The 72,089-nt window shown below is 38.7% G+C and overlaps 2 protein-coding genes across 2 annotated transcripts; both read left to right on the top strand.

Moving 5' to 3' along the window:
• Positions 1–9,276: 9,276 nt before the first annotated feature.
• Positions 9,277–11,327, top strand: nkx2-8 (NK2 homeobox 8). The gene is made up of 2 exons (NM_203620.1): positions 9,277–9,552; positions 10,146–11,327. The coding sequence occupies exons 1-2, from the start codon at positions 9,402–9,404 to the stop codon at positions 10,625–10,627; spliced, it is 633 nt and encodes a 210-aa protein (NP_988951.1). The 5' UTR covers positions 9,277–9,401; the 3' UTR covers positions 10,628–11,327.
• A 27,847-nt stretch (positions 11,328–39,174) lies between these two features.
• Positions 39,175–42,956, top strand: nkx2-1 (NK2 homeobox 1). Its single transcript, XM_002935337.5, has 2 exons — positions 39,175–39,731; positions 41,090–42,956. Exons 1-2 carry the CDS (start codon positions 39,356–39,358, stop codon positions 41,752–41,754), a joined length of 1,041 nt encoding a protein of 346 aa, XP_002935383.1. The 5' UTR covers positions 39,175–39,355; the 3' UTR covers positions 41,755–42,956.
• Positions 42,957–72,089: the final 29,133 nt, after the last annotated feature.

The following is a 72,089-nucleotide window of genomic DNA, read 5'->3' as shown; positions in this document are numbered from 1 at the left end:
AAGGCAAAATCCCAGATCTGAACTCCCTGCTACATGCATAGGGAGCCCTGGATTGTGGCAACTGGGTGATTAAAATGCCCAGCAGCAGGCACACTTTAAAGGAAAACTAAAGGAATTTTTACATCATAGGGTTTCTAAAGATATCCCTGCTCTTCTACACCTGATCAAAAATAGCAGAACAGTACACAATGTTGGACTAGGATACCTTGCCCCAACACCTTAGATAAGAGGTCCACTCTCCAAACTATTTTTTCTCCTCTCTTCTCACACCTTCTTTATTTTCCTAGTCTCTTCTCTCAAGCAATAAGCAAAAATAGCAGCTTATCTTCCCAAAGAGCTTATCGTGGAGCTTATGAAGTACCATAAGTAAAAGGTTACACATCTTGAAAATAAGTCTCCATACAATAACACTGGGACTAGAGAACTCTCCTGGAGAGAATGCTCTCTAGTTTATCACTGCTTAGTACACATCTCCCATTGTTCTTCACTTAAACACAGTGTGTAACTACACGCCTGGCTTCTATATGCAAATATAGCCCTGTTTGTCAGAGCTGAAGGGGCCTACAGATCTGGCACAGCACAAATAGGACCTGGGCTTCTGCTAATTGGAGTTAGGCTAAACTAATCTGCATGGTCTCTCAGCCTAGAGTAGGAACCATAGACAGAGTAAATCCTTCCCTGGAACCGTAAAAGAAGGGGAATAATCAAAGCAAAGGGAAGTACTTTTACAGTGATTTTTATCCATGAAACTTAAGGCTATTCACTGATTATTACTTCACTCAGTGCAGTTACAGGAGTCCAAGGTCACAAGGGGTAGCTTTGGGCTTTGGAACTGGGTCTTTAGCTTGAAATCCATAAGATTATATACATATTGAACATATATTATCGTATGTGCTGCACCCGTTTTTTGGTTTACTTTTGAGACATTTTCATTTAACTACATCCTTTTTTCTTTTGGGTTCCATAATTAAAAATTGAAATGAGATAAACTTGTTTCAAGATAAATGTGACTCTAGTGAAATGTGACCAAATGTGACCAAATGAAAACTTTGAGTATATTTAACGGGGCAGTATACCCCCTTTGTCAACATGCGTGCAATGAATAGGACTTGGGCGGAACATAATATTTGCCTGTTGTTTCTTAATCACAAAAAATACTTGTACAAGTATCGGACCCCTTATCCGGAAACCCATAATCCAGAAAGTTACTAATTATGGAAAGGCTATCTCCCATAGACTCCATTTTAATCAAATAATTCACATTTTTAAAAATGGTTTCCTTTTTCTCTGTAATAATAAAACAGTACCTTCTACTTGATCCCAACTAAAATATAATTAATCCTTTTTGGAGCATACAATACAATACAATCCTAATGGGTATAATTACTGTTTAAATCATTTTTTTAGTAGACTTAAGGTAGGAGATCCAAATTACGGAAAGAACCCTTATCCGGAAAACCCCAGGTCCCGAGCATTCTGGATAATGGGTCCCATACCTGTATATGGCTTTTGTTATACTTAATGTATGTATGTATGTCTTTATTTATAAAGCGCTTCTTATGTACGCAGCGCTGTACAGTAGAATACATTAATACAAACAGGGGGTAATTAAGATGATAGATAAATACAAAGTATTACAGACAAATAAATAAAAGATACAGTTGCGATAAGAGTCAAAAACACAAGAGGATGGAGGTCCCTGCCCCGTAGAGCTTACAATCTATATACTTAACAGGGCAAATAGCAAAACCAAAGCTTCTCCATGTATGTTCCATGTGAGATAGCTCACCAGTGCACATGTAATTCCCTTCATAATGGACTGTTTATCTGACAATTTCCCCAGGTGTATATTTCTTTCAATGCAGAATGTAGTATTACTTAACACGAGCACTGTTTACCCGCTCACGGCTCTATTATAAGGTGTTAGCCCATGTATGATCCTATTCAGGGTTGCCATCACTGCACCAGTTACACCATTATGTTTAGGCTTAGAAAAGGCAATTTCAACTCTTTTTTAATACAAAGGTATTTTACGGCATTTGCATGTTATCCTTAATGTAATAAAGAGGTTGTGAATAATTCTGTATTATACATTATGCTTTTATATGCACCGCCAGTCAGGAATTTGACTGATCTGTAACCTTTGCGTCAACAAAAAAAGTCCCGTTGTATTACCAAATGTTTTTATAGCGGTGGCCACATGGCAAGATAAAGGCTTCTTTATCTGGAATTCTCCTGATTACATTACTGTAACGAGTGTTTACAGAATGAAGTAGCAAAGTGAGAAGGAGATAGGGAAGATAACAAGCTACATAAAGCCCAGCACAATGACATCATCCCGACCAGTAGAGCTCAAAAGGTCAGGCCATTGAACGCATCCCAATAAAGTCTATGGCGAGTGACATTTCCCAAGCACCTGCTGTGCATTCTCAAAACTGGGATTAGGGCTGGAATGAACCATAAATATATAACCCCAAAACATTACAAAATATACAGTATTAATTGGTTTTAAAATGTGCTTTCCTTTAGCTCGTTAGTTATTGAAAGGTAAGATTCAATTAAAAGCATGGGAGTTAATCAGGGTGCACATTCAGTATGTAGCTGGGGATGCCATAACCAATTTACGTGTCAGCAGGAGTGACTTGTGCTAATTTCAGGTCACCTGATGAGGTTTAAATTGCCTTGAATAATTGAATCAAATTAGCACAGGCTGAGGTACACATGCCCACATTTAAATCACCTCTTATTCATTAATTTTATTACAGGTAAGGGATCCGTTATCCAGAAACCCATTATCCAGAAAGCTCCGAATTACGGAAAGTCCATCACCCATAGACTCCATTTTAATCAAATAATTTAGATTTTAAAACTGATTTCCTTTCTCTCTGTAATAATAAAACAGTACCTTCTACTTGATCCCAACTAAAATATAATTAATCCTTATTGGATGCAAAACAATCCTGTTGTATTTATTTATTGCTTTATTTATTTTTGTATACTTAAGGTATGAAGAACCAAATTACAGAAAGACCCCTTATCCGGCATGCCCTTGGTCCTGAGCATTCTGGATAATGGGTCCTATACCTGTACTATTTTTTATTTATGTAGTGCCTATATCATTTACATGAGTCCCTGTCCATATGACATTTACACACTCTACAGTCAGTTTAATCAGGAACTAGTTAACCTACCTGTATACTTTTGGACTGTGGGAGGAAGACCATGCAAGCACAGGGTTAACAAACAAATGCATTGCATGTAAAATGGAGGAAGCAGCCGTAGGGTGGGGGGACGCAACTGCAGGGTCTGCTTCCTCCATTTTCATGAAAATCCCCACTCCACGCTGGCTCTGAGGTAGGAAAACAGGTGCGCAGCAGGGATTTATTCTCTGGGGGGATGCATCAGGGCGATAGGAGGGTGCATCAGGGAAGGGGGCTGGGTAAGTTTGTTACTCTGCGCCAGGATCTGTGTGAGCTTTGTAATATAGTCAAATAATTAGATTAGAGTTGTATTAGACTTGCTTAAAGCTGGCCATACAAGAAGCAGTATTAGCTGCAGACGGAGTTGGCAACTTATTGACCTGAGTATGGGACCTACTCAGCCAATATCTATTGGGCAGATTTTGAAAGCAGTGAGCTGCACCTGCCCTGGGCCCAAATAGTTAGATCACCTTAATGTGGCCCATGTGTGGCCAAATCGAGCAAAGATCTTGTTTGGTGACATCATGAAATGGTAGGCTCTTTCTGTGTATGGCTAGAGTAAGACATACTGGCTGGCGAAAGAGAGGAGCTCATTATATAGGAATCCTGTTGACTTGACGGAAATCCAACATATGAATAAAAGTACCATTATTAAGCAGCTAGGGTACAGACAAGCAATGTTTCCAGCCTACATGGCACATTATCAAGCTTAGCATTATTATACAGAAAGACCAAACTTGCCCCATAACAAATTTCTGGCTAATTAAAACTAGATACAACTTATTTACATCAGCACCCCTACAACCAGCATAGCTAGAGACACCATTCTTATATGAAACAGTACAAGGATCATAGAAAGAAAACCATTTAAACCAAAAAAAAATTATTTTTAACACACAGCATAAATAAGATGTAAATATTTAATTGATGGTTAGGCAGGCAAATAATAGCCTTACACAGGAACGATGAAACTTTAGTAAAAGTGGGGTTTTATGGGGGTGCAACTAATAATTGGTACATTATTATTATGGTACCAATTATTAGTTGCACCCCCATAAAACCCCACTTTTACTAAAGTTTCTGAACTTTTACCAAAAACATTTAACCAAAATAACTAGATAAAGGAGAAATGTAATCATTCACAAATTGCTGAAATTTAGATGCGTGAATGGTAAAAGGTTTCTGAACTTGTTGTGAAGTCAGGGATAATGTGTGCCCCCCAAAAAGGTGCAATGACTGGCTCAGCAGAAAGGGGAATGGTTTAACCTAACAGACCTATCAACCTAATGACTTTGTAACTGTGTAGCCATGTAACTATGTGTGAGGAATGGGTACTTGTAATAGAGGTCATATCTCCCAGACACAGAAGTACTATCAATCTACTCAACATAAGCTGGCCAAAGGACTTGTATAGCTTCCTAGGCACAAAATACAAGAGGAGACCTTTTCTGATGTCAGCTTTAGAAGGATACTGACACTTCTCGGCTCAGCAAGAGTGAGTGATGGATCTGCCAGTATCACTTATTCCTCTGATATCCCAAGGCTTCACAGTACATTATAAGGAGCTGCAGTTAAAAGATTTTACAAAGCAAAATAGCAATAAAGCACTCTCCACAAATAATATGTTATAGGTGCAGCATTCACCAAAAAGACAATTCACAGCGCATTCGCCGATTTACCAAAGGGCGAAGGCAACTTTTAGCTAGCGAAAAAGCTAAGCACTAGAGGATTTTTACATCTTTTCAACAAGCGAATTTTTGCCCAGATGAAGAGTCGAAAATTCACTGCGAAATATTCTTCTTTCCTCTTTTCGTCAAAGTCTATTTCGCCTTGATCTGATTGGCCAACTGATGAAACTAGATCCGCAAAGTGACTGTATCAGTGATATAAAATCCTATTCCAATAAAAACTTCATATCCGTTGTCAAATTGCATGTGTTTTTTCATATTTAAAGTAGTATTCTTTATATAAATTGTAAATGTTAAATATACAGTATTTGACTTGTATTGTCAATGGCAAATTATTGACAAATATTTGTGCATTTCCCACATGCTGACTGCCATCCTCCAACAAAGATTTTTTTGAAATAATAAAATGATTACAAATAAATAATATTATCTTAACTGTTATCTTTACAATTCTTATCTTATATTCTAATTGTTTAATTAATGCACTCAGAAATTTTAACCCCTGCATTGCAATTTGTTAGAAATAGCTTATTAATGTTGTTGTTGCACTGTAACAATTATATTTTTCTGCATTTGACGTTGTTCTTACTAAATTACATGAATTAATTAATACACACACATCTGCCCTGTATATAGCCACTGATTTCAATTAACACTAGCTCATATACGCTAGCGAATTTTCTCTGAAAGATAGTGCCGCTAGTAAAAGTATGCGCTGGCAGAAAATCTCTTGCTGCAATGAAAATTCACATTTTAGTGAATAAGCGTATTCCACACGACTGTGGCAAATTTTCCCGTGGCAAAACTTTGCTCGTTAGTAAATGTGTCCCCTGTGTCTCAACCCCTTCTCTTTATAAATTGCAAGCTCTTCTGGGCAGGGCCCACAAAAATCTGAACCAGCAGCAATGTTGAATTTAGGTAAACAAGAGCATAAAATGATAATTATGAAATGTTGTGAATATTACCAAGAATGTACATGTCTTCTTTAGAGATTCTGCTAAGTTGCAATTATAAGGATGAGATTGTTACATATGAATGTTTTTTAAATACTTGAACCAAAATGACTATTGTTCCATCTGCAGGTCCTTTCCATGGTTGTGTAAACACTGAAGGTGATCTCTCCTATTAAGAGGTCATTGGCGGATATGGTAGTGGAAGAGTCATTCGGGGTCCACCAGTTGGAATCTGGCCATCTGATTGTCTGAATAGCACAAAATCCATTCATTTGTAGAAATATGGGATTGCATGGGGCTTGAGATATGTATTGCCAATTTGACACATATGCCTTTTGTATATCTGGAGGCCAAGCAAGCTGACAGGTTTTATATTTAGTGGAAGTCTTGGCAGTAGATATTAGCAAAGCGCTAGAGGGATGAATGACCAGGCTAGCTGCACCAAACATGAGAAGGACAAGTCTTTGGCTTTTTCTGTTCTGTGTTGTCTATGGAAAACATGGTGGCACAGCACACGAACCAAAGTACCATTCATTCTGTTTCAGTAGAACTCTGCCTTGCTATGTGTTTCCCATGAGCAAACTGAAATGTACAGTGTGAATAATTTGAAGCCTTTTAAAACCACAGGATCTCGTCAGCCCCCCTGATGTGTCCGTTCACAATACAACTGTTAATCGTCTCCCCTCCCTTACTTGAATGCTATTTTACAGCACCCAAAGAAATATTAACTTTCAGATGGTATGACTGTCTCACAGACTTGCTTGTCTCCCATCAGGCTACGTGTGGCTGCTCCAATACAGTTTTCAAAACTATACTATAATATTTCGTAAATAATGTACTCCTATTGTAAACTATAAGGATATTATAAGTCACTGTCCATGTCATGAAACTCGGGGGTGGCTTTTAATATCCTTACATATTACAAAAGTGGGTACATTATTTACATCAAAACTGATGACATCACTAAGCACCATTTAGAAGGATACAATTTACAGGATATTCATGGCTCTTGCATAATATATATATATATATATATATATATATATATATATAAACCAAAAAAGTACCACACATTCAGGAACTAATGCAAAGGAGTGAATTATTGTACAGCGCTGTGGAATATGTTGGCGCTTTATAAATAAATGTTAATAATAATGATTATTGAAAAAAATGTGAAACTCACATTGAGATATTCTTCCCTCTCGACTTTGGGCTCAAAAAACAGCATCCTGGACAGCTGACCTGTATAGTAAAGGCTGTGCTCCTCTCTGTCCCATACATACATACATACATATATATATATATATATATATATATATTATATATGCAGGTATAGGGCCTGTTATCCAGAATGCTCGGGACCAAGGGTTTTCCGGATAAGGGGTCTTTCCGTAATTTGGATCTTCATACCTTAAGTCTACTAAGAAATCAATAAAAAATTAATTAAACCCAATAGGATTATTTTACATCCAGTTAGGATTAATTATATCTTATTTGGGATCAAATACAAAGCACTGTTGTATTTTTACAGAGAAAAAGGAAATCAGTTTTCAAAATCTGAATTATTTGATTAAAATGGAGTCTATGGAAGACAGGCTTTCTGTAATTCGGAGCTTTCTGGATATTGGGTTTCCGGATAAGGAAATATATATATACAAATACACAACAAGGCAGGCACTAATGTATATGCAGACACAGTCGCTTGGGTGCAGGTTCAGATGGAATCATATCAAGAACAATCTAAGAAATCCACAAAGCACGGGGCTTAATCACCATGAAAAATAGCTTTATTTTGTCTCCCACAATAAAGCTATTTTTTGTTGGTGATTAAGCCCTGTATATATATGTATAAAAACTATACTCTATTCTATATTTTGCCAATAGCAAATGCTACACTAATTTTCTGATCGACAGTGTAAGGAACAAATATTTATAATATACCTTTATAGTAATCAATGCAATTTTATAAAAAAAAAAGCAGCAGTGACTTGTGCCAGATAATCCATGTCACTTAATAGCAAAGATATGTTTGCCCTTCTGGTGCCAAAATTACAAGATTTTTCATTGCTTTATACAAGGAATCTTGCAAATAATTTAATAAAAATGATAAACTTTCAAAAAGGTCTAGTAACCCATAGCAACTGGTGCAATGTTTGCTTTTGAACAGATGCGCACTATACACTGCTAGTTGGTTGGCACGGGATATTAGACCAAGTGCATATCTTACTTCTATTACATTACCTCGCTATGGTAAATGTCTATGGACATGTTTCTAAAAATGCCTTTTGTGGCATTAGCCTAAAACAGTCTATACACTTACAGATGTGCTAGTTTGGCTACCTACATACTGGCCCAAATTGGGCCTACTGAGACCCAATAGATTAAGGCAGTATCAACACGTCGGTGCCATCCTTACTATCTGGAATTTTTTTTAAACACCAATTTTCAACCAGATATTGGTCAGGCAGCTGGTTAGGATGGCACATACTAGGAACTTATAAGCTGCCGGCTTTTATGTGTATTTATTTAAATACATTTTCTTAAATGTTTAGCTACAAATGGAGGGGGAACTTTTAAAGCAAAATTGTCCATGTGCAAAGCTGTAGGTTTTTAAATCATTTAACTGTGTTTTTTTCTGTCTTTTTAAATGGAAAAAAGCTCTGTACAAATGAGAGACCCAGACCACATAAAGTTAGGGGCAATCACGTTAATCTGTGCATTTTTATTCCCCCTCTCAGGCTGCCTTTATTATTCAAAGTGAAAGTAAATATCTCCCTTATCAGCAGAAACAAGCCTCCTTTCAACAGGTCCGAGGGGGAGATAGTGTGGATGCTGAATTGCTGCTACTATCTCACACAGGGCAGGTGGATGCAAATGCAATCTGGGTGAATAATGCAAAACTGAAGATTTCCATGAACAAAATGTCCCGACAGCCATGAATAGATCCCTGGCTTGCCCATAAAACAGAATCAATCATTTTAGTTATTTAATTTGAGGTTGTAACTCACATTTAAGCATCCCATGGCTACGCAAAGGAGGAAGGCTCTTGTATGGAACTCTGGCGGTAGGGGAGGGGGTAGGGTTAGTTTAAGAGGGGAATGCTGGACACTGAATGCCACCCAAGATGTTATTCACCAGTAACAATTCCCATTATCTGTCCCCACTTTGGGCTAATCAGACAGAATATGTAAAGATGAATCTTGTTTCCTGTTGTCATTGGGAGTTAAGGGTTATCTCTTGGGAGGAGTGAGAGTAAGTGGAAGGGAGAGGAGGGGGGCTGCTATTCCCATTAGGGTCTTTAGTGCTTGACTCATTCAGGTACTTGGCATCCTGCAGACAGGGACGGTCTGAATGTGCTTAGTTTGTGTTTGTGTGTAAATGGGGTGGGATGTTTATATAAACAGCAGCTCTCTGTAAGTGACACTAATATTTGAGCTTCACTGTGGAAAGGAGCAGCTCTCTGAGAGCCAGCTTTATAGGCCACTAGCTTCAGCACTGACAAGGGCTTACAGTTCCACCAACTTCTTGCCTCTGCTTGGGGAACGACCTGCAGCACAGAGATGTCTTCTGGAGGGTTAAGCTTCACTGTCCGGAGGATTTTGGGTCTTCCAGAATTTGACAGCACAGCCATACAGAACGATTCACCCTTAAATTACACCAGTAGGACCCCATATCAAGACTGGTTGGATAATGAGCGAAACCACTTTCTCTGTAAGTATAAATCCTGTGATCATGACATTTGGGGGTATTATTGAATTATTTTTTCTAAGTAGGATGATAATGGAGGTAGTTTGGCCTCCAGGTAAAACCTTATGATGTGTGATATTATTGTTACTAAATAACCAAAAAAGATGTTCAGCATATTGTGTACATGGTGGCGCAAGCATATTAGTAAAGCACAGCAGGGGCATCCTCAGTTCAGCTCCAGCCAAGACCTGTTTTCCCTGGATTTTGTGTGTTTTGCCTATATTTATTGGTTTCACTCAGATGCATGGTCTCTTCCCAATTACTAGGCTCTTTTTGCATTTTCTGGGTTTCCTCTCAGTACCCTGGTTTCTTCCCAATGGCCATGCTTTACTTTTGTTTGCTGGGTTACTTCCAGGTATTCTGGATTTTCTTTAATATCTACAAACATGGGCATAGGGTAAGGGAGATCTAATATGACTGCCTCTAGTTGGCTTCAAGAAATTAGATTGTAAGCTCCATTTGGCCAGAGATTAGTGTGTCTCAAAACTGTGGGCAAAGCTCTCTGCAATATGATGCCACTGTAAACATTACTGACTATTTATTCCCTTGCATTGCAGCCTCGGATGACAGTGGGTCGGAGACCAACTCCCCAGACACTACACAGAGATCAGAAGTGGGATCTGACAGTGCAGAGACAGAGGAGAAGAAGAAGAAAAAGCGGAGAGTCCTTTTCTCAAAAGCTCAGACTTTGGAACTGGAGAGAAGGTTTCGCCAGCAGCGCTACCTATCGGCTCCAGAAAGGGACCAGTTGGCTCACATTCTGCACCTCACTCCCACTCAGGTCAAAATCTGGTTCCAAAACCACCGCTACAAGATGAAAAGGGTCAAGCCCGAAGCCAGCAGCACACCCCCTCTTCTCAAAAGGGTCATGGTTCCAGTTCTGGTGAGGGATGGCAAGCCATGTCAGACCTGCCCTTCTTCCCCACATTCAGAAAGGGAAAGTATCCAAGTGCTTCCCACTTTGCACTACAACTTTTTCCAAGGTTATCCTCATCATCAACAGGTAGCCCACCCTTCAAGTTTCTCCTGGAGATGGTGACTGGACTGCTAACTCCTATCTTGAGTTTACAAAGGAATGGACACCTTGAGGAAGGGAATTGCCGAAACGTAGCTGACTTTTGACAGCAATAGAAACCCAAAACAGCCATAGCCAGACCTCTGTGGGCTATACAAATGTAGCACTCCAGTACTTTGTTTCTTAAACTGGTAATATAACAAAGCAACAGCTCTGGATATTTCCCTCAGAAGAGTGAATGGTATCCCAGACTGATGGTGCATAATTATATGTGTATTTGTGTACATGTACAGTATATATATATATATATATCTATGGGATTTTATTTTATGATATTTTCTCATTTGTGTTATGGATGTACTGAATCCACTATTTTGGAATTTGGCTGAACCCTGAATCCTTTATGAAAGATTTGGCCGAATACCAAACCGAATCCGAGTTCGTATACGCAAATAAGATCAGTGTTAAGGAGAACCCTTTGCACGCAGTAAAAAAAATTCATCATCAGTGTTTATGTGACAAAACATAGATTAGGCCAAATCTGGATTCTGCTGGAAAAGGACGAATATTAGCCAAATCCTAAACTGAATCCTGGATTCGGTGCATCCCTAATTTGTATATAATTTTTTTTTTTTTTAAATTGTAAAATATTTCAATTTAGGCTTCATTAGCTATGTACAGAAAGAATGTTTTGCTGATGGATTTAATAAATGGATTTAAAATATAATGGACACTTGCTTTCCAGTTGTACTTGTAGACAGATACCCACTGAAAATCAGTAATAACCAGCAATAGTTCCTGAGCACATGAATCATTTTTTATGTAGATATGTAGCTATAAAATGATGTCACATAGAATAATAAGTTGGATTATTAAGTGACCAAATAGTCACCCATGCTTACTTGAAAAGGTCTATTCTAAAGTCATTGAAATTGGTTTGAAATCAATTGTAGATTTTATTTTACATCCCATAGTCACTCTGAGCCAATCTCTGCATATTAGCTAATACCTTTGTCATCAGAAAGGGCCAGTCTGATGGTCATATACTGATTAGCCCTTATGGAAATATTAAATAATTTAAGCAACACTTTGTTTTATGGGCAGCACTGTTATATGATATTCCCCGTTATACCATCTTACCCTAATGTAGAACTACTACTACTTACAATACTAATTTCTTTTGTGTCATTCTTTAATGTTCTTTCTAATCTAGCCTTTATCAAGGCATGTTTCTCTGACCATTAAAGCCACAGCCTGAATGGTAGGATCAGTGATTCCAGTAACAGCACAGGAGTGTGTATCGTGTGGTCCTTCAGCATTTGTGAAAGTACCACTCCCAGCAACCAGTGATAGCTGAAGGCTTATGGTTTGTTATCACAACTCTTCTCTCAGGGAGAACTGCAGACTACCACTTCTCTATTACTTAAATAAGAAACCTGCATTTATGGCTGAAAGTTCTGCAGGCAGCTGGTACTACTCACTAATGCTGACGTTTTGCTTCTGGCTCTTACTTTACCTACTGGCCCAAGCCTCTGCCACACTCACCCCATTTCTCAGTCAACCAAATGGAAAGTATCTATTAGCTTGATTGACACAGTTCTCCCTAAGACAAAGGTAGTGAATACAGTTGTACCATATGCCTTAGAATACCACTATAAAATCATGGTTCCCCCTAATAAAGCCTTGCTTGCTTATCATAGCTATACACAGGTATCCTCAATGGTCTTTTTAACACCTGCCAGTCCAACATCTCATTCTGAAACCAAATGTATTGATATAAAATTGTTCCTTTCGTTGTTGCTAAGACAGCCTCTACATTTTCTAGGAAGGCCTTTCACAATAAAGTGGCTTAATTTCCATCCGTTCAGCCAGCAGATCATTAGCGAGGCTGGGCACTAATGTCGGGCAGTCAGGCCTGGTTTATAGTTTGTTCCAGTCCATCCCACAGATGTTCAGTTGGATTGAAGTTCTGTGCTCTGTGCAAGTCAAGCTCTTCTACTCCCATTTCTGCAAACCAGTTCCATACACACCTGACTTTGTGGGCATTATTGTGCTGAAACAGAAACTACAGTATCAATACCCAATCATGGAATTATCAACATTGTATAACATTAATGTTTGCTTTGTGTGTAGCCAGGAGAGCTGGTGCAAACTATGAAAAACAGCCCCGGACTCCTGAAATCCCCCAAATCCTGACTTGGCTGTTAAATTGCTCTAAGGTTAAAGGATAATTGTTTTACTGTAATGATGTGTCATTGGATTGCTTGATTGTGTAAAAAACATTGTTTTTACTTGATAAGTATAAGAACTGATTTATTTTCTCCATGTGAAAACACATAAAAATAAAATATGTGACACAGGCTCAATTCTAGAGCAATACTGTTATAGCTAAATGTGAGTAATTGGATATAGAAAGAAACACAGTTTATACTAATATTAAAGTCTGTCAGAGGAGCCCCCAGACTATTCTGCTGTGACATGAAATACTTTACTAGTATGGGTCATTAATCAAAGCCCTCCATCTATACAAAGCACAATCTACCATTCTTCTGCTGATTTACCATGGAAATCCAATTATGTAGGCATCAGTCGTAGTTACTTCCCTTGATAAATACATGCCTTCTTCTCCTTCCATTAATTGTCCAGATCTCAGTTACATGCCTAATAACAGGGCAATATTAATATAATCCCTTATTTATAGCACCAATAAAACACAGCTCTTACACAGCTTTTTATAGAGAGTCTCTCATTTACATCAGTCGCCGACCCAGCCCTATTTTGATGCTGTGATGGATCTATACTGGAATGTGTCATTTAAAGAGTTCTATGGGCACTTTCTATTAACACATTCTACCTCCAATAAACTGAACAGAAGTAACTGTCGATTGGTTGCTGTGAGTTACAGCAGTGGTACAAAAGTGTTCAGTATTAGTTAATGAGCCCCATATTAAGTATCAGTTGCCCCAATTAGGGTGCAGTGACGCACTGCATACACTAATGTCGGACAACTGATTTGCCATTGGAAAAACAACATTTTTTTTTGCTGATATACTGATTAGCCTGGGTTAATAATAGAATGAAAAAAGCCACTAATATAAATGATCCCCGGTACTTAGCAGCGCTGCTCACAACATGCACAGAAAGTGTTGCAGCATCAAAACAGGTGCAGATTTACTGTCACATAGTAACCTATAGTAATGAATTAGAATCGTGCTTTTATTAGCCTTACTGCAGCTGAGTGATCAGCGATAATTGCTGATTGGTTGCTCTGGGTAACTATTCCATAAAAAAACATTTAAAAAAAATTCCCATAGGACAGCCGATAGGAGTACAGGCTAAACATGTTTGAAAAATGTATTAAACATGTGTTGGTTGTGCAAAATCCCTCAGATGTCACCTACATATACAACCACTTAATAATCACTATAATGCACCAACCATAGCATCCCACTATATAGCTTTGGAGGAATTATAGTGAACAAGAAGGAGAAGATATGTTGTCAGTTTCAGTTAAGGTTACATTATCCCTTACTAAATAATGGATAATGTGTAAAGCTATTAAGGGCCAATGCACAGGGCAGTATCAGGCTCTGCGGTGCCCATGATTCTTAGTAGCTCCATGATGCCCCAACTGCCCCCATTGCTTTCTATTTCATCTGAATGCACACTTGTGAGCTCGTCAGGCGATTGACACTAGAAATGTGGCAGTTTTTCCAGCAGACAGTTGCCTGACAAGCACTTGTAAGAGAGTTCTCACACAACAAACAAATGGGAGGGGGTTGCCATTGCCCTAATAGTTAAACTGTCTCTATGTTAAAAGCAAATAAGGGGTGTGCCCCATAGTGCTCGTGCAGAGAGTATTTCTTCCTGGGGTTTTGCTGCAGACCAGCCCTGCCCTCACTGCCTTGTCCTAGTTGCCTGCATCTGCTGCACCTCCCTAACTTAACTTAACCTAAGTTAAAGAATAGGTAGTGGGCAGTTGGAGGAAAACTTATGGGACCTTCCCCTCCTACTTCCAAACGCAGGCAGAGCTGCATTCATGAAGGTTGTCATATGTCTCTGTACTATAAAATGCAGGGCAAATACGTGGGACCTTTGCTGTTGTTAACCTGGCCACAGGTGCTCAGAGATAGCCATGAGTCTGCTTGCTGCCCTGAGGTGGCCAATTTGATGCCGGCCCCCCTTACTCCTTATCTTTATCACCTTAAGGGCTCTGGCACACGGGGGAGATTAGTCGCCCACGACAAAACTCCCTGTTCGCGGGCGACTAATCTCCCCGAGTTGCCTACCCCTGCCATCCCACCGGCGAACATTTTAGTCGCCGGCGGGATGGCAGACGTGAGTCTTTTTCGGCGATTTCCTGAAATCGCCCCGCCGCGTGTGCCATCCCGCCGGCGACTTACATGTTCGCCGGCGGGATGGCGGGTCATGGCAACTCGGGGAGATTAGTCGCCCGCGAACAGGGAGTTTTGTCGCGGGCGACTAATCTCCCCCGTGTGCCAGAGCCCTAAAGGAGTTTTCTAACTTGCCTCCTACCAACAGCGCCCCTGCTGTAGGTCAAGCTTGCTTGTTCCTTGGTTCTCTGTTGCTGATTCCTGGTTTCTGGTTCCTGCTTCCCTGGTCCTGTCCTTGTGTTGTTTCCTGGTTCTGACCGCAGATTGTTCCTGACTTTGAGTTTGTCTCACAATTCTGTGGTTGCTTTCTAGTACTGACCCAGCCGATCTGTCTAGTTCTGTCTATCTAGAAACGTTGTACATTATGTTTTGGGCTTCTATTCCAGCCTTAGGCAACCACAGCCCTTTACACTGCTTGATAATTTGTCAACCCCAAAGCTTAGCTTCTCAGCAGCTGCTCACAGTTCACTGAGCATGTGCAGTGTCATTGACAATTTTATTATTATTATTAACATTTATTTATAAAGCGCCAACATATTCCACAGCGCTGTACAATAAGTGGGTTACATACATTGGACATACAGAGTAACATAAAGCAATCAATAACCGATACAAGAGGTGAAGAGAGTCCTGCCCAAAAGAGGCCTTGCACATGCCAGTCCAACTATGGGTGAAGAAAGTTCAGTATAAAAATTATGAAATTTTTAGTCATATTTATTTTTACAGTTTAATTTTTCATTAGTTAAAGTCTAATCTATGTTGACGCCTTATGCAAGAATCTGCCTGAGAATAGGAATAGTGCCAACACTAAAAAGGTTATGAGAAAATTTATTGGGAACCAATCTTTATATTTAAGAAGAAAATGGCGCATGTAAATGTCTGGGCAAATGCCATTACTTCACATGATTCTCCTTTTGCAGAGTTGCAGAGGGAGGTGCCATAGTGATGACACTAGCAGACATTTGCCAAATGACTGAAGGAAAATGGTACCAGCCTAGCGAATAAACACAGGACCAGCGAATGTGCATTATTCCTTCTTTTTGTCACATGCAGAAATTTTGCTAAGACCTCCTTTTATAGGTCTACAAACAAACTGCTATTGTCAAGGCAAGTGATATGTAAGTTCCCACTCATATACCAATATGCAAAGAAGCAAAGTTTTGAGCACTTGAAAATCTGCCCTGTTTATACTTTACTGCTCACCCATATAAAATAGTAAGCTCAGAGAGAGGATAAGCCTGCTCTTACTGAGCCCTTAGTGGTTTGTGTCCATAGCCCCAATTGATTTGTACCAAGAAGGCATTATTGATGCCACTATGCCAGGAAGAAAAACATGCACCACAACTTGATTTGCAGTTTGCCCAAATGGACACTAATTTGCCTCGTATTGGTGAACTTGAACTTGTGGATTACATTTTCCAGTGCAAGTGGTATTGTGCATTTGTATTGCACTTGTTTGCACAGGTGCAAAAATCCAACATAATTTCATCTACTGAATGCTGACATGGAATGGCTTCTTTTATATGTAAATGACAAGGGTAAATAACCTTTGTGCTGGGCTGAATAGCCCAATCATTCAAATGGCTCACTCTTAAGAAGGAAAATGACAGGCCAAACTGTAGATCAGTGCAGAACTCGTCTACCAGCGTATCAGATCATCTCCTGTTAGGCTCAGACCCTAAGGGCCCCGACCTGGGAGATTTCCTATCTCTGTTTCTACCATGTGCCTTTATAAAAAAAAAGAGTATTTATATCAGGGTATCAGGTTCTTCAGTGGACCCAAGAAACCTAGTCTGACAGCGCTGTAAAAAAATATTTGATGCTATCTTCATCCCTACAAAACCTAAAAAATCAGGTGACAGGTGATACTAAATTTGGAAAGACCCCTTATCCGGAAAACCCCGGGTTCCGAGCATCCTGCATAATAGGACTCATACCTGTACAATGGTTTTTGTATACAAAGTTATAGTTGGCACTGAAGAAAGATAAAGGGGAAAAAGCATTTACTTATTTATTCAGTTTCCTATATTTTCCATATCTATAGTTTGCTCATAGAGTTTATAAGCCCCCTTTGCATAGCAATAATATATGTTACTAGAAAGAACCCAAAAAGTTGCTATAGAATGATCATATTAAAAGACCGATCAGCTGGTCTTGGGCATTGAACCTATGCTACATGCACAAATCAGGTTGGCCTGTTAGTAGAAAGCTGCCTGCGAATGCCGAGAATGTCTGCGTGAAATGGCAAAACAAATACCTAATTGTGTGGTGTAGTATCTGTTTGTTTATGTGCCAGTATGGGAGAATTTATTGTACATGTATAACTGCCTCCCAGGGCCATAAAAAGACATGTCAGGCCTAGAATGCAGGGCATGTTCGTGGGAGGTGAAGCAGTGTATCTTAGAATGGAGCCTAGTGAAGTGTAAATAGGACAAAGTGGCAAGATAAAGGCTGAAATGCAAGAGGCGTGCATATAAATGAGAGGGTCTCTTGGGGGGGCGATTGATGGAAGAGGGTTGGAAGGGTGGGGCCAATTCCCTTGTTTTCTGCCCGCAGAACAGGACTCTAACCCTGTAGCTGTCACCTGGAACTAGAGAGGCAGCTGCTGACCACCTTGCTTTCCATATGGAGGAGCAGATCTTTGGAAGATCCTCCCAGGGAAGTCTTTCCTTAAATCTCCCTTTGTCTTCTAATTTGAAAAGGTTATTGTTACCCTGCAAAGGGACCAAGACAAAACAAATCCTCCCCATTTCAATTGGAAGCTGTTAAATCGGTCCCTGGTGACAATTTTATGGGCTTTAGGTGGGACAATGGTATCTATTTAAAACATGGTGGCCTTCACTGTGGAAAAGGGGCAGCATTAGATAGTTTAAGGAAGCCAATTAACCCCTTTTTCTTTAGATTAGCTGCCCTCATTTAGATACATGGTCAGGCGCCCACACAAAGACACACTCGCTCTCACACACCCTTACACGTTCAGCCACATCGCCAGCATGCCCTCGTGCACACTATACCTGCACCTACCCATACCTAGCAGGGGGTGTCTCCTGTCTGCAGGACATAGAACAGTTGGGGTGAGAATAAGGATTTAAATGAAGAAGGAACCCGAGTATAAAGAAATCCCTTGTGCCAGCTAGAGTTTGACTCTGCACCCCATATAGTGACCCAGCATTCAACCAGTTAACATGAAACCCATAATAAAGGGCTCATACAGTGCAATCAAGCACTTAGGCACTTAAGTCATAGCCAGACCCAGTGGGAGGCCGGACTTAAATGGTAATGCTCGATCGTTATTTTAAAAAATCAATTTTTCAACAAAACCCACTTTTCTTTTTCCTGGAGATATGGGCCAGCCAGCAAAATGTCAGCCGGCAATGGGAACAGAAGCCCAGGTTTAGAAAGATTTAGCAGCACGAAATATCGGTTTTGCTATTGTCATCGACTTAATGTGCCTAAATGTATTTCTCAAAGCAGCACAGGGCAAATCATTCCTTTATATTAAATATTTCTGCTGTTGTGCTCCCTTACAATTACATACTAATACTCTAATAGTATTATACTGTTTGCTTACACACATCCAGCCAAGAAATGCTGCTCGCTGATTGGTTGCTATGTGTTTTTGTGTATATTGCCACTGAAAATTCCCTTGATCATAGGGGCCCCTGTACTAGTAGAGTCGTATGAACCTTCACGTCTTACTAATTTAACTAAATATAATTTTGAGCCAAAGGAGTGGCAGAAGCCTGTATGGGACTAATCCCCCTACCCTACTGATGGCTGCACTCTTCTAGGTGTTTTATCTGGGATCCTCTCCAAACTAAAAATGTGAAAGGTACTGTCTAAATATGGATATTATTCTGCTGCATGGTATTTGTACAGGTATCTGACCTTTTATCCAGAATGCTCGGGACCTGGGGTTTTTCCGAAAAGGGATCTTTCTGTAATCTGGATCACAATACCTTAAATATGCAAAAAATGATTTTAACATTAAATAAACCCAATAGGATTGTTTTGCCTTCAAAATATGTTAGTTGGGATCAAGTACAATGTACTGTTTTATTATTACAGAGAAAAAGGAAATAATTTTTAAAACATTTGAATCAATTGCTTAAAATGGAATCTATGGGAGATGGTCTTCCCGTAATTCTTAGCTTTCTGAGTTTCCGGATAACAAATCCTATACATGTATCTCTGAATATACCTGTAACACAGCAGTTTAGATTGGAAAATTTAAAATTGTCCAACCTTTTATATCCCCATCTGAAGTCTATAGCTGCTTTTGCACCATCTTTGTGGGGCACAAGGGCCCAGCCCAGTGTCCCTGGAAATCTTTCCATCATTGATAACTGCTATTGGGGAACGGTCGGCTGGACACAAACTGTATAACAATCAGTCAAATGCTCAGCGGAATTGAAAGTTGGCAAACATCTCTTGTAGCTTTTGGAGGTGTAGATGCAATTTAAAAAAACATTGACCCTTAATTAAATTTCCAAATTACGAGACAATGGTAATACCATAGAACTGCCAGCAGAGGGCAGAGGATCCTTAGAAATAAAACACTTTCTGCCTTTCATTTCATTTGGCTGCTCCTCTTGCACATAGTTTAACCTTTCAGGGCCCGATCCACTCAGGTGCATTCAGGCACACATATACATCAAGGGAAAAAAGATGTTTAAGGGACAATAATGTGATGTTAGTGGAACAGTAGGCAGATGGCAAACACACAAAAACAAATGTAAAATACAATTATTACCCAAAAACATGTTCCATTCCACAGGTGGGGCTTGTCAGTTCATTTTCTGCCATTAATAGTTCAGGCCACCCCCCCCCCCCCCCATTATGCCTCCCCCCCTCACATCACTAGGCCATACCCCAAAGATATTCTAGCTGTTTAGCAAAAATCTGCAAGTCATTTTAAGGCATACAACTGCAAATCAGTTTTTTGCCCCAAAATGTTTAAGTTGGGATATGTTTACATTTTTAGGAGTCGAAATGATCACATACAATAGACCTAAAGGCTGCAATCGTGTATAGCAGGTTGTAGGGCTCTTGAACATGCACTTTGGGGGCTATAATAATTAGTCATATTTGTATATGTTAAGCTTATTTGTGGGCCCGCCCCTAGCAACCCTCTTGCTGACAGGGTCCAACCCATGAGGTGTTTATAACAAAAACTGCAAACACAATTCACAACAGGATGGCCATTCTGTATGTATCTGCAGACAACAAGCTCTGTCCCTGCCAGTCAGCTGCAGATCTCATTGAGTGCCACCAGGTGGCAGTAGGATTTACCAGGCAGAAAGCAACAAGCACAAATAAAACTTGTTAAGCAGCAAATGATTTGAACCTGGAAACATTTCATTACTTCTAATCATTCTTTATAAAAAAAAAAAAACGATTCAAGCTTAAAAAATGCTTTTCATTTTCTTTACCTGTTGCCAGGTATTTACGACTAAAGAATACTAAAATACTAATTAGAAGCAAATATAGGAAAATATAGGAATATCATATCTATCCTGCCTCTTCTTGGCATGCTACTGAAAAATCTATCTAATTGTTGGGGTCTCTCCTATATTTCATATTCCAGTCTGACTGGTTGCTAGGGTAATTAAGGCATAGTAACTAGATGGCACCTAAAATCCACACCTAAGAGCTTTAGGAGCAAAAAAAAAAAGCTAATCATTAAAAAAATACAAAAAATTAAGTTCAAATGCAAAATAAAGGACCCCTTTACTACGATACCAGCATATGTAATCTATTATTCTAAAATAGCTATAAATCTCACACAATTAGATATTAACCATGCTGAAATTTCCCAGAATTCGGAATATGTATACAGAATAAAAGCTAGTGAAATGAACGTGCCCCAGTTCAAACAGATTGTGCATTTAAGTCAATAAGGGTCGATTCTGACCTGGGGTTGTATTCATCTGTAAGACGGATACAGGGCCTAATGAACAAGCCTCTTAAAAGCCATACATCCATTACACTGCATTAGGCTGGCATTGTGGCACACAGTACCAATATATCCTATTGCTGCTCATTAATACAAAGAAAATGTTTCTGCTGATTTACTGCAAAATGCATAGACCTCTACTCTGTTGGAAATATGGTGGAACATCGGGTGCAGTCAGAGTACGGACTATAGCATTGATCATATTATACATATCCCTTTGTGCCGTGCAAGCTGCAGAAGGGAACAGCATTGGCCCTTATATACCTTCCTAACAAGGCACATCAGTAAATGGTGCATCTGCATGGCAGGCTAATAGTGCTGCTATTAAAACAAGAACAATGAAAGGACCTGTAGACAAGCGTATGACTGCATTCACATTTATTATGTTTATTACAGCCAGTTCAACTACAGCTCTTTTAGTTACTATCTTGTCTAGTGGGATGCTCCGCCCCTTTTGTGTTATGAGAACTCCTCCTCTGACTACAATGACCTTACAGAGGTGCCTACTGCGCATGCCTGATTGATTTTAATTGGAGCAGAGGCAGTGAGCATGCCCAGTAGGCATCTCTTTGAGGTCTTCACAGTCAGAAGAGGAGTGCTCAGAAAGCAAAAGGGGCGGAGCTTCGCACTAAATAACTGCTGTTTGGCTGCTTGTAAGAGAGAAACAAAATAAATCTTAATACAGTGAGAAAGTTATGTTATTCTGGGGGCTGTATACATTTTAGAAGATTTTAAATTAAAAGGTTTACTCATCCTTTAAGAACTATTTCCTATGTCCAGCAACCACTAATTCAGTGGCTCTGTCTGGCCCATCTTCTGGTTTCTGACCCTCTTGACTGACTCTAACTCTGATATCTCTGTTTGCTGCCTGAACCGACCTGCTCCTGATATTCAACTTAAAGACTCTTTAACCCTTTGGATACCATGTATTGGACAATTTGTTTGCCTGAACTAAACCTTCTCCTTACTGATTGCTGGTTAGTCTCCTTCAAAAGGAAATAACATGGGTGGTTATTGTCTGCTTCAGAAAAATGCCACATTATATTCATATATGTAAACTTTTTCAACTCTTTGTTCTTCATTCCAAATTTTGGTGCTCTTGGGGTAAAGTTTTTGGTATAACTCTCCAGTTCTCTTCTGCCCCCCCTCCCCCCTCAGTCCAATGGAGCTGCTTAATGAGTTAACCAAGCTCTTGAATAGTTTGTCATTTGTCTCTCTGCCAGGATGACTTGTGCGATCTTCTTCCTTGGGCAGAGTTCACAATTCTTCTCATGCTTCTACTGAAAGGTCACTTTTTCTATGTGTCTATGGTCAGCACCCTGAGCCTTTCTGATGTTCCAGGAGCCAGTGACCATATGGTTCATATGTCTGCAATCTGGAGTTCCACTAAAGCAAATCTGAACAAGAGTTCTTTGGCATGAAAGCACTATGCCCATAGGAAGCATACATTTTCTCCTCAATACTCTGCTGGGGATAAAGTTCGGTTATCCACCAAGAATATCCATCTCCCAAGTTGGCTCATTATTAATCCAGTGGCTGTCTGACTCCAACTTCTTCCTGAAACGTGCATCCCTAATGTGTTTCACATGTCTCGATTTCTAACCATTTCTTATTGGGACAATTTCCTATTATTGTGGATCCTCAGTATAGATATGAGGTAGAGCACTCAAGATTCTCCAGAGGATCTTTACATTATCTCATCCAGAGGAAAGGGTTTTGGCATGAGGAATGTCCCTGGGTATTGCATTCTAATGTCCATGCTCCATGCTTAATTTGGGTGTTTTACAAACAGTTTCCACAGAAACCTGGTCATGGTAGTCCATAGGCCCCTGGGGGAGGGGGTACTGTCAGAAACGCTTTGGTTAGGAGCATTTTACTTTGGTTCCAAGATGGCAGTGGCCATTACTTCTGTGTGCCAACTTAGAGACTCTTTAGATACAATGTATTGGACAGTTTGTTTGCCTGAACTACAGCTTCCAACTGGGTCCTGACTGCAATCCCGTTAAGGGCAGAACAGGCCTTAACACCTTGCCAGTAAGCCTGCTTGACAGTCTGTTAATCCTGCTTATGCCAGTATTTATCATTTGCCTTGACCTTTTTGTGGAGTGGCCAGTGATTTTGCGTGCATTGCCCGCGAGCACCCACGAGTCCCCCTACAAAGGAAGTAGACCCAGGTCCCCCCATGACCACAGGCAAATGATTCCTCTGCTTGTGTAGCACGTTTCCCAGTCTGCTGCCTCCTGGATCATCACTGAACCCATAAAACTGACCAGTGGCCCCTGTTGGTTTTTTGTGGTCCCTGGTTTCCTGACCCTAGAATTCATTGAAATTAGTTAAGTAAATTGTGTAGAATAAAGAGGCAAAGATAAACAGATATATATATGCTGTAGATCGGTAGAAGAAAGACAGCTAAAGAGACAGAGAGACAAGGCACAAAACTAGGTATATGACCACAGAGGAGCTTATTTTGGAGGAAAGGAGAATACACTTTGATAGGAGCCTTATCATGTGGAACAGTACAGAGCAGGGAAAGTCATGGGTTCATTGACTGAAGAGAAACACATTAATCAAGACTCAAGAGCTGCCAAACTGACAATGGGCTGAAATGACAGATGGTGACCTCAATCTCATCCCAAAGTGCATTTATTTTGCGACACTGTGTGCTACCTGAACTTAGTATCATCTAGTGGGCAGCTTCTTTATTTCTGTAACTAGTGTGTGCCGAATGCACAGAGAGAAAATCATGGAGTGAGAATTAGAGAACCAGTGTAATGCCTGGCAAGTTAGAATAAAGATATAGCGCTCTCCTCTAGAGGTGATGGCCATTGGGTTGCATAATGCATGCTAAAAAGATTTGAAACATCAACTAAAATGTATGCGTTTTCTGCTTCTTGGCTAGGGACTTGCTTTGTACAACTGCACTTGCTTTGCAGCCCCTGGAACCAGAGTGGCCCCTTGAAGGGAAAACAGATAAAAGAATACACAATAACATATTGCAGAATAACTGTAAAGTATTTGTATCCCTCCAAATGTTGAAGTGCAACCCCCAGCACCCCCTGGTAACAATAGCTGGTATCTGCTAGAGCAATCATTTACATTTTCATCCAGCTTTCAATTCTCTAAACAATTGTTAATTTCACTGGATGGGGAGAAATCCAGTTTGGATATTGTTAGAAGAGAATAGGGGGAGGGCCCTGCTTGGCTCGCAAGAGCTTACATTCTAACAGGAAGAGTGACTGAGACATAAGGTCAGGTAACCAGTGTGGCGGTTCCTGTTGGTTTATAAAGAAATGGTAAGTGCAGAGTAAGAGGTGAATACTAGAGGTTAGTGTGTGTGTGAGCAAAAAGTAGGGTTGTTCATAGTTACATAGTTACATAGGGTTGATATCCTTCTTAAGGACTGCAGCCCAAGTTGGTAATCAAGTTGCTGAGGGCTTAGATTGTAAACAAATTTTAAGTGACTGTTTATAAGCCTGGAAACACTGAGGGTGTCTTATGGGATGGGCAGAGCATTCCGGAGGATGGGTGCAGCACTTGAAAAGTCCTGGATGCAAAAGTGAAAGGAAGTAATGAGGGAGGAGGTCATGTGCATACTGAGGTTATGTCTGGGGGTGTACCTGGGCCTTAAGGTGGTTATATAGAGTGGTGTGGTCAGGGGTGTTTCTGGCCCCTGAGCCGCAAGAGGCAGCTCCTGCTATGCTGCCCCCCCCCCCCCCCTTGGCGCCACAGGGAGTCCAGGGGGGCTGCATCACTAGTTTTAAAAAACAGAAATGTGGCTCTTAAAGTTACCAGGAGCAGATTTTTGCCACCTTTGCAAACCTTGGGGGCGCCACCTGAATCAAGTTTGTCAACTAGCCTGATGGCAGCAGCGCCCCTCATGAGGTATCAATGAGTGATTCGTAGGTAAATACAAGAATACAATGGACATAGAAATGCCATAGTCCTCAGCTCTCTGAGTCAATTTCTCTTTGTCCATATTGCACTGATCCTCTGATTTGGCCCATACCTTACTATTCATCTAATACCTTTCTATAAGATATCTAGTCCTGTTAATATGAATGCATTTTGTTACAACAGCACCACCTGCTGGTCACTTTCTGAACATAAAGTAGTAAAGGATGTTGTAGAAGACGCTGTCAGAAGAAAGAAAGAGGGCTTGTCCGATGTTCTTCTGGTTAGGGAAGATGTGATAAAAGTTATCTAAGGTTTCTATTCTAATGTTTTTTTTTAACTAAATAAAAAAAAAGTTAGGGTCAGCTAGCTAAAAGCCTACCTAGCAGTCTAAAACTGTCTAAAACTAATAATTCAGAAACCACGTAAACTAGTTGTTTACATTTACATTAACTTTGAGTATGGTGTAGAAAGTGCTATTCTAAGACAGTTTGCTATTGGTCTTTATTTTTTTATTTTATTTCCATTTTTTTTAAAATTATTTAGCTTTCTGTGTCACAGCTCTCCAGTTTAGAATTTCAGCAGCAATTTGGTTGCTAGGGTACCATATAACCTAGCAACCAGGCAGTTGTTTGAAAGAAAGATAGGAATATGAATAGAGGAGGGCCTAAATAGAAAGATAAGTAATAAAAAGTAACAATGACAATAACATTGTAACCCCTCACAGAGCAATAGTATTTGAGCTGCTGGAAAGAGGCAGAAGAAGAAGGTAAATAATTCAAAAACTATAAAAACTAAAGTCTAATTTAAAAGTTGCTGAGAATAGGCCACTCTATTCTATAACACACTAAATGGTGAACCAGCAAAAATTAATGTAGATTGCAAAAGTGCTTACAGGACAACTCTGAGTAAATTTACATCAGTTCATATTTTCAGGTTAATATCCCATGTGTGTGTTTATCATTATCACTCCACCCCCCTTTATATATTCACTATACACTTTTATTGCACCCAGGTCAGGCTGCAATTTTAAGAACATTTTCCATCACATACTCTACCCGTATTAGTGTTGTATATATCTTAACATACACACGATTCCTTGGCTTAGCAGGCCTAATGCCCTTTCCAGACATTATATTCTCCATTATCTTATGGTCCTGTCTTGCTAAAGACTTTCCCAGAAATGTGAGATTGCTACAGTGAAGTTATTATTCTATTCCGAGATGTTCTATTAAACCAAATAATTACTTAAACCGGCTAATCTGTAGGCAGATATTCTGCAAGATAATCAGCAGTGCATTTGGAAGGAAAGTAGAGCGCATAACAGTGTTGATGTTTTGCTTCTGATTTTAATTCTTTTCATTGAATGTTTAGATGATACTCATGCACCGATATTGCTGCTAGTAAACATCATTAGAACAATCAGCAGGTCAGGAAACAACATTAAAGAACATAACTGATACCATTAGATGGGTTGGCACAGTTAGAAGTGGTAGTAACAATAATAGCCATTTTTGCCTTTCTGAAAATAATTTTAGATGTTTGGTATTATATATGCAATGCTTATATCTAAGGGAGGTAAAATGAAGTAAGTGCTTTATCGCTTTAGTCTGCTATGTGGTGTTATATATTGTGACGAGAGAATCTGCCCCATGATAATTTGCAAAAGTCAATGTGGGGTGAAAATGTTCACGGTCAATGTATGCCTGGTGAATTTGCTCATCACTAGATATGTACATATGTACAGTGCTGGTTGAATGTTTGTGAACCCTTTAAAAAATTCTATGTTTTTATATGAATGTGACCTAAAACCTCATCTGATTTTCAAACAAGTCCTAAAAGTAGATGAAGAAAACCTAGTTAAACAAATGAAACAAAAATGAACATACTTGGTCATGTATTTATTGAAAAAAATGATCCAATAACATACTGTATCACTTACTTTTACCATTGTGTGTTTATATCAATATATCTATATATCTATATATATATATATAGGCAGAGGGTTTTTTTTAGGTTTAATCATTGTTATTAGTATTCAAGAAGACATACAGGGGAACAAGGATACATCTCATTCAAAATATAAAGACCTTACAAGTTATAAACAAACATAAAACTATAAAACTAATTGTAGTAATATAGAATATAATATCAAATGATTAGTTTTGTCCCAATTATTAATTTCATGGCTAGGATGTAGTATAGTAGTGATCCATGCAGTGATACAGGATTTCATTTATTGTATCTCTTTCCTTATTTTCCAAGTTTTGTATAAATATATATTTACAGTATATTCCATTTTGATGTAAAATTTTAAATGGTTTTTCAGACTATCAGATCTGTATTGAATGGCTTGATTTGTACAAAGATTATTTAGTTCTGCTGAAACTTCAATAAATGAGGGAGGGGAGGACTTAATCCACTTTTTAAATATAGTTCTTCTAGCTGTGCCTAAAGTCAATTTGATGTAATTCAGAATATGTGAAGAATTCCAGACTTGTGTGTGATTAAAATATACTCAGTGTCCTTGTTGATATTCAGGAGAGCAAATATTGGAGATAAAGAGAGTTGTGAGTATAGGCTTATGTTCAAATTATCTTCAATCTCTTTCCAAAATGTCTTAATTATTGGGCATTCCCAAAGCACATGAAAAAATCTAGGTGAGGATAAGTTACATTTAGGGCAGCAATTAAGATATTTATCATTTTTAGAGTGGAAATGAAATCCTTTGTAAACCAAATGAATTAATCTGAAGTTTTGTTCCTTCCTAATTTCAGAGGATATAAGTTTTTGAAAGCTGGTAATAGAAGAAACTACAGTCTGTGGAGATCTCATATTGTAAACAGCTAGACCATTTCTTAGCTGGTAATATCCACTTGAGACAAATTAAATTTGGAAAAGAATGAAGTGAGGGAGAAATTATAAGAGACCAAAGAGTCTTTTTGTTTCAGTTTATGGAACCAATGGTAGAGTTGAGATAGAGTAGTTTCTCTTTGTTATGAATTTGGTAGAAAATTCTTCCCTGTGTAGAATATGTTCTTTTGTAGGAGATAAAAGGGTTGATTCACTAAAGTGCGATAATGCTTATCGCGTGCTTTTTTGCGTTAAAATTGACGCGCAAAAAACCCCGCACAATTCACTAAAGTATTATCACATGTATATCGCGTGTGTTAAATAGCGCCCAACTGCATGCATTCATTTTACCGGGTTGCCTTAATTAGCGCGCAGAAATAACATTAATGCATGATTCACAAACACTTACACGCGCTAAAGATCACAATAGTCTGTACGAAAATTAACACCTACTTGGGGCAGGCGGTAATTATAGAAAAGTACAGTTAATGAGCTTTAGACAACACAATATGGACTTTGCAGTGGGATTTATTCAAGTCTGTGTTGGCCCCAGAGTGATGCAGCCACCAGTTTGCAGGGAAATGGGCATTTTCACTTTCGTTTTAAGAACGTAATGGTGTGTATGGCTAATATGGTGTGTGCGCGATAAGTAGCGCATGTGCGTTAATTAGCACGTGCAACAAGGAGCATGCTGCGTTAATTAGCGCGTGTTGCGTCAAATACCGCACGAAAATAGACTTCGCGACTTAAATAACGCAAACAGCATCGCATCTAAATTAACAGAAATATCCTTTTAGTGAATCGTGCGTTAAGACGTGAAAAATAAGACGCGAGCAAGTATCTTGTAAATAGTGAAAACATTTTTTCCAGGAAGTGGACATTGGAAGATATGCTGAACATGGGAGGCTCAAGTTACTTTTTACTGGTATGTATGGGATATAGATCTAGTTTCTGCAGTATTCCCCACACTGTGAAAAGTTAACTGTAGGGGTTTATTGGTGTATTTACAATTCCTGAGATCCAACCTATAATTTAGTGTGTTAAAGCTAAATTGCAGTGATTTCCGCAAATTGCGCTGTCACGCTGCCGCCAGTGGGATGTCATATCGGGGAGTTTAGTCGCCCGCAACAAGGGAGATTTGTCGTGGGCGATTAAGCTCCCTTGTGTGCCAGAGCCCTTAAAGTTGAAACAACCTCTTTTGTTTCTTGTTCGGTAATTATAGAGTTAAGATCCATGGACACATGGAGAGCCCAGTTTTTCTGATCCAGTAATTTGTACAGTGGAGCTCTGAGGGCAGTCACATAGCGCTGGGTGATTATATCCTTACATAATAATATGTAAATGATATCCTTATGAACAGAGCTTAGTGATGTCATCAGTTATAATCAATGCTTAGTGATATCATTTCTGTCACATGACTCACTGAAACTTGTGTATTATACTAAATAATGTACTCCCTATTGTAAAATATGAGGATATTAGAAATCACCTTGACCTTCCTTGACCTGTATTAGGTGACCTATCTCAGGATCGAGATTATCCTTGATAAAGTTTATTTATTGGATGTTATAATAATATTGTAGTATAGTATATCTTGACATACCTATGTTTCTTATATAATCTCAATATGTGCACATAATATTGTGGTTTACTATGAGTTTGAGGACTGATTGGCTCAGTCACTGGTTGGGGAGTAGCCTGTCCTTCTTACAGGTGTTGTTTTTGTTTTTAAATGGTTTTATCTTTTTCTTTTGCTGGCATGGTGGTTAATAAGCATTGCCTTTAATGGAGTCACTTGTGCAACTACTTTTGAGTGATCTGGGTCTGGTTATTTTAAAAGCTTTTTTGTGTGTTGTTTAGTGCCCAATATTTTTGATACCTGTCTGATTTGATCTGATACCTGAAGAGCCTAGTGCTTTTATATGATTATGGAACTCCGTGATGACTCAATAACCCTATATTTTAACAGGAGGTACATTATTCACTACGGTAAATATACTATTACAAGTACACCATCTTTAACCTGGATGAAGAACTGTGTATGGATGTAAATGTTGGTGTTATGGTGATATCATTATTATTATATCATATCATCATTATTATATCATTATTGTTATATCATTTTTTGCCCCTTCAAGAATGAGAGAGTGCACCTGATTGCTTGGAGTATATGATGCCTCTTGGCAATTTGAAAACCTTGTATAAAGTCCATAATGTACAGTGCTCCTTGCTTGAAACTCAAGTCTGATTGACTACAACATACCTTTAGGTAAATACCAAGGAACTGATAAGATAAATATCAATTTTACTGTTTGTAAGGATTTATACATAAGGAAAATGGTCACTTGGTGCCCAATCCTTTCTGTATGGCACATAGGTTAGACATCACAACAAAATAGGCAGCTCTCACTTAGCTATCAAATTCGGGGTCCCTCCACTTCTGTACATGTAGATCCAAACGATTATAGGCAGCACTCTGTCTGTTTCATTAAAATGTCTTTATTGTCACAATACGGGCAGCAGCAACGTTTCAAGCCTAATTGGCTCTTTATCAAGCATAGGTATAACATAGGTTAGAGATCCACAAAGACCAGCCTTGGTCCTACACAATCAGGGGCATATTTATAAGGATGCATAAAGAAACAGAGCTGAAATACACCAAAATGGGCACAGCATGTGTAACACTGTATATGAAGTATAATGCATATTTGGTGGGCCCAGAACTCTTGTTTTTTTTTTTTAATTAATTTTAGGGTTATCTTTGCAGGGTCATACAGCTTCAGCTGTTAGTGGGGTCCACTTTATCTGGAGCACTGCAAGCCATTCACTGGAAGGCACCCAGGGGCATAACTAGTTGTTACTAATCCCACTAAACTTTGAGAAAAAGGTATTGTTTATGAAAAAGTGTTTCTATAAGTCCTGGGCCCTTCAGCAGGTGCAGGGTCTGCTTCCTCTAGTTACACCCCTGAAAGCACCCGTGGGCAATAGTGTAACTACCATACAGGAAGGGACTGAGGGGGGATCAGGGTTCAGGTTGGTTTGCCACCTGGCTGGTATTTTACAAGACTTGCTGTTAAAAATTATACTTGATTCCAACGTCAGTAACAGGGAAGAATGTCAACATATATAAGAAAGCTGGTATTTTTTTCCAGAAATGTTAGCAGCCATAGGGGACAGGGGACCTTGACCGTGGGGTCTGCTGTATGGTAGAGCCCCTGCCCAACCCATTCTGATGCTAAAACTTTGCTGCCCAGCACAAACTGGTAGGTGACCAACTGGGCTGAGGGGGGCTGAGAAGGGACTGTCTGAGGGTGTGAGCTCTGCCACTGCCCATGGCTTTGCTAGAAATACAGTCTGACACAAGGAAACACCCTAGTGACATTTCTAGCTGCCTTTAAAGTACTTTTTGTGGCTCTCTCCAATAACAACTAAGCTCAAGTGTATTTAGACAAGGAATGGCTTTCCCTTTTCATCTAGAATACATCAGCTTGAAAAGGCATCTTTGATCTTTAGCTGCAGATAGGTGTGTTACGTGTCTTTGGAGATAAAGAAGGTTTTTGTCTAAAACAAGCTCCTGGTTATCGGGGGGAACAAAGCAGTTAGTCATTTAAAAAGAAAAATTATTTAACATTAAAAATGGAGCATTTTTTCAGGGGCCGAGGGATTTTGTGTTACCTGTGTAACCTGCTGTATTTTGGAATTTATAAATCGGCCCCAAAGATAACTGAGCAGTTACAACTAGTCTTAAACAAGGCCTTAAATGTAGCAATGTGATTGGAGAAATACATTTGTAGAATGTAACTGTTTAGCTGCCCCAGTGTGGAAGCAGAAGGGTGGTTTATTGGCAGACTTAGAAGTAGAAGGGACAGGGATGGGGGACCTGTTGAATCAGGAAGGACATGGCTGGCACTGGGTTGGATCTGAGACATAACTATAAGGGTTGATGGGCATAACTGTGCAGATCTGAGTGTAGCTGAGTGGGACAAGAGCATAACACCAGAGCTGAATATGTTTATTGGGTGTTGGCTCAAACTACTATTTCTCTGGCTAGACTGGTGAAACCCAGGATGGGTGGCAACCCTAGGTGCAGTACAGCAATGAGCTTTGAAAGTTAAAAGGGACAGTAAACTCCTATGTACATTTTTATGCCATATGAACAAAATTAAGAATTGTAATAACTAAGAGAGACTCTGGCATGAGTACTGTATACTTCCCCTGGCACAAACTTGCTCTTCTCCTTGGAAATGATAAGTCAACCTTATTTTTGGACTGATAAGAGGGATCTCATGTACACAATATAATCCATAGACTCAGTGTTCTGTATTGACCAAGAAGCATCATACAGATAAAATAAGAGCAAATCATTTTTTATATTAAACCAGAAAAGGTTTTATAGCAACATCTTCTGTGCCAAAGCATTAGCATATGCAGAAAGCAGGCTAGGTACTATATTCTAGGGTCTATTTCTATGTTGTGTTGAAAAGTGGCTCTTCCAGAGACTTCAGCACTTGCCATCTTGGCTAATAACATCTTTGCTGTAGCCCTAGTAAAACTGCGATGAAGAGTTGGGATTAATAATCTGCTTTCTGCAGCTATTCAGCCAGCCTGGCACATTCTATTCCCAGTTTGCTCACAGATAGAAATCTGGAGAGGCTGAGGACTCTTTCTAAGCAGCTGAGTGAATTCCCAGCCCCCATGATCCTACTATAGAAGGGAGGTGCTCCAGAGTTTGGGGTGGCATGGTTAGCACTGGCATTGACAGCAGATGATTGACAAAGTCCCCCATTCTTCTGCATCTTGAGTGCTAATCAAATGGATTGTGTGGGGTCAGAAGCTATTGAAGAGAACTCCCTTTAGCCTCAAGGAAGTGAATACAGCTTTTCCTGTAAAACAAGGAGGGTGGTGGGGGGAGATAGGGAACACTCCATTAACAATCATTTCTCAAGCAGGCAAATTCCCTTTAACCTATCCAACCCTCCTGCTTTATTTAGGTTCCTTCTTTGGGAAATATGCTCTGAAACTTTGAAAAGAGAAAGATCAGCCAGTTTATCATTTTCATCCTAAATGAGGGATTCAGATGGAGGAAAAGTTTCATGGGCAATCCTAACATTTAATTGTGATTCCTAATGAGGCAGATTTGTTCCAATGAGTGTTTCCTTTTCTGTAGCATGTTCCTTCTATTTCCAGATGCTGCACATATAGAAAAACAGAGCCAAAATATCATAGACCCACCAGCAGCAGCTGTATTTATTAATCTTATATGTGTTTCATAGGATTTTGGATACAAACTAGTAATAACTTATATAAATAAATAAATACTATTTAAAAATATAATTTTCAATATTATTTTAGGACCTTGGGTAGTTGTGGGTGTAATTATTCATAGACCCTGACTAAGCAATAGTTATGGAGACATAGCGAATGGCTGGTTTGGTGTTCATAGAGAACATTAGGATTAGTAAGTATTACAGACCCTGTACCTTGTGAACTTGATGTCACTATGAGAAAGAATTGAATTTGAAGAAATACACATAAATATGCAGCTTTGTGTTGTCCTCCTACTGTATATTCATTTTATTTGTAATTAAGCCCATGTATTGTTCTTTGCTGTTTGAATAAAGGATTTTACAGTTCCATCAACTACAAAAGTGTTACTTATTCTTAGAATGTCTATTGCCTTGCACAGAGAAGATTGCTGCACAGAGGAGATCACTGCTTCCCCTGCAGTACCAAAAGTTGGCTTGGCATCTCTTATTTTGAAACAGCCTGTTATTATCATGGATTGTGTGTGGCAACTAGAGATGTAGCGAACTGTTCGCCGGCGAACTAATTCGCGCGAACATCGGGTGTTCGCAAGTTCAGAAGTTCGCGAACTTTTCGCATATGTTCGCAATTTGGGTTCGCGTGGCGTTTTTCCACTGCGTTTTTTCTCGGCCTAAAAATTCCGCACAAGCCACACATGCCGTTTTTCAGCAAATCCCGTTTCCATGGTGCTAATAGTGCGAAATAGCAAAAAACGCTGCGTATTTCCACTAGGTCTGCCAGCTGCCTTTGCGATTTTACGCAACGCTGTGTCAACAAAGTATTTTTCAGATACATTTTTGCCCTTGATCCCCCTCCTGCATGCCACTGTCCAGGTCGTGGCACCCTTTAAACAACTTTAAAATCAGTTTTCTGGCCAGAAATGGCTTTTCTAGGTTTTAAAGTTCGCCTTCCCATTGAAGTCTATGGGGTTCGCAAAGTTTGTGAATATTCACACTTTTTGGCGTAAGTTCGCGAACGCGTTTGCAAACTTTTTTTTTGAGGTTCGCTACATCCCTAGTGGCAACCAGTACCAATACTCTCCCCTGTAGTTGCCTGTGGGCACTGTACCAGGAAACCAAGGGACTAGAATCTGTTACACAGGTTCAGTCTCTCTTCAAGTGCTCAAACTGCCATATGATGTACAGTTTCTATTGTTTGAGCTCACCCCAGAGTCAGTACAGTCAGTGCAGTCAGTAATAGAGCTCACCCCAGAGTCAGTACAGTCAGTACAGTCAGTAATAGAGCTCACCCCAGACTCAGTACAGTCAGTACAGTCAGTAATAGAGCTCACCCCAGAGTCAGTGCAGTCAGTAATAGAGCTCACCCCAGAGTCAGTGCAGTCAGTAATAGAGCTCACCCCAGAGTCAGTACAGTCAGTGCAGTCAGTAATACAACTCACCCCAAAGTCAGTACAGTCAGTAATACAGCTCACCCCAAAGTCAGTACAGTCAGTAATACAGCTCACCCCAAATTCAGTACAGTCAGTAAAACAGCTCACCCCAGAGTCAGCACAGTCAGTGCAGTCAGTAATACAGCTCACCCCAAAGTCAGTACAGTCAGTAATACAGCTGACCCCAAAGTCAGTACAGTCAGTAATACAGCTCACCCCAGAGTCAGTACAGTCAGGGCAGTCAGTAATACAGCTCACCCCAGAGTCAGTACAGTCAGGGCAGTCAGTAATACAGCTCACCCCAGAGTCAGTACAGTCAGGGCAGTCAGTAATACAGCTCACCCCAGAGTCGGTACAGTCAGGGCAGTCAGTAATACAGCTCACCCCAGAGTTGGTACAGTCAGGGCAGTCAGTAATACAGCTCACCCCAGAGTCAGTACAGTCAGTAATACAGCTCACCCCAGAGTCAGTACAGTCAGTGCAGTCAGTAATACAGCTCACCCCAGAGTCAGTACAGTCAGTGCAGTCAGTAATACAGCTCACCCCAGAGTCAGTACAGTCAGTGCAGTCAGTAAAACAGCTCACCCCAGAGTCAGTACAGTCAGTGCAGTCAGTAATACAGCTCACCCCAGAGATAGTACAGCCAGCGCAGTCAGTACAGTCAGCCCACACATTGCAGCCCTGAGAGTGCACTAAGATGTTCTGCTCAGACCAGAGATCACAACCAGTCCAGAGTCAGTACAGATGGTGCAAAGAGCACAGAGAGAAAATAAATATATTTTCCAGAAAGAGAGAGAGAGAGAAAGTGCTGTGCAGAGTCAGGCCAGAGAGAGTAAATGTACTCAGCCCAGAGAGAGTAAATGTACTCAGCCCAGAGAGAGTAAATGTACTCAGCCCAGAGAGAGTAAATGTACTCAGCCCAGAGAGAGTGCAGTAGGCAGGCGCAAAGAGTACATTCCAAGCGCTTAGCCCAGGGCAGGGGTAGAACAGGCAGAGAGTATATTCGGTGCAGTCAGCCCAGACAGGGTACAGGGCACTCATACTAAAAAGTGAACAGTACAATTTATGGAAATTATAAATACTGTATGTGTATATAGTCCCATGCATATAGCAGATTCTCTATCCCTCCAACCCCTCCCTTCTTCTTATCCATCTTACACTTTATACGCACTATCTTAATATCCCCTCCTTCCCAGTCTCTTCTTGTTATTCCTCTTACACTTTATATATATACTAGCCAAATAGTTAATGTACTGCAATATACAGTATATATATATAGATATATACTCACTGTGCGTATTTCTGAGTGAAATTGTGGAAGCGTTGGGCATGCGCTAGTGTTTGTTCCTCAGTTGCAAACGATTTTATATATGTTATTTGTGTGTGTGTGTATGTATATATATATATATATATATATACACACACACATATACACACACACACTGTATGTCGGGTTTTACACAAATAAAATCTGTGTATAAAGTGTAATCTGCAATTTACTGAATTGTAAGCACACAACTAAAGTCTTCCTTTCATATGCAGATGGTGTTTATACAAAGTTATTATGCTGTGTACATACAGTAGGTGACCCGGTAATGGGACAATCAGTTCAGATTTAGTAGAGCGGGTACGAGTACATTCGCTTCTACAGGCAGTTACACTCCCAGGCCCTTGTGCCCCCTACGCTCCATTCTTATTATTAAGGGCTTAGCCCAATGCGGCAGCACCCTAACATAGGGAAACAGCATACCCCCGCTTTCATAGCTCCCAACCTAACAAATATGAATGTTTCTGGTTTTGTGAAATATTCAAAATAAATATATTTTCAAATAAAACCCCACAGCAGACATGAAGACAACGGAATTTATAGTTTTGCTGCAGGGCTGCCCTACTAATAATCTGTACTAACAGCGCAACTCCTTCCCGCAAGTTATTGCTATACCGTAACACTGAATATGCTGCCGGGCATACGCTGATTCATTAATGGGAATGTATTTACGGATTCTATAAATTACATGGTTTAGGTATTTGCCTTAAAAACACAAATCTAATGGTATATTTTATACAGATAATTATATATTATGTTATGATATTTGTAAGAATAAGGGATAGCAGAGTATACCAGAAATTCTTGGATCCGTGAATATAGGTAGCGATTTAGCAGTGATAATACTGTAACAAAAATGATCTCTATAACTTAGATACGGGAATTCCGACGCCAAATTCATTGAACGAACGAAAATCTCAGAATTAATACTGTTTCCTTCATCCGTTTTATAAAGCGTGTATGTGTAGGTGCATGTCTGTTTATGTATAAATGTGTGTGTGTGTGTGTGTGTATATATATATATATCATAACAGACATTGTTAATAGTTTATTTAAAAAAAACAAAAAACATACACACACACATATATATATATATATATATATATATATATATGATGCTGGAAGGTACAGATTTTATCTGAAGGACTTATTATTACTATTATGTGACTGATTAGATATTATGAACAAGGTATATACAACTATTTATCTCTCAAATCACCTCTCCTGTATTCATTAAAAATTGATTCTAACATTTGTAATCATGGACTAATAAAATAAGGTATGACTAGATAAATGAAAGAATACGAAATCAGATTTATATATGAGAGATAAATAGACGAAATAGACATAAAATGTATAGATGGCAGAATAATAGATAAAAGGGAAATAAAGGATATCTTGATACTATACAGATACATTCAGATGTACAGACTAATATATAAATATATATATAGATGACTACTATAGAGAAAGTAGATGGATAGATACTATACAGACAATCGATGAATAACTGATAAAGATGTATAATTAGCGATATAAAGAAGAGACATACAGAGAGAACTAAATTATATATAGATTATAGACAGCAGGCAGAGTACCAGGAGTCCTTTGCAGCAAGCATTCTCTGTGCAAGTCTGGGCTGACTGATGGGATGGGAGGGGGCACTATTATATTTGTGTGGGAACCCTCACCTCTTGCAGAGATTTGAAGCACAATCAAGCGTAGGATTCTACTTGAGCGATGTTAACTCCGCTATGGAAATCCTACTTTGCCCTAAGCGGTTCCTTGCCTGCCGAACAAGAGCTCCCCAATTGAAGACAAATGATCCTTATGTACTAATATGGAGCACCACCACAAAGCAGCCGGCCATTTAGGTTGCCACTTTAGACAAAGATATTTAGTTATTCCTGGGTACCAAGAGCACTTTTGCATTTTTAAGTACAAGCCAGCATAGTATAAACACATGTACAAGTGCAATTACTAAATACTCCTGAAATGCTCTAAAGCCATTGGTTTAACTGCATCATCCTTACCCTGCAGCCCTTAATATGACATTTTTATTAGCAGATGAATTGGCAGCCCTGGGGTCCCCTGGCACAATCTCAGGGTTTCAGGATCTTAGGGCTATGGTGACTTTGCTGTGGCTCCTACAGGTCTGAGGGCCACTGTAATATGTGTGTGTGGCTACTGAGCCAATATCAGCCAAACAGCAAGCAGAAATCTATATGTACACTATGTGTGTCTACATCTATCATCTATCTATCTATCTATCTATCTATCTATCTATCTATCTATCATCTATCTATCATCTATCTATATCTATCATCTATCTATCATCTATCATCAGCTATATATATGTATGAGTGGGTACATTCATATATACAGTTTTCTTCATTTGAATTTAGTATTGACTACATAATTAGAGCTTTCAACTGATACAACACAATATACACTTTCCTATATTTCTTTCCCTGTCCCTGGCACACAATTATTAGCTGTCATTCTTGTAATACTCCAATAATACTAATATATATATATATTTATATATTTGTGTGTGCGTGTGCCAATGACTGCGCATTCGTTTGAACAATACACAGTACAAACGAATTCACTCAGTTGTAACTTTATAAGCAGCTTTCCAGTATGGGAAATAACCTTCCATTTGCCGTTTATATATATTTGTATCAGGCTGTTCGCATCAACAGAATTATAATGGATTCTATAGAATAAACAGGTGTCATACTTTGCCTTCTTTACCCTAAACAACATTAATGCTCAGCTGACGGCAGGAGATATCTAGATAACGGTTGATAGATACACAGAAATGCTTAGAACTGGGATATGTAGCTAATAAAGATAAATAGATGATGATAGAGAGATAGATAGCAGAGGTAGAAGACAGATAGATATAGACAGATAGATGATAGATAGATAGATAGATAGATAGATAGATAGACAGATAGATAGATGATAGATAGATGATAGATAGATAATAGATAGATAGATAGATAGATAGATAGATAATAGATAGATGATAGATAGATAGATAGATAATAGATAGATGATAGATGATAGATAGATAGATAGATAGATAGATAGATAGATAATAGATAGATAGACCGACAGACATAGATAGATGATAGATAGATAGATAATAGATAGATAGATAATAGATAGATAGACCGACAGACATATAGATAGATGATCGCTGGGATAGGTACAATGGCCAAAGAAAAAGAGAAAGGTGTAAGAGGGTGATACATAGTGAAATTCTGTTATTAAATGAAGGGCGAATATGTGCCTCAGCGCCCAGACAGCAGGCAGTAGTTAGAAGTCGCAGGCGAGCCAAGGTGTTGAGCTTGCGATCAGCATGTGAGCGATAGTGAGCGCTGGCTGCGGCTCCATTGTCTGCCTCTCCGGGCTGGCCCCGCCCCCCCTGCCTAAAACCTGCCGCCTGCCTAAACCCAACGCAAAGAAAGCTGAGAGCTGCGCTCAGGCCAATTAAGGCGGACTTGTGGCGCTCTCTTACGTGTACAGCCAACAAGCTCGGCGTTAGGGCAACACCAGAGTATCTGGCTAAAAAAAAGAGAGAGAGGGAGAGGGAGCGATCTTGTTCTTTCCTCTCAGCCTCAGAAACATGTCGATGAGTCCCAAGCACACTACTCCTTTCTCAGTCTCTGACATATTGAGTCCCCTGGAGGAGAGCTACAAGAAGGTGGCTATGGAGAGCGCCGGCTTAGGGGCGCCCCTGTCAGCAGCCTATAGGCAATCCCAGGTGTCTCAGGCCAGCATGCAGCAGCACGGTATGGGCCACAATGGGCCAGTCAGCGCTGCCTACCACATGACAGCTGCGGGGGTCCCTCAGCTCTCCCACACCACCATGGGGGGCTACTGCAATGGCAATTTGGGAAACCTGGGCAATATGAGTGAGCTGCCACCTTACCAGGACACAATGAGGAATAGTTCGGCTACAGGATGGTATGGAGCCAACCCGGACCCAAGATTCTCAACAAGTGAGTATCTAACCAGGGACTTCCAAAGCTTCATCACCCTGCCTTTATATGAGGGGCTCCCATGGTCTCATCACCCTGCCTCTATATCCAGGGGCACCCATGGTCTCATCACCCTGCCTCTATATCCAGGGGCACCCATAGTCTCATCACCCTGCCTCTATATCCAGGGGCATCTCATCACCCTGCCTCTATATCCAGGGGCACCCATGGTCTCATCACCCTGCCTCTATATCCAGGGGCACCCATGGTCTCATCACCCTGCCTCTATATCCAGGGGCATCTCATCACCCTGCCTCTATATCCAGGGGCACCCATGGTCTCATCACCCTGCCTCTATATCCAGGGGCACCCATGGTCTCATCACCCTGCCTCTATATCCAGGGGTACCCATAGTCTCATCACCCTGCCTCTATATCCAGGGGCACCCATGGTCTCATCACCCTGCCTCTATATCCAGGGGCACCCATAGTCTCATCACCCTGCCTCTATATCCAGGGGCACCCATGGTCTCATCACCCTGCCTTTATATCCAGGGGCACCCATAGTCTCATCACCCTGCCTCTATATCCAGGGGCACCCATGGTCTCATCACCCTGCCTCTATATCCAGGGGCACCCATATTCTCATCATCCTGCCTTTATATCCAGGGGCTCCCATCGTCTCATCACCCTGCCTTTATATCCAGGGGCTCCCATCGTCTCATCACCCTGCCTCTATATCCAGGGTCACCCATAGTCTCATCACCCTGCCTCTATATCCAGGGGCTCCCATAGTCTCATCACCCTGCCTCTATATCCAGGGGCTCCCATCGTCTCATCACCCTGCCTTTATATCCAGGGGCTCCCATCGTCTCATCACCCTGCCTCTATATCCAGGGACTCCCATGGTCTCATCACCCTGCCTCTATATCCAGGGGCACCCATAGTCTCATCACCCTGCCTCTATATCCAGGGGCTTCCATCGTCTCATCACCCTGAATCTATGATTCTACCTGCCATTCTATACAACTGTGTGGGAACTGTATATATATATATTTTTTTTTTTTTCCTTAAATATATTTATATATGTATATATACAGGTTTACAATTTTTTAGAAGAACTTTCGGTCTTGCATATTTAACACATAATTTTTGAACTAAAAATCTTTAGCAATAGCTTTCATTTTTATTCATGTATTATGTTTTTAAAAATCAAGGTAAAATGCAACAGCTTCCCCATGTTTTTATAGTCCTGTGTAGAGTGACATTTTGGTTCATGCTGTAAATGCACATGTCGTATATATAAATACAAATCTTATTATTTTGGATATACATTGTAGAGATTGCATCTCATATTCTGTTCCTTTATTTCTTTGCCAGTTTCCCGCTTTATGGGTCCCTCCAGCGGAATGAACATGGGAGGTCTCGGCAATATGGGCTCCCTGGGAGATGTAGGGAAGAGCATGACCCCCCTGCAGGCAACCCCCAGGAGAAAGCGCAGAGTTCTCTTCTCCCAGGCTCAAGTGTATGAGCTGGAGAGGCGATTCAAGCAACAGAAATACCTGTCTGCCCCGGAGAGAGAGCACCTAGCCAGCATGATCCACCTCACCCCCACCCAGGTAAAGATTTGGTTCCAGAATCACCGCTACAAGATGAAGCGCCAGGCCAAAGACAAAGCCGCACAGCAGCAGATGCAACAGGATAACAGTTCCTGTCAGCAGCAACAGTCCCCAAGAAGGGTGGCAGTGCCAGTGTTGGTGAAAGATGGCAAGCCATGCCAAGCTGGCTCTAATACACCCACTGCTGCCCTCCAAAGCCACCAGCAACAGACGGCCACAGCTATCACAGTTACCAGTAATGGGCTGGGGCCACACCAGAGCCACCAAACAAACAGTGCAGGTCAGTCTCCAGATCTGGTTCCCCATTCCAATAGCCCTTCCAGTCTCCAGAATCAAGTCACCAGTCTGTCTCACCTAAACTCTTCCAGTTCCGACTATGGCTCGGCTATGTCCTGCTCTACCTTGCTCTATGGTAGGACATGGTGATTGCAAACATCTTAAACTATCTTAGCCCTTCTCTTTCTCAACCTAAGGGAAAAGAAAAAAAAACTGCTGTACATTAGGGAGGACGGATTTATAGGAGGCTCCAACAAGGAATCCAAAAAGGGAAGTGGGAGGATAGAGTTTAGTTATTAAACTGGATGGATGACACTCAAAATGTCAAAGGGAAACAAGGATTGGACTTCAAACTCTACTCTCCGTGGTGTGTGACCAGCAAGATGCTTGTACAGTACATAGGGCTTAACTGGAGACCTGGGGATAAGATGCTACTGAAGCCTTCAGTCCTTGAGAGGAAAAGCTGTTACGGTTTTTGTCCTCTATACGCAGTTTTATGTGATAATGTAACCCTCAATTTGTGGAACTCTGCATATAGATTTTAGTCACCTGTAAATTTTGTGTAAAAAAAAAAAAACAATCAAGGCAAACGAGAACTCATCCCTTTTTTGTATTGCAATGAAGCTATGATGTATATAATCATCTCAGAGCTTTGTTATGCGCCGTAGTCTCTCCTTTCTGCAGTGTCTAATTTAGGTATCTGGCTTAAACCTAACTCTGGGGCAAACTGCTAATAAATTAAGCACATCGGAAAGATGCATTTATTTATTCATTTCATATCACTGTCACATTCCTTTGGGGCAAACGAATCTGTGTTTAACTGGGAATCAACAAGTGTCCTGTCTCCTAGGGGCCAGCAATATTCCAATGATCTACACTGAATTTTTAATGTCTTGAAATTGAATCTACTGCCATGTGCTTAGATAAATGTAACGGGTAGATATTTATTACAGGTAATCATTTTGCTTATTCCCAGAAAAAAGTCCGAATTTAGTCACTGTTAAAAAATCTTTATAATATTGTCAGGATGTTTTGTGTTCGTAAAATACTGTAGCCATTGGATTGTCCCTGAATATCCAATTGCATATCTGATAAAGGGCATCTGTACTGAATTGTCTTTCATTTGCCCTGGGATGAAAATATTCGTTATCTCTTATATTTAGTTAAAAAAAAAACCAGAAAAACCACGAACACAACGACAGCTTCACCTTCTTTTCTTGAAACAGACACTTGAAATGTGCGTGCGTGTGTGTGTATATCTGAGCAAGGGGTTTCTTTTTTGTTTTTCCTTCAAAAATGTCTTTGGAATTTTCAACTTATGAAAAATTAAAACAAATCTTTAATCAAAACAATTATTTATAGATTCTCGTTTGTTTGTTTTTTGTTTTGTTTTTTTGAAATATTGTAAGAATATTTTGCTGGACTTTACGAAGAGCTGAAAAAATTGCAAAAAAAAAAAAAAATAAAATAAAAAAAATCAGAGTTGAAGTGATGAATTTATTAGTTTTTCCTTGCACATTTGTGATATCTATAAATGTATTCTGCTTTTAACAAATGACTATTTTTGGTAATAAAAAAATAAAAATAAAGAGCAGTTCTTGATACACAGATACTCTCCTACGTTCTGTTTTCAGGACGGTTTGACGTCCACTGAGTGATGCTCATAGGAGCAGAATGCAATAACCGTTGTGTATGTTTGTGTTTGGTACAAGTTTGTCATTGTTTTCACCCTCCCATTACAGAATAAAATATAAAACAATTGGCAGCAGCATAAATATGTGAAATATTTATTACCCAAGTATTTTCCCAAATACTAAAAATAAAAGCAAGGGGCAATAAAACTACAATCTTATTTTAATTGCCTGCTATTTAATTCCCTGCAATGTGCTTAGATACATTTAACAAGTAGATATTTTTTACAGGTAATCATTTCGAATATTAGAAAAATGTCCAAGTTTAGTCACTTTTAGAAATAGTGTCAGGTTGTCTGGTGTTTTTAAAATGCTATAGCCATTGGTTTGTCCCTAAATATCTGTTAAAGGGCATATTAAACTGTCTCATTTGCTCTGGGTTGAAAATATTTGTTGCCTCTTAAAAAAACAAAACAAAACTGAAAAATCAATGAAATAACTGTACCAGTGTGTGTATGTGAGTAAGGGATTTTTCCCTTCGACTTCAATTTAAAAAAATCAAAATGATTATTTATACAGCTTCATTTTTTTAAAAAAAATATAGGAAGAGCTGAAAAAATTGCAAACAACACATTAGAACAACAAAACTAAAAAAAAAGTAATTCATCTATTAGTTTGAGTTGTGAGGGATTTGTTTTTTTTTTTTTGCAATTTTGTGATATCTATAAATGTATTCTGCTTTTAACAAATGACTATTTTTGGTAATAAAAAGAAATAAAGAGCAGTTCTTGATACTCAGTAACTCTTCTATGTTCTATTTTTAGGAAAGTTTCCTGTAGGTGATGTTTATAGGTGCAGAATGCAATAACAATTGCAATAACAAAGTGCTTGTTTGTGTTTGTACACAAGTTGGCAAATAGATTGGCAATAGATTCAGAATAAAGATGTTAAATCTATATTTCCCAGGTAGTTTTAAGAATAAAACAAAGCTCACCCAATAAGGGGAATCTATTTCACACATAATAATAAGAACGGAGGGAAATAGTTGTTATAGAAACCTTTATTCGCCACTGTTCCTTTTTGGCATCCTAGATGTAATTGCTGAAATAATTGGTTTGTACCCTGCGTTGTCCCCCCTAGAGAAGATTTAGTTTCCATTAAATCAACTCATTTTCATTTTGTCCTACGGTGGCTTTAGTTGAACGTCTGTTTGTCTCTCTCATAGAAAGGTGAGCTCAGCAGTTAAGGGACTGGAGAGCAGACAAACACACAGATCTGGCCGCATTTACATATCAATCAGCACTAAAGCAAATACCCGGCTCCTGAGCCTACTTCACATATTTCATTTTCCGTGGCATCCCCAGCCTCGCCTCACAAGAGGCCAATTCTATTGCGTTTAAATATTTGAATTTCAATTCATCGCTTACATTTATTTTTTATTACATTTCGTACCGTGAAAGATGGAAAAATATGTAGATGGCTGAATGCAATCCCTGAACAGCCAGCTTACACTAAATATAACCCTTTTTAGTTGTGTTCTGGCATCAAATGGGAGTAAAGAGTGGAAAGCCTGGTCTGAGGGCTGCAGGCAGAGTGGGCATGAAAAAGAATAGGAACCACTTGGAACAGTCTTTTCTGCTTGTCAGTAGGATATAAAAAAGGATACAAATAAAATCCAGATTGTTTGCTATAGTAATGAGTTCAACTGAACTCCATAAAAGGGTCCTACACCCAGAAATCTATTTTTAATGCCATTCTAAGCAAATTTCAAATATTAATTCATTCAAAATGTGATTTTTGTGTTTCTTTTATAAATATGATTGCTTTGCAAAGCCGTGTCTGTTTATATTCTCTGCGGCTGACCAGGAAACAGTGTAGCAGAAGGCAGCTGATTAGCAGAGCCGGAAGACTTCTGCCGCAATGTTTCAAGTGTCAGACTCTGAGATCTGAAAGTGATAAACAAATACTGCTGTTAATCACAAGAACATTAATGAGTATCCAAACGAATATGCCAATTTTTTGCATAAGATTCCCCCTCTTTTTATATTAGTGTGTTTTTTAATCAAAGTTATAGAATAGCAAGTGTTTGAAGAATTTTTATATTTTAACAACCAATCCAAAGCCCACTTTTACCTTTGTAAGGGTTTAATGAGTTTTTCTTTTTGCTAAATGTCAATGTCAATTGTATTCTTTACTGGGTACCTGTGGCACTACTTGGGTTTAGCAGGACTGTGACTTTGGCATTAAGTAACAAGTACCTAAGCAGCACAGCTCAGAAGCCACAGGGTCTGCAGGGTCTGGGGGTTCTAGCTAAAGGGGGTGATTCCTACAGAGGTGATTCTTACAGAGGTTACTGGATAAAAAATAGAGTCTCTGATATTTCCCCCACTTGATAGGGCAGCAGCCTCCTACTTGAAGTCTTGTTGAGATTCCTGAGTGATTCCATGTAAGCTCGGTGCTGCTGAACAAGGGCTGCACATTGCAAGGCGGTGCCCAGGGGAATGTGTGCCTGAAGAGCCCAGGCCAGCAGTGTGGAGGGGGGTTCTCATCTGGAGCAGCTAACGCCAGGTCCTTTCAGATCTCCCCTTACAAAGGGCCCAACTTGGAGGTAAAGGCTGGGAATTCTTCTGGGTGCTTAATCCTGCAAGCCTGCGGCTCAGGCTCAATAACCTTTTCAGAGAGCAACTTGGAACAACAGATATAGAGTTTGTGTCTGGCAATAGTGGTTCACAGGCCACAGCACTTCCAGGGAGCCAAATGCATCTCAATGAAATGGGTACAGTGGGCATAAAAACTTCAGTGCCAACTAGCCTGCCAGGGCTTTGTATCCATAGCTTTTCATTCAGTTACATACACACAAGTGGCACACCAATGCATGCACAAAAGAGGTAGGCTGGGAGGCATCCTTGCACTGAACCGTTAAACTCTGCAATTACAAATGTTGCTAATGAGCTCATATAACTGATGTCAGGTTAATAGGGAGTTGTGAGGATGGGGTCATCAGTAATGGGGGTCTCACTGCGCACGGTTCATTTGTAAAACCTAAACAAATGATTACATGTACAGGAAAATCAATCTCTGTATTGAATTTTGTCAGAAACACACACACAGATATAATTAGGGCAACAAATCTGACTTTAATACACCAACGTTGTACAGAGTCTGAGTTTGTTTTGCATGTGTGTCCTTCTCCCTGCCTGTTATCTGTCTGTCTGTCTGTGTCTCTGCCTACCTTTCTTTATAACTTCCAGGATTGAAGGAACACATATAAGAAAAAGGGATCATAAAGGACCAATATTTCGACCTCATCTTAAGCTCTAATACAAAGCTTTATAATATACATATGCAGCATACTTGCTTCTTGCTTTGATTATATTAATAGTTTTTTTTTTTAATTAATTTTTCATTAGCATCAGTTATATCTTTGCAAGGTGCCAACCTTAAACTGTATAGAGATTTTCATCCTTATTTTATCGTTGAATTTATGTTAACGCTAAGGATACATATCTGGAACAAGGTCAAAGGACCAGTGCATGTAGAATACACATATAACAGACGTATGCTTTAGTTTGTGTGTATGTTGCATGCATTTATTATTTTGTAACTGCAATATTCAGTTTCCCTTTGTAATATTTCTTTTAGTCCTCTTACCCTTAAAAAACACGTGTTTTTAGGATTTTAACCTTTTTTTTATCTTGATTTTACCCGCACCGTCATTTAGGAAAACGTATGCTGTGTTATGTTGTCATAATTATATTAATCACAACAGTTCTTCACTTTTACAATATTATTATTGTGGCTTGTGGTAAATTAAAGCCTTAATCAAGGAATTGCATTTCTCTGCCTCCCCCTCCTTCCCTCAAATTCACCTATCTTCAAAAATGCATATTAAGCTAGTTAAGTAATTAAACTGTGGAATCCATGAAAATAAATGAAGCTACAAAGTGACCCCAGTTCTTGGTATTTGCAAGGTGAAAAATTTCAATTGCCTGTCAGTGTCTGTAAATGTTTTTCTGGATATCTTTCCTTGCTGTAGAAGGGCATATTTTCCTAAAACGATTAAGATAGATCTGTAAAATGTATGACATCTAATAAAATAGAAAGTTATGAAGTAAAGCAGTTTTAACAAATAATTTTCTATCTATCTGTCTATCTATATATCAAAGCTATTTGGTGCAGTTTACAGGGCTCTGCCAGACCTCATAACACCTATACTTTAGCAGAACAACTTACAAAACAAACAGAGGAACTATAGCTCCTTTTTTATTTAAATAGAATTGAATATATAGTCTGCATTCATGTTATAAAATATCAAATCTATTTTTTTAAAGAATATGAAAATAGATACAAAAAAGAAAAATTAAACTGGCACTTGTGGGAAAGTCATGTAGCATAATGTAAAGCCATATGTGTGTGTGTTTGTATAAATAGATAAACAGATATACACACAAACGTGCGAACCTGAATTTGCAAAATATAATGCCATCTTTTCTTTGCTACTTATTGTACGGAATCATTTTTAAAGAATGACTCTTTATGTATGAAATATTTATAGCAAAGTTTTATTTGATATATATTTATTCATATATATATGTATTTATATAGATATATATATATCTGTGTGTTTAATATAATAATTAATAAAAATAAAGTTAAAAAGCTGCTACAAAAAGATTTTTTTCCAGCTTATGTATCAGGAGAATATATATTATAGACATTATATTACAGAATATATATATATATTTACTAATTATATATATTTTTTGTATTATCAATTTTTTCTGTTACACAGACATGTTTCACATTTTACAGTTTAGATGTGTAAGCATGATGTGAGCTATTTTGGCGTGCCGGTGGGCAGCAGTATATTTGGATGGCACAGGTAACCACAGGTCGAGTTTCAACATTCCCCTCCAACGTACAGGAGCGACCATTGCAGCGATCAGAGGAAATTCTGTACAATAGAAAATGTTATTATCTGGGATCTGGGGGGGGGGGGGGGAATGAGTCTCTGATGGCAAAAGAAAGAGTTGCACGAAATGCGAGGAGCCGAGCAGATATAAGAGGGACCTGGCTACAGGGGTCTACAGGCAGCATCTCTTTTCAATACATTTTAAACAAGAGGATCTGGTGAGTGATTGAGACTGAATACACATAATCAGTTGGCTCTTCTTATTTCCATTTAAAGCAGTCCCCATTTCAATCACGCAGAGCTGTAGTACAGAAAGCATCATTCTCCAGTCTGTGGGGGATACAGGCTATGACACTGGGAGCCAAGCACTAGTTTACCCATTACTCTGCTTTGTCTTCCTTGTATTCTCCTTCCTCCTCCTCTACTCATTTCCTTAGGTAACAAGAGTTTTGCACCAGAATCTTCTCAGAAAAATTATAATTAAATTACCTTTGCAAGTATTTGGCTTGAGAGGGCAGGGAACTCCCTGGAGCTAGAACCAAAAGGATATGATTGATAAAATAAAAAAAGAAAAAAATAGAAGAAAAATGCTTGATTGTCCTTCCATTATCTCTTAAGGTTAACAGTCATTTAATCAAGAGCATTTCTCGGCCAATAATTTGGAGAAACTTGTTTGAAGAAACCATTTACAAAGACCTATAAATAGTCAAGGACATAAAAAAAAAAAAATCATCGCTTTGCCTGAAATTCATGGTTTAACTCCAGCAATGTGTGAGGTTCAGAACCTCTAAAGATTCTAATGGGGTATTTACGAATGACCTGAAAGTGTGGACTTAGCTGCTCCCACCTAGAATGCTTTCTTCACAATATTTCAAATGAAAAAAATAAATCTTATCTTTTTTTCAAAATTTAGATTTATTTCAAGGGATATTTCCATCCATCGGAGGGAGTGATACGGTTAAGAGTCTATTCAAAGAGGCTCTTGTCTGAAGATTGTTTAGATTTCCTTCAAGCAGAACAGCAGAATTTTCTTTTATCCTATGTTAGAAAGAAGAAAAGAAAAAGAAATGCAGCCTTTTCATATTAATCCGTATTCATGTAAACAAAGAATAAAAAGAGTGTACATTTATACATGTTCTCTTATACTCAATCTCTTATAAAAATTTACACCTAGAAGATGCAAGTTTTATTTCATTCTCTTGCTGAAATACACTTTTAAATATACACATAAACAATAGGTACAAAAACTAGGCCATGCTTAATTCAGATGTTATAATGTCTAATGGGAAAAAGATGGTTTAGATTTAGTCCCATGAACTCATCCTTAGCCATAAATATTTATATGTGTCTCTGTGTATATTTATATATGTATATATATATAATTGAATGTGCATACAATTGTAGGCAATATATATAGCACCACAAAAAGCATATATAAAAGCATATATATATGCTCCCGGTATCTTGATAAAGATCCCTGGTAAGTAAATAGGTGAATGTTTAAGTTCCTGGAATCAGCATTTTTATATATATATATATATATATATATAATAAATTTCTTAGGGGGGAACCAAAAGTTGGGCTATATATATGTATGCATATCCGTATATGTATTTGTGTGCATTGTATATAAACATGTCAGTTTAATTTGGGGTGTTTAAGTGTGTAAATCTCATATACAGTGTAATTATTAGAAATGATGCATATAATGAGGCCAAACCCTACATATATGAAAACTACTAATACCAATGAAAGCTACTAAGGCTTCATACAGTGTTTTACTTTTTAATTTAATAAATCTCCTTGTACATTTTGAAGCACTGAAGTTTATTCTTCTTTAATAAGGACCAATAAGGATCAATCACTCCAAAGATCCTAAAGACCAAAATTAGTAACAGGTACAGGATGGGTATAGGATCTGATATCTGGAATGCCTGTCACCTGGGGATTTCTGGATAAGTGATCATTCTATAATTTGCATCACCATACCTTAAGGCTGCTTAAAAACCATTTAAAAAATAAATAAACCAATATTGTTTTGCCACTAATATGGATTCATGCAGCTTAGTTACCATCAAGTATAAGGTATTGGTTTATTATTACATAATAATAGGAAATCTTTTTTAAATGTAGAATTATTTCATTAAAATTGAGTCTATGAGAGATGGTGTTCCCGTAATTCTGAGCTTTTTGGATAATGGGTTTCCTGAGAAAATATTCCACACCTGTATTAATATATAAGACTATTAGTAGTTGTTTTACTTTACAACTTTGAGAGTTTAAAAGCAAAATAAACATAAAGCTGCTTGTAAGAACTGAAGAGTACAAAGGATGCATGGGGAGAGGAGAGAGACGCAAAGGGAGGGCAAAGGGAGGCATTGGATATGCACAGAAGGGAGAAAGAGAAAGGAATGAAAAGGGCAGGGCTTAAGTGAAGGGGAAGCTTGGATCGGATTTACCAAAGAGCAAAGTTTCGGGAATATGTAGTCACTGACCTCTCTCATAATTACAGCAGGAATATAGCAACACATAGGGATTCACTAGAGATCCTTAGGCTATTCTAATACAACAGTTAAAGGGGTAAAATAATAATGTCCCTAATGGAGTGATTTTAGTAAAAGATCTGAAGCGAAAAAGCACAACCAAATTAAAATGCGGAACAAAAATTAAAAGAACAGGAACACACCTTTTTTTTGTGGTTTTTTACGTTTTTCCCACAAATCTGTGTGGACTTTCAAATGAAAACAAAAACCAAAAACCTCTAAAAGCACAAATTAAATAAAGATTGGTACACTTTGCCTAGGACAGCTCCCATTTACATTGACAACTTTTAGATGGCAAAGTTTTGTATTAGTGGTTTTTATGGTTTTTAATCACTAAAAATGTGTGTTTTTTTACACAAAAAAATTTAGTTTAGTGCAATAAAACCAAATTGTGAAAAGAAAATATGAACATGAGTAAATGCCCCCCTAAATGTGTACAAGTAGGTTCCTAATCCCACAGGCAGGGATGATAAAGACATGGGTGGACAGAGGGGCAGGATTAAGAAACTGGAGAACACTGGTGCCGTGGGTGTTTGGGAACACAGCACAATGGGGCCTGTATCTTTAGCTGTGTCCCCATATATTTTAATATTTCTAGTTGCTTTATCCCGAATGGTTTACATAAATTTGTTTAAATGTAAAAGGCGGAACCAACATAATTGGTCCAAGCTATGGCAGGGCCCCTTATGTGGTAATAAACTGGGAAAGAAACTCTATGGGGCAGATTTATTAATGCACGTACGGACCGAAATCGTCCGAACGCGTTTTTTCGTAATGATCGGTATTTTTGCGACTTTTTCATCGCCATCGCGACTTTTTAGTTGCCGTTATGACTTTATCGTAAATTTTCTGCGACTTTTTCGTCTCCATCGCGAAAAAATCAGATTGGTTTTTCCGCCGTTTACAATTGCTTAATACGAAAAAACGATAAAGTCGTGATGGTAATGAAAAAATTGCGCAAAATACGAAGAAAACGCGCCGGCGACGAAAAAGTCGCAAAATTTTCGTTTCCAATCCGATTTTTTACCATTTGGGATTCAGATTCGTGGATTAGTAAATGTGCCCCTATGTCTAACAAGATTGTTGATGTAAGAGAAACGCAGTGGGCTCCATAGTTATGTGGGACCCTACTGAATAGCTTGCCCCAGAGCACTCGCTTGAGCTGTGTGAGACAGGGCACCAAGGGCTAAAAATAAAGGGTACTAGTGGGTAAGGAGACAAAATGGTTTTGTACAAAGTGTATGTGAAAGAGAAGAGGGGAAGCAGCTGGAGAGTGGAAGAGAGAAGATGTGTGTGTGAGAGAGACAGACATATGGTATGTGTGTGTGTGAGAAAAGAGAGGGTGTGCGAGTGTGTGTGCACTTGACATAGAGAGAGAGTTCTAAAGGTTGGGTAAGTGTGTGTGCAGGAGAGGGAGATAAGGAACAGAGAGAAAGAGTGTGTGAGCTAGGGAGGAAGGGAGAAGGAAGGTAAATAGATGAATAAAAATGAAAGTAAGAGATGGAGAGAAGGTGATAGAGGTAGAGGAGCAAGACAGAAGGAAGGGAGGGGAGGCAGATAGAAGTGGTGGGTTAGGGAAGGAGGGGGTTATGATACAAAAGATGCTATTAATGCTAATTTGACTTCCTTTAATCCAGTTGCTAGATCAGAAACAGGTTTTCTGCTCCGGCTGCTGAGCTGCCTTAGTGGGGTCACCTACAAGATGAGAAATAAATGCTTGCTGCTGAATTTATATCTCTGCTTTCAAAAGGACAATTTCTAACACTCCAGGCGAGGCAATTTGACTCAAGCTACAAATGTAAATAAGTGTTTTCATGGAAGCCGCTTACAGTTTTTTTTTTTTAAAGCGGCATAAACTTTCCATAAATATTAATTCACAATTACAGTCATAATTTGAAGATTATAGTCTTTGTGGAATTGTCAGCCAATTAAAAAGTGACTAATTTACAGTTAGCAATCGAATCCCAAAATCACAGAGCTGGAATCTGCAGATTGCAGCCCAATTTGCTTAATGAATACATTTATTGAATAGTAATGGAGTCCTATACACAGTATTATTATGCACAAACAAACAAAAAATTCTTTATGAAGCATTCAGGCTGCCGGCGCATCTCATTCTTTTCTCATAACTGCCATAAAAGCTCCAGCTCGGGTTGCATATAATTTGGGTACTTATCTTTGGATCACCGTTTCGTTATGGATACAGTTATTTGGGAAGCCTATATTGAGTGCAGGTTCCTTTATGTTCTTAGTGAATTTCTTGGAAATTAATTTACTCAGAGGAAAAAAAAACACACACAAGAAACTAGCAACTGTCAAGTACATTACAATCCCGTCAACAATCACCCATACACAATAACAGCACTTTCTTGTTTTTCTGATTTAGGGCTTAGATCTGCCATTCAGTTCTTAATTTGGAAATCGAATAAGGCTGCTTTTCTGACCAGTTCATCTCTAACTGATTCTGTTGTATTTCTCTCTCTTTATTGATTTCTCTTGATCAGTCCGGAGACTTTGCTCCAAACATATAAGGGCTCATTTTCTGTGCCCCATGCCTTGTGCCAAGTGCAAAAAAGGGTCACAATCGGCCATTTTTTATAGTTTGCCCACTGCGTGGCATTGTGCAAATAGCTTCTTGGTCTCTACACTCAAAACAGACGGTGCTTTGAGTCGAGCACTACCTGCCTCAGGCATCACTTAATATAAATAAGGCAGGTGGGGGGAGAAACTTAGGCGCCCACCTCCTGTCCTGGTCCTTGCACATCATTCAGACATTTAAAAACATTAAACATAATGGATTAAAAGTTGCTATAGATAAGACCCACAACCCACATATATACCCACATCTGAAAGTCCTACTGGCAACCCATAGGTTCCCCGTGGGTAACCAACCTACCAACCGGACTCTTTACATGATTCCAGAGGGGCTGACCCCCAGCAGCCAAACACTTTTGCTCTGTTAGACTAAAATATTTTTGGTTTGTTACTTTTGATTACCTATCTGTCTATTCAGTCCCCCTCCTATTTTTATTTTAGTGGCTCGTTCAAAACACTTACTGGTTGCTAGGCCAAGTTGAATCTTAGCAACCAGATAGCTGCTAAAATTCAAGACTGAAGAGCAAACTATCTTAAAATGTCAATACAACATACCAAAAGTTTATTTTGAGGTGAACAATTATTTTAAACACACTTCCAGTCTCTCTCAACCCTCCCACTTGCAAAACATCATTTCTTGAGAACTTTCCTCGAACTCTCTGATTCATGTTGACTGTTTATTTATAAATGGTAAAGTATGGGACTGGTCCCCCTGGGAGGGCCTGAAGAGGCAGCTAGGGGGCCCCAGCCTGAGGCACAATTAGGGTGTAGACACACAGAGCTACTAGCAGCAGCTACTTGTCACAGCTACTAAAACAGACAATACTGATCATTAACTGATAATTGTCTCTATGTCTGTTTTAGCAGAGGCAATTCTCAGTATTGTCTATGGCAGGGTATTTTCTGGTGTTTAGTAGCCATAAAATAGAAGCTGCTACTAGTAGCTCTGTGTGTCTTCACCCTTAAGGTGAAATATGGGCACAGGGTCTGTTTGAAGGTCAAATAAAATAGGATTTGGTAATAAGCACTTATTTGCTGTTCTATATATTTTGTTAGAGTGTAAGGCTGAATGGCTAATATAGCAATGCTGTTATATATCTGTAATGGTGCTATGAGTTAAGAGGGGGGGGGGGCACCTAAGGTGCAGCTTGATCTGGCAACCACTGGAGTACAGTGATAACAGACTCAAACTTGACCCCAAATCTAGTAACATACTGCAATCAGATGTTTACTCAAAATAGACCAGTAAAGGCTACCTACTGCTTTACAAAACATAGACAATACATATATTCTCTCTATGCTCTGTTCTCTGTCATGGCGGCACAAAGGCCTGAAAACACTGGGAGTTGGTGTGCCAGTGGCTTGCATTTAATGTATGAAAAAAAAATCTTATTGCTGTATTAGCCTTCTATACCTTCTGCCTGAAAAATCAAGTCTGTGGCAAGTATCCATTCTGTAATACAGTTCAGTGATTCTGTCACACTCTGATATCACAGTGCGACCTCTTGCTCTCAATATTTCCCTTTACAGAAATATTCTTTATCCTCTGTGTTGTTGAACTCTTTATTTTTTGTATAGTTTTCATTGTTTCCTTTCTCCTTGTACGCTAGCAAATTGATTTAGACTGTTTTGATCTAGGCAGTGGAAATGACTGTGACTATACCTAATTGCACTATCACTTCTAGCTAATTAGCTAAGGTAACATGCAGCATTGAGAAAGAAATTTCATAGTAAAAAAAAAATACATCTGCGGCACTATTATCCGAGGAATAAATGTAATTTGCTTTTATTGTTGGTAGAATATGGAAAATGACAGTAATTGTATGGTATGCAATACAAAGCCTTAAATCAGAGCACAGATTTAGGCAAATTTAGAAACAAAGGCTGAGGAATGCTGTAGTAAAAATGTTCTGCCCTTCTAGAGAAATCACAGTTATTTTTCTGACATGCACATCTTTAATTATACAGGTAAGGGATACATTATCTAGAATGTTCTGAATTATGGGAAGACCATCTTCAATAGACCCCACTATAAGCAAATAATTCAAATTTTTAAAAGTGATTTCCTTTTCTTCTGTAGTAATAAAACAGTACCTTGTACTTGATCCCTACTGTAAACTTAAGGAATGGAGATCCAAATCAGGGAAAGATCCTTTATCCGGAAATCCCTTGGTGTTAAGCACTCTGGATAAATGGTCCCATTTTAGTTATATATGATCTTGGATGTCTTTACTCACTGGTTCTGGAGAGTCCATATGTTCTCAGAGAATGGCAAACATGGGAGGGTGCATAACTCTACACACAGAAAATTAGATTGTGGTATTGTCTTCTAAAGACAGTTTGTCTCCCATTCATGTAATAATATGCCAAGTTTTGGTATTAATGTTCCTTATTTATTGCTTTTGCAATCCACATGTCCCCAGTCACAAGACTCGAAAGTCTTCCTAAATATTTTGTGTTAAGTAATGAGCCACACAGGCTGAGCCCAATATAAATATTACTGTGAGTTGCTGTGCCCCCTGGTAGTCCAGTGAAAGCTTAAATTGGTTCAGCAGGTGCAGGTCCAACCATTCTAGGAGCCCTTTAGTTCTCAGTATTATTATTATTATTAACATTTATTTATAAGCGCCAACATATGCCGCAGCGCTGTACAATAAGTGGGTTACATACATTGGACATACAGAGTAACATATAAATCAATCAATAACCGATACAAGAGGTGAAGAGGTGCAAGTATAAGAATAATGGGTGATTTTTAAAGTAATATTTGATAAAAATACTCCTGCACATGGGTCATCTGCGATTTTGTTCCATCAATATTATCATCAAGTTTGCAAAATGTCATTAGAAATGTTGTTTAATAACTTTCACATTATACCAAATGAACAATCCTTCATATAATAGATGAAATGAGGTAGCCCATATTTTTGCTGAGACAAGGCTCACTCCACTCCAAGATATGCCAGTCAAAGACTGCAAAATAGACTTTTTAGCAAGGACTTGACTAATGCAAGGTGAATAAATATTATTTTATATATAATTTTTATTGCATTTGCATGTCCAAAATAGCTTTATGTGTTTTGTGCTACATGACACTTATTATTATTATTAACATTTATTTATAAAGCGCCAACATATTCCACAGCGCTGTACAATAAGTGCCATGTTGCATGAAACGTATAAGGTTTTTTATAATTAACTGCTCGTGCCATAGATTGTACCATGAATGGCAGGTAAGTGGTTAAACCATCCATATTTTCAAAAAAAAAAAAAACTATTTATTTTGTTAACAGTATCCCTTTAAACAGGTGTAGTATGACTTATTTATCCTATACAGAAAAAGAATATAAAATTAGCAGCTTTTTCTTTAAATGCCACATCAGGAACAAACAGAAAAAAAAAGGAAAAGAAAACAAGTCAAAATTCTTAACAAGCTCAATAAAAATACTTCATTATACTTACAATAATTCAATTTTAATTACAGAACTGGAGGAGTATCTCAAAATCTGCATGAACCACTTGTATATTGTATCGTTGGCAAATTGTTGAGAAGGCCCATGAGCAGTCATGCAGCGCCTGCAACTGCAAGTAAAATGAATGAAGTATCATTAATAATTGGCTCCTGGCAAATATTGATAAAGAGGCTGTTTACAGATCCTAAGCATCAATTGGGAAATTGCTCTATAGCAGATGATGAGGATTACTTGGTAATATATTAAAGCAGCACAACTTGTGCTCAGAGGAATATTAATGCCCAAATACTTTTTAACACAGCAGTGTAATATTGCTATACAATCAGCACAATAAAAGCCAATTGAATCTGCTAAGTTTTAAGTTAACCATATTCCATAAAGGAATACCGAAGTCTGTAGTTAGTCAGCACAATAAAAATAAAGGATAACAATATAGGGTCTAATGAACTCCCTGTTAGAAGTCACTGAGGAGTTCCAAGACCATATAAAGGAATGACGCTAAAGGTTAAGTGCTTTACACAGGTCACAGAGCTCCAAGGTGACTTCTAATATTATTATTCATTTTTATAAGCAAGCCATATGACACAAATGATCTCACTAATAAGCACAACATAAGTAGGCACCATTTATATAGTGAATATAATGATATTAATGATAAAAATATAATGATATTATAAGTCACAAAGGAGTCCCATGACCATATAAAAGCACAAGGCCGAAGGCCAAGTGCTTCTATACAGGTCATGGAACTCATAATCTCCTCATATTTTACAACAAATGTACTTTATTTATTATAATATACTGATTGAGTGAGGTGACAGGTCTCAAGGTCTTGTATACAGGGCATGGAACTCCTATTATCCTTATATTTTATAGCAGGGGGTTCTTTATTTATTATAATAACTGAGTCTAACTGATTAATGTTACAGAAATTACTAAGCAATTATAAATGATGACATCAATAAGCACAATTTATGACAATATAATTTATAGGATATTCATGGCTCTTGTGTATTATAAAGATGTATATTACAGGATATTCATGTGTACAGGAATGGGATCCCATATCCAGAAACCTGTTATCCAGGAAGCTCCAAATCTGTCTTTTTTCTCTGCAATAATAAAACAGGGGTCAGGGGTGCTACTCCCATGAGATGAGTTGAGAAACTCGCCACACGCCAGCACTCCTCAAGATACCAGGGGTGGCAAAAACTGTTCCTGGTAACTTCAAGAATTGAAATTCTTTAAAAAATGGAATTTCAGCTCTTCTAATGCACTGGTGATGTGGCCTGCTCTCGACCTTCTCCAAAACAAAAAAAAAAAAATGGGTGAGAGGTGGCAGCATTAGTTTGGCTGCCTCGGGGCGACACTTACTGCCAAATAGGCCCTGAAATCAGTACCTTGTACCTTGATCCTAGCTAAGCTGTAAAAATTCATATTTCATATATATATGCTAAACAATATGCTAAACAATCCTATTGCATTTATTAAAGTGTTTTTTAGTTTGATTTTTAAATAGACTATCCAGATAAAGGAAAGGTCCCTTATCTGGAAATCCCCAGGCCCTGAGCATTCAGGATAAAAGGAGAACTAAGCTCTCCTTTTGGATAAGTATATTAAATACAATTCTGAAAAACAGTACTGTATCTAATATATAATTGTTTTACCACTGTCATGCATTTATTGATTTAACAGATCTTTACTGCTCAGCTAATGTATCAGTTTGTTTGCCTTATGTCACCATTTATACCCACACTTGCATCTACCTTTTATTTATTTCTCAATCTTAATATAATATTTTTTGGGTGGGGACTGCCACCTTTAGCCTATATGGTGTTCACTAATATACAAACTTAAAAACATATTGTTTAGAAAAACGAATAAATAAAATATAACGAAAGCCAACAAGTGCATTATGTGCCACTATATATACTGTCCCATGCTTAAATCTACACGATGTTCCATAACAGGGTTGCTCCCCAACCCCTTGGATGTTGCTTCCAATGGCCTCAAAGCAGGTGATTCATTTTGAATTCATGGTTTGAAGGTTGAATAAAAACCAGGTGTACTGCCAAACAGAGCATTCTGTAGGCTGCCAGACCATATAGGGGCTACCAATTAGCCAATAACAGCCCTTATTTGGCACCCCTGGGAACCTTTTTCATGCTTGTATTGCTCCCCAACACTTTTTACATTTGAATGTGGCTCGGGGGTAAAAAGGTTGGGGGCCCCTGCTCTATCACAAGATCCTTTTCTTAACTCTTCGGACAGTTGATCACTGAAGTTACTGAAACTTACATACAACTCAACAAAAAGGTGCTGGTGTGGTTTTGTGCTATTGCATCTTTGTACTTTGGTCCCAGCTGGAAATCACTTCCTACTCTGTCTGCTCCATTCATTGTTCCCGTTCCACTGCCTCTACTGACTTTTTTTCTGTTCTGAAGAAAACAAATACATGAGTTCAGTGGAGATGTGTATCTGCTTCCCACTGGTCACGGTGGGTCCTAGAATTTCAGCAAAGGGAGTATGCACAGGAGACACAAACGCAGGCTGACATCAATCCTGAACCAAAAGTAGTTGAAACCAGAAGCTCAATATTATAGGAATTAACAAATTCAAATTTATTTTACATTATGAATTATGAATAAAACACAACACAGCCAAAGGGTTTTATTGTGTTTTTTTTCTTTTCTGCTTTGTTGTCCACTCCATCTGCTAATTCTTAGTCTTTCCCTTTTTGCACTCCTATTCTTTGCAGGTCTGTTCTCCAGACTTCATGTTTATCTATTCTCTCTACCATATCTTCTCCCACACCAGCTTCAACTCAAACAGCAAAATGGGGTAGCAAATACACTATGGACTTTGCATTGTATCTCTGCAGATCCACTGACTCCATTTTAGAGGGTAGTGGGATCCGCAGACTTTCCCAGAGCAAGCATGGTTTATTTATGTATGATAAATGGCAAATTACTGTATATCTTATGAATTTACAAATAATAGAAACATATTAATGGATTTCAAAGGTGAATCCCCAACAAACATGTAAACATATAAAATGATTGTATTTGGGGTGGGAAAGGCAGAAGCAGGAGGAAAATTCTTGTTCTAATTACACTAACCTGTCAGTGCTCTGTTTGTTAGTGAAACTGAACCTTTAAATGAGGCTTCTATATTCAATAAATGAAGAGCTCCTGTATATTTCTCTTGTAATTAGTTAATCATCTCCGAGGAGCTAATGTATTCCGTGTCACTAAGATTTGCACTTAATCACACAGAGCTTGGTTATGAGAAAATAAATAAAACAGCCTGACCCTCCTTTATCATTTTAGAGACTGATAAAACCCCCAAGTTTTACAAATTAGATTAGAGATAATGTGCTATGCACTATCCATGACTAACTGTGAGTAATTAAGCTTGCATTTACCTACAGTTCAAATGAAAGAAACTTTCCTATTGGCACATCCACTATAAACAGCAACAACTGGGTTTACTTGGAAGGGTTGAACTTGATGGACTCAAGTCCATCCTTTATATATATATATATATATATATATATATATATACATATATATATATATATATATATACATTTATATATATATATATATATATATATATATATATATATATATATATATATATATATATATATATATATATATATATATATATATATATATCCAGGGATGGGGTGACGGCACTCTCAGGGATTTACACAACGAAGTCTTTGAATTTTGCAAAAACTGTGAGGCTTTATTTAATAAAAATTTAAATAAAGCCTCACAGTTTTTGCAAAATTCAAAGACTTCGTTGTGTAAATCCCTGAGAGTGCCGTCACCCCATCCCTGGATATCTGACTCTCTGCACAGGCACCCAGGTATTGTCTATCTTTATGGTGTGCAGCTTATTGGCAATCTGTATATATATATATATATATAAACAGGGCATGCTCAGAGGAGACCCAACATAACATATCAAGTTTAAAAAGAATTATCAGAGTTTGCACATTACTCACATAATTTATATTCACATTCTCCTTGTTATAGAGCAAAAATCCCCTGCAAATCCTGGTTACACCATTTTCCACATTGCTTCCTCACTCTTTTTTTTACTGACAGAGATTCTGAGAAGTTCATGATAACAGAGCCAAATAGTTTAATGGGAATTTCCCTAATCTATGGTATCCTTCCTCTTCATTTTCCTATAAATGGTCTAAAACGCATATTCATATGTGCCACTATGTACAAATCAACTTAAAGCACTAGTAATATCAAAAAGTGTTTTTTTCTTTTTAGATTTTCAATATAAAGTATGTATGTATGTATGTATATCTTTATTTATAAAGCACTACTTATGTACGCAGCGCTGTACAGTAGAATTCATTAATACAGACAGGGGGTTAAAGATAATGGATAAATACAAAAGATAATGGATAAATACAAAAGATAATGGATAAATACAAAAGATAATGGATAAATACAAAGTACAACAATAAATACAATAAATACAAGGTGCAGTTGCAATAAGAGTCAGAAACACAAGATGAAGGAGGTCCCTGCCCCGTAGAGCTTACAATCTATATGCAAAATGCAATTAATAATTTCTAACTGTATCAAGTCTGATGATATACTTTGTGAGAAAATACCGGAATAAATGGCTTTATGAAACTACAAAAAATATATATAAATAAGATAGACTAAATAATACACAAGTTGCATTTGTATAGACTACATTAAATGGATATTATATATACTATAACATGACATAATTACATGAATAACAATATTCGTTTATTACATATTTAAAAGAAATTAAAAAAAAATCAGTAATAGGCTTATTAGAAATAGGTATAAAGCAATAAAATAATGTATGCATTTATATATCTTTAGTCTGAATGGCACATCCCCTTGAATAAATTCTATCTATTTATCACACAAACATTTAGGAAAATATGTACATAAAGGAAATGTTTAAATGTTTTTAGTTTTATGGCATAGGGATCCAAAGTATGGAAAGATTCCTTATCCAGAAAACCCCAGGTCTTGTGAATTCTGGATTACAGGTCCCATGCCTGTATATATTTGTATAATGTTAAGGGCACTTTTATCCATTTAGCTCAGAAATATGGCAATGCTGTGTCCTATTCAAACAAATAATTGTTCAATTTATTACTAACCCTCGTTATTATCTGCATTCCATTGCACTGAGTCATATAATATAGAGTGCTAGGCAGTTTCTACTTTATATGCCTCTACATCCGAGCCTGCATAAGCGTATAAAGAAGTATTTTATGAAGAAAGAAGAATTCCATTAAGAGTAATTGGATTTTCCCACAGATAAATCTGTCCTAATACTGTCACTTTTTGTTTCCCACCTGTGTTAGCAATTAGCCTTCAGACCCCCCCCCCCCCGGCCCGACTACTAAAAAGGAGACGTCTGCTTTTCTGGCATTTTTATCTGGCTCCCAAGTGTGAAAATGCTGCAGTTGAATAGTAAGTAAAGCAGCACCCCAATTATTCATGAATTAAGAAGCCAGAGGATTTGATATTAATATATTGCCATCAGTTGGTCCCTGCTTGGCAGAAGTTCAATACACTGCTGCTCTTTCCAACATCAAGGGGTTAATCAGTTACAGAAATCCAAGCTGTAAAGTTTTCTAATAGTGAGTGATTTCTTTTCTATTAGGCTTTTGAACATCTTTGTTACAGGGTTTTGTCGAGCGTGTATGGATCCTATTTGCATCTCTTAAGCTCCCTGTGTGGTCTTTGTGCTGAGCTTGTAACTGTTAAAAATGACTTGTTAGGAAGTGTGTATACTCTTCTCTCTTCTCTTGGCCCCCTCTCCCAGAGGATTGTTGTAGTCCAGCCAGCTTTAACCAGAGAATCCACCTGAGACCCCCGTACTCAATTAGTAGTTAATCTCACTGCAATGACCAATGCATTACAATGCAGTTTCCTTGTTTACTCCAATTAAAACAAGAAAAAAAAGCACCCAAATCTTTTTTTTTTTTTAATTTTAATTCACTTTCTCCTTTTTGTTTCTCAGCCTGAAGAATTTCAGCTTTAAGCTCCTATGGCAATTTTAATTCCTTTACGTACACAGCCCAACTCGGTAAACATAAATCTGGCTCATTAAAAAGTTTAAGCTCCTAGGCAATGTTGTTAGCTGGAGTCTTAAATACCACATTGTACCACCTAACCCAAAGTGGGAATAACCAACACTGAGATTATAATAAGCTTCATATTGTGCCCCTTGGTATTGTGCTGGTTATTTGAATTCTGGAGTTGACTTGTCATCACTGGTATAATATGACACCGTAGGTACTACACTACCAAAACAAAACACACTAATAATAATGCAGAGCCAGCATTGGATATTCATTTATCATACTGGATAGTACTGCAGATAGTAAGTAGGGAGACTATATTAGAGAGACAGTGCTATATGCCATGTCACTCATACAAATACAGAGAAAACCTATCCTGCATGGCTAACTTACAGTTTACATGGATGAATGTTACAAACTGCAATGGGTTCTTTGCAACTTTGCAGAAGCACTTGATAATTACCCAGACATGATGTGGATGATATGGATTTCATATATGTTATTTTAAAGGAGAACTAACCCCTACAAATGAATATGGCCAGAAAAGAAAGGATTCAGTCAGTGACACTCACATGCTCAGTGGGCTCTGGGCAGCTGCTGAGAAGCTAAGCTTAGGGGTCATAGCAAATTATCAGCAGAAAAATGAGGTTGGCCTGTAATATAAGTTGATGCTTCAGGGCTTATTATTACATTCTGATGCTAGTTGCACTGGTTTCAGAGCTGCCATGTAGTAATTATCTATATTAATTACTAATCAGCCTTATATTGTGACATTTATCCTCACTTGGCACATGCCACTGGTTCCCCCAGCTACCATTTGTTAAAAGTTGACGGCTCTGAATAATAAAGTTACCATGTCTGCTTACAGCACCATTAGTAGCCACAGAATTACTGCATAAATGGACCCAGTGTGATTACATCTGCACAAATACTAGGATAAGAATCTACTGAACTGAAAGGAGAAAACGGCTTTATAATTTTAAAGCTGAGCATTAGGACTGATCCCTGGCACCAAAGAAAGAAAAATACAAGCCCATTAACCTCTATTGCACAGAGAAATCGCTCTCAATACCAGGGTGTTTTAAGGACAGATTCTTTTTGCTTAGTGTCCAGCAGAATGATGTACCATTTGCTGAATTTGAACAAAATCTATTTAAAGGGACAAATTGTGGCTGTGGGATAGCAAGTATAGTAAGGATAGATAGTACCTATAGTAGCAGTGGGGGGATAATAGCCTCTGGGAAGGGACTGTGGCTGTGGGATAGCAGGTATAGTAGGGAGAGATGGTGCCTATAGTAGTAGTGGGATAATAGCCTCTGGGAAGGGACTGTGGCTGTGGGATAGCAGGTATAGTAGGGAGAGATGGTGCCTATAGTAGCAGTGGGATAATAGCCTCTGGGAAGGGACTGGGGCTGTGGGATAGCAGGTATAGTAGGGAGAGATGGTACCTATAGTAGCAGTGGGGAGATAATAGCCTCTGGGAAGGGACTGTGGCTGTGGGATAGCAGGTATAGTAGGGAGAGATGGTGCCTATAGTAGCAGTGGGGAGATAATAGCCTCTGGGAAGGGACTGTGGCTGTGGGATAGCAGGTATAGTAGGGAGAGATGGTGCCTATAGTAGCAGTGGGGAGATAATAGCCTCTGGGAAGGGACTGTGGCTGTGGGATAGCAGGTATAGTAGGGAGAGATGGTGCCTATAGTAGCAGTGGGGAGATAATAGCCTCTGGGAAGGGACTGGGGCTGTGGGATAGCAGGTATAGTAGGGAGAGATGGTACCTATAGTAGCAGTGGGGGGATAATAGCCTCTGGGAAGGGGCCGTGGCTGTGGGATAGCAGGTATAGTAGGGAGAGATGGTGCCTATAGTAGTAGTGGGATAATAGCCTCTGGGAAGGGACTGTGGCTGTGGGATAGCAGGTATAGTAGGGAGAGATGGTGCCTATAGTAGCAGTGGGGGGATAATAGCCTCTGGGAAGGGACTGTGGCTGTGGGATAGCAGGTATAGTAGGGAGAAATGGTACCTATAGTAGCAGTGGGGGGATAATAGCCTCTGGGAAGGGACTGTGGCTGTGGGATAGCAGGTATAGTAGGGAGAGATGGTGCCTATAGTAGCAGTGGGGGGATAATAGCCTCTGGGAAGGGACTGTGGCTGTGGGATAGCAGGTATAGTAGGGAGAAATGGTACCTATAGTAGCAGTGGGGGGATAATAGCCTCTGGGAAGGGACTGGGGCTGTGGGATAGCAGGTATAGTAGGGAGAGATGGTGCCTATAGTAGCAGTGGGGAGATAATAGCCTCTGGGAAGGGACTGTGGCTGTGGGATAGCAGGTATAGTAGGGAGAGATGGTGCCTATAGTAGCAGTGGGATAATAGCCTCTGGGAAGGGACTGTGGCTGTGGGATAGCAGGTATAGTAAGGATAGATGGTGCCTATAGTAGCAGTGGGGGGGATAATAACCTCTGGGAAGGGACTGTGGGATAGCAGGTATAGTAGGGAGAGATGGTACCTATAGTAGCAGTGGGGGGGATAATAGCCTCTGGGAAGGGACTGTGGCTGTGGGATAGCAGGTATAGTAGGGAGAGATGGTGCCTATAGAAGCAGTGGGGGGATAATAGCCTCTGGGAAGGGACTGTGGCTGTGGGATAGCAGGTATAGTAGGGAGAGATGGTACCTATAGTAGCAGTGGGGGGGATAATAGCCTCTGGGAAGGGACTGTGGCTGTGGGATAGCAGGTATAGTAGGGAGAGATGGTGCCTATAGAAGCAGTGGGGGGATAATAGCCTCTGGGAAGGGACTGTGGCTGTGGGATAGCATGTTTAGCAAGATGAAATAATGTCTACAGTAGCAGTGGGGATAACACAAATAGATACTAAATTATACCCTTATAAACAATGCTTAATGATATCGTCTTTAATTACTTATAATATCCTTTTATTTTAGAATAGTGCTCTGAACTAGAACTTCTGATTTAAAGGAATAGTTCAGTATAAATATGAAATTGGGTAAAATAGATAGACTGCACAAAATAAAAAATGTTTTCAATGTAGTTAGTTAGGCAAAAATGTAATCTACAAAGGCTGGAGTGAGTGGATGTCTAACATAATAGCCAGAACACTACTTCCTCCTTTACAGCTCCCTGAGCTGTTAGGAGTCAGTAACCAATTAGTGGCTTGAGAGGAGGGGCATATGGGACATAACTGTTCAGTTAGTTTGCATTTGAATCTGACCTGCATGCTCACAAACTAACTGAATAGTTATGTGCCATGTGGCCCCCCCTAAAGTCACTGACTAACTAAGAGGTTAGAGAGCTGAAAGCAGAATATAGTGTTCTGGCTATTATGTTAGACATATGGTCACTCCAGCCTTTATAGGTTACATTTTTGCTCAACTAGCTACATTAGAAATGTTTTTTATTTTGCGCAATCTATATATTTTATCCAGTTTCATTTTTACACTGAACTGTTCCTTTGAGCATTATGGCAGTGTTACTGCTCTGTGCCTAGTATAAATTATTAGACTCTGCTGGTGCACTGAGACTCATTCAAACATAAGCAAATACACAGCATGCTGGGAAAAGTGCTAAACTTGGAGAAAACAAAAATGGAAGACTGAGTATAAGAATAGCACAGAGAGGACTGCAGTAAATACATCACTCAAACATAAAAATGTTTTATGTACATGATTTAAATAAATGTGGTTTAAATGATTGAAGTTTCATCTTGACGGCTTGGAATGCATTGCTCACAGTATCATTTTGGTGAATATAGCTGTATCTGATGAAGTGAGCTCCCTTACCATTTTAATTCAATTAATTGCATGTCACTTGCTTTGCATTGTGTGGCCTTTCTCCTGCTGGGCTAGGGGCAGCCTTTCATTGCTCCTACACACTGAGCTGGGATAAGATTGCCGTTGCGCAGGCCACATTAAGGACTATTTCACGAGGGTTTCTGTTGGTCAGATAGTAGTTTGGCAAGTACTGATCTTAAATTTACAAAAACATGAGTAATTTTCAAAAATGTAAAAAGAAAATATTGTATCCCATTTGGAAATGGGGCCTAAGCAGGAAATGACATCACATTAAGCAGCAGTGACATAGCAATTCCTAAGTGACAGGGCCACTTTACACACACTAGGCATATTTCATGTGTGAACATTGAGGCAGCTGCCATGTTTTTGCTCACAAACAAAGGTTTATTCTGGTCAAAACAAGTGTCTTGGCTATGTGGCGCTGCTTACATAAAGGGTAGGTTCTACAAACAACTCTTACCATTTTATTGTTTCAAATAGCAGACAGGCCAGATCTCAGTACTTGGTGCATACTGCTACAAAATGGTCTTACCCTTTAAACAAAATGGGTTGTTTGTTCATATACAGGTATTACGATATACTTTAAGCTGGCCAACTATGTCAGTCATCCCCAGTCTGCCCAGTCCTACACTCACTTTTAACTGATTCATTAAAAATTCTGATGTGTCTACAGTGACTAAACTTACCTGCAACTTCTAAGGCCAGCGTGTCCATGTACTGAAATATATTCATTGCAATATACAGTATATATACAGCAGCCCCAGGATCACTGCTGTACCTGCAAATTCATTTTCCAAGGTTTAAATGCTTTTTTATTGGCCACCACTGGGATCCCCAGACAGAAGTGGGAATGATGGGTACTACAACATGGAGCTGGCCACTGCTCAACACCAAATCATTTTTAGGCAGGGGTGCAAAAAGGGTGTGACCACAAAACCTAGAATATCAAAAACAAGAGACTCACTGATATCAAAAATATCAGAGATATTTGGGTGAGCACAGAGGATCTCTTCAATGTCAGAAGCAACAAGAAATGACTTATGGATCTTGGTGGCAGACCCCTTATTTTCATCAACTGGAAGAGATCTTTTTTTTATAGAGTTGCTTTTTTTATCTGATATCTATTCTTATGGTGATCCATGTTATAATTATGGTTTATGTTCTCTCATAGCTGTTGGTTCTGAGCGGCACACCTGGGCATCAGTAAGCACAGATCATTTTACCTGTTTTATTGTACTGAAGTTCACCTGCTTTAAGGTGAGGCCTTACCAGAAACCTATAAAGCGCAAAGTTATATTTTTATCCCTTGAGCTAATGCCATTTTATATGCAGAAAACCTACAATTTTATGTGCCACCATCTTACTTTGTCCCAGATTTTAATTTTTTTTTCCTGGTCCCCTGGAAAACATACAATTGGGGTTTGACTGTATCACGACTTTTGCTATAGTGCTAATAGTATACCTCATTGTTTCCAGCTTCTGTCTTGAAATCAAGACCTGAATCTAAAGCCGATTATTTCTTAGTCTAAAAAAAAAATGCCTTCCCACGTGAATTGTTCTGCATCTTGTAAAAAAGGTTTCTTTAGTATTCCTCTCTGCCTTCTTTCTATACATATCAAGGTCTCTTGAGCATTTCTTGATACGCCTTTTTACTAAATTACTATGTGAAGTAAGTGTTCTAGTATAATATGAAGAACCATTTAGATATTGATATTTAGGTCATATTTACTGACACAGGAACTTGTTGAAGGTTCATCTCTTTGTATAAAGCCAGAGACCTCTAGACTATTTAGAGAATAGAAACCTCATTAGGATCAAAGCAGAATAATCCTATAAAATTCATAATTTTAATACGTGGAGATGTCAGTGGTAGAATATAAAAATGGCATCAATTACTGCATTAGTTTAATAAGATACATAACATTGCCAGTGAGCTGCATGCTCATTATCTCAATCATTTTGTGAGTACATGTTTTATTGGTGCTTCAGTGAAGTCCATTGTTTCTTATATTACATTATAATTGTTAAGCATTAAACTGACAATTTTTAACATTTCCTTTTTGTGGTGACACATACCTTGTCTGGGGTTCATTTAGGAACCTGGCACAGAGGACCATATGTATACAGGTATGGGACCTGTTATCCAGAATGATTGGCACCATCCAGGTTTCTGGATAGGGGGTCTTTCTATGATTTCGATCACCATCCTGTGAGTCTACTAAAAATTATTTAAAAATTAAGTAAACCCAATAGGATTGTTTTGCATCCAATAAGCATTAATTACATCTTAGTTGGGATCAAGTACAGGTATGGGATCTGTTATCCAGAAACCCATTATCAAGAACGTTCAGAATTAGGGAAAGGCTATGCCCCATAGACTATTATAAGTAAATAAATAAAAATGTTTAAAATTCTTTATTTTTTCCCTGTAATAATAAAACAGTACCTTGTACTTGATCCCAACTAAGATATAATTAATCCTTATTGGAGGCAGAACAGTCCTATTGGTTTACTTAAATGATTTTTTAATAATATGGAGATCCATATTATGGAAAGATCCCTTATCTGGTAAAGGCCTATACCTATACAAGGTACTGTAATGTTTTATTATTACAGAGAAAAAGAAAAGGGGGACTCCACCCAAACATAACTTAAGCTTTTTGAAAAGTAAACATAATTTCGAGTGACTTTGCAATAAACATAAATTAAAAAATATGCAGTTTTTCATAATTTGTAATGTAGAAATATCATAATATGGTTTGGAACAGTTCCCTAAGCCTGGCCCCCTGTTCTCCTGCTGATCTGACTGGCTACTTTGAGACTCAAATAAAATGTAACAGTTGTTGACTGTCCTCAGCCTGCCTTCAGCCTGCAGCCTCCTACAATTCCCACACGTTATGTCAGCAAGGAAAGGATTATCACAGAGCAATGCATTGTGGGTTATGTAGTTCCTGCATACTGTCTGTAAGCTGTGGATAAGTTGTTACAATGTATAACATCAAAGCTTTAGTCCCTCCTCCCCTGCCAGGATTTCAAATGATGCAGAGAAACTATTTTGCAGATGGAGTTCTGCATATAAAAATGGTAATTTTTCATACCTGTTGAAGGGACAGATTACATTGATAAGTATATTAGGGGGTTTCTGTGTTACCCTTTAATATTGGAATTATTTGATTAAAATCGAGTCTATGGCATATGGCCTACCTGTAATTTGGAGCTTTCTGGATAATGGCCTTCCAGGTCCCATACCTATATAACATACTGAACTAGATTCAACTTATTACGGTTTATCACATTCTTTTAGAGTCATGTGTTCCACACAAAAGGAATTGGAATGGACATACCGTATGTGATCGGGAGCTGCCTCTCACTTGACTTTCATTCTCTGAGAGCAGATGTTCAAGAGCACAGTATCATGGGGACACAACTGGGTAGTGCTGGAGTATGGAGTATTCCTTAAAACAGAAGAAATTGTTAGTGCACACAGCATTCTCTAGTTTGCTAAAGTTTGATTAAATGTCATGTTTGTCTCAAACATTGCCTCTCTGGTTTATATGATACTATCTGCTTATGCCCTTCAGAGATTCACAAGCTTTGGAACCCCAACATTCTTGGCTCTAAAGTCTTATGCTATGCAGCTGCTATTCTAAGCCAAGTAACCCTGGTCATGCTTTTATTGGTGGGCAATTTTATAAAGTGTTAACTTTCTTGTTGTAAGAATGTGGCTTTGTTATGTAAGTAGGACCGCCATCAGTTTATCTGAAATACATGTCAGTGGAAGACTTTACTCTGTTCAATATGTTTTTACTTTTATCGAAGTTAACATTTCATTATTGTTCTTTGTATAGACATTTGCAGTGGTACAGTCTATGAGATTAGGTACCTGAAACATGAACCTTCAGGGAATCTGAAAACAGGGCATTGATTGTAGTCCCCTAAATATTGAATTTGTTTTTCTTTTATAGCTAATTAATATTGGTGTTTTGTCAACCAAGCCTTTAGTCTGGAGAGAGCATGGCGTTGTGTTACCTCCCAAGATATTGTAGCAATATACTGCTGAATTGATGTAGTAATTGTGGCCAGGGAAGGTACACAGAGGCTTATTCTCTTGCTCATGCGGTGCTCCATTGGTCCTATTATCCAGACCAGAGCTGCTTTGTACTGTTGCTGAGCAGCAGTCTTTAATTAAGCCTCAAATAGACATACGTGCCGTTTGTTCATTCTTGAACCATGTGTATTTGGGTTCTGGATGTAAAACAGCATAGAGAACAAGGATACGTGAAAAGTTTATAAATTATTGGTGAAAGTTCTGGGAATTAATACAAGAAAACCAGGACTTTTTGATAAGAAGAAAAAGTAGATTTAGTGCAACATCAAGCAACTGAGTTAGAATTGTAAATTACTAATATGGCCACAAACATCATGATGTAAATTGGTAACCCACCACTTTGCAGTAAAAGGCCTGCATAGATATTATTATTATTATTCTAATTATTATTGCAGACTATACTACTGTAATCATGTCTCCATCTTCAGTTTCAATCCCCAAGCCCTTGTTTATATTAACTTGTTAAATTCTCAATTCTCACATTTTCTATACAACAACAAAACAAGCAAATCTTTGGGCTATATTATTTGCCAAAAATATTTAAACTAAATTATCAGCTCTAGATTTGTTGTCTTCCTAGATCTACTGGTGGTTTTGTTTTTCAGAATGCAGTTCACTTTGCAGATGGGAATACATATGCTGTATAGCTTTGTGGCATTTCTTTGTGGATGTTCCACCTATAGAGTTCCTTTTTTTTTATTTACTGTCCTGTTTAGGAAAGCATGCCCACAAAGACATTAGAAAATATCCCCTTAGACCAGGGGTCCCAAAACTTTATCATCCGTGAGCAACATTTAATTATAAAAATAGTTGGGGAGCAACGCAAGCATGAAAAAAGTTCCTAGGGGTGATCAATAAGGGCTGTGACGTTGTGGTTATTTCGTAGCCAAACTACAGGCTCTGTTGGCACTACACCTGGTCAGAAAATTCAAAAATAATCACCTGCTTTGAGGCCACTGGGAGCAACATCAAAGGGGTTGGTGAGCAACATCTCGCTTGCGAGCCACTGGTTGGGGATCACTGCCTTATACTATAGATTTAGACTTATAGACCACGCCCCCTTTTGAATTCTTTTCACAAAAGGAGGGCTATGGCTGGTAAGCAGAGCCCATTTGTTGAAGAAAGTCACTCACAGGTGACTTATTTAAGTCAAATGAAAAAATATGCATCTATACAATGGCAACAGTTCCTCTTTCATATTAGGGCCTTGACTTGGCTCAGTAATTCTATTTAATGACAGGTGTTTAATTTAAATGATCATTAAGAGAATTCACTCAGGTAAGGGTGGTTAAACCGTATAACTGATCATTCTG

The sequence above is a fragment of the Xenopus tropicalis genome, chromosome 8 (genome assembly GCF_000004195.4).
Source record: "Xenopus tropicalis strain Nigerian chromosome 8, UCB_Xtro_10.0, whole genome shotgun sequence".
NCBI classification, from domain to species: Eukaryota; Metazoa; Chordata; class Amphibia; order Anura; family Pipidae; genus Xenopus; species Xenopus tropicalis.
Note: the sequence above shows the minus strand (reverse complement) of the source record. Positions and strands in the feature narration are given on the sequence as shown.

Bases quoted from the DNA above. Each gene is read 5' to 3' on its own strand.
- nkx2-8 (NM_203620.1), top strand. From the start codon at position 9,402: ATGTCTTCTGGAGGGTTAAGCTTCACTGTCCGGAGGATTTTGGGTCTT. The intron at 9,553-10,145 runs GTAAGTATAAAT...CTTGCATTGCAG, and splicing joins TGAGCGAAACCACTTTCTCT to CCTCGGATGACAGTGGGTCG.
- nkx2-1 (XM_002935337.5), top strand. From the start codon at position 39,356: ATGTCGATGAGTCCCAAGCACACTACTCCTTTCTCAGTCTCTGACATA. The intron at 39,732-41,089 runs GTGAGTATCTAA...TTTCTTTGCCAG, and splicing joins GGACCCAAGATTCTCAACAA to TTTCCCGCTTTATGGGTCCC.